This window comes from Apium graveolens, chromosome 8 (genome assembly GCF_009905375.1).
Source record: "Apium graveolens cultivar Ventura chromosome 8, ASM990537v1, whole genome shotgun sequence".
Lineage (NCBI taxonomy): Eukaryota > Viridiplantae > Streptophyta > Magnoliopsida > Apiales > Apiaceae > Apium > Apium graveolens.
In genome coordinates, this window is record NC_133654.1 from 99,296,574 (window position 1) to 99,368,662 (window position 72,089).

General features: G+C 35.6%; 1 protein-coding gene across 1 annotated transcript; it reads left to right on the forward strand.

Moving 5' to 3' along the window:
- The first annotated feature begins 31,562 nt into the window (after positions 1 to 31,562).
- On the forward strand, positions 31,563 to 32,948 carry LOC141679806 (galactolipase DONGLE, chloroplastic-like). Its single transcript, XM_074486197.1, has one exon. It carries the CDS (start codon positions 31,584 to 31,586, stop codon positions 32,946 to 32,948), a length of 1,365 nt encoding a protein of 454 aa, XP_074342298.1. The 5' UTR covers positions 31,563 to 31,583.
- Positions 32,949 to 72,089: the final 39,141 nt, after the last annotated feature.

The window sequence follows — 72,089 nt, forward strand, 5'->3', positions numbered from 1 at the left end:
GAGATTCTGCATGAGTTTTCAGCAGCAAGAACTCCACAACAGAATGGAGTAGTGGAAAGAAAGAACAGATCACTTATTGAAGCTGCAAGGACAATGCTTGAAGAATCTAAACTGCCAACATATTTCTGGGCTGAAGCTGTAAATACTGCATGCTACACTCAGAATATTTCTCTGGTTAATCAAGCAAGATGCATGACTCCCTATCAATTGTTCAAGAACAAGAAGCCAACTCTAAATTTTCTTCATGTCTTTGGTTATAAATGTTATATTCTGAGAAATCAAACTGATCAAAATGGGAAGTTTGATGCTAAAGCAGATGAAGGAATTTTTGTTGGATATGCTGTTGGTAAATCATATAGAGTCTACAATCTAAGAACCAACATTGTTGTGGAATCAATACATGTTGTGTTTGATGATAAAAAGATTGAAGGACTTCAAGATGAAGATTACCATGAGAGCCTCAAATTCGATAATGTGAAAATGGTTAGTGATGACAGTGATGATGAGAGTGATCAAGAAATAGTATCAAAGGATAATGCAGAAAAATCTACTACTAATGAAGCACAAAACTCAACATCTGTCGAGTTGCATAATGCTTCATCTGTCGGGAGGCAATCTGCATTATCCGTCGGGAGACAACCAGCTTCATCCGTCGGTACTCAAAATTCACCATCCGTCGGGTTATCAAAAGGAGCAGGAAGTCAAGATAGATCACCTACAGAAAGTTCCCCTTTCTCAAATCAAAGATCCACAAACTCAGGGGGAGTTTCTAACAATCAAAACTGAATCACACATCAAGACAACAATGATGCCTCTTCATCTAGAGCTAATCTACCTCAACAAAGAAAATGGACAAAAGATCACCCCTTTGAGCTCATAATTGGTGATGTTTCTTCTAGAGTTCAAACAAGGAGAGCAACTCAAGAAGAATGTCTATACAACAGCCTTCTTTCCAAGGAAGAACCAAAGAAGGTAGAAGAAGCTTTATTGGATCCTGATTGGATTTTAGCTATGCAGGAGGAGCTAAACCAATTTGAAAGGAATAATGTATGGAAGCTGGTACCCAAGCCTAAAGGGAAGAATCCAATAGACACCAAATGGGTATTCAGAAATAAGATGGATGAAAATGGCATAGTAGTCAGGAACAAAGTTAGATTGGTTGCTAAAGGCTATTGTCAACAAGAGGGAATATATTTTGATGAAACATTTGCTCCTGTTGCAAGACTTGAAGCCATCAGAATCTTCTTAGCCTATGCAGCCCATGCCAATTTCAAGGTCTATCAAATGGATGTCAAAAGTGCCTTTCTGAATGGAGATTTGGAGGAGGAAGTCTATTTTTAGTCAGCCTCCTGGTTTTAAAGATCCAAATTTTCCAGAATATGTCTATTATCTTTTGAAAGCACTTTATGGATTGAAGCAAGCACCTAGAGCCTGGTATGACACTTTATCAAAGTTCCTTTTGGAAAATCTTTTCACAAGAGGTACTGTAGATAAAACTTTATTCTTTAGAAAAGTTAATGGCTCTAGTATACTTATTCAAATTTATATGGATGATATTATTTTTATCTCTACAGATGAGAAACTTTGCAAAAAGTTTGCCAAATTGATGCAAAGTAAGTATGAAATGAGTATGATTGGAGAACTAACTTACTTTCTTGGTTTCCAAGTTAAGCAAGTTAGTGATGGAATATTCATTAGTCAAACTTAATATTTTTTTTATCTTTTAAAGAAGTTTGATCTAATGGATTGCACATCTGTAAAAACTCCCATGGCTACTGCAACTAAGCTTGAATTAAACACTACTGAAAAGTCTGTGGATATTTCAAGTTATAGGGGCATGGTTGGCTCACTTCTGTACTTAACAGCTAGTATGCCAGATATAATGTTTGCTTCATTTTTATGTGCTAGATTTCAGGCTGATCCTAGAGAATCTCAATTAATAGCTATTAAGAGAATTTTTAGATATCTCAAGGGAACACCAAAAATTGGCATTTGGTACCCTAGAGATTCTGGCTTTGATCTAACTGGTTATTCAGATGCAGATTATGCAGGTTGTAGAATTGATAGAAAAAAGTACAACAGGAACCTATCAATATCTAGGAAACAAGCTTGTGTCCTGGTTCTGTAAAAAGCAAAATTCAGTTTCTACTTTCACAGCTGAAGCTGATTATATTGCTGCTGGCAGTTGCTGTACACAGATTTTATGGATGAAAAATCAATTGCTATACTATGGTTTGCAAGTTGAAAGGATTCCTAGTTTCTGTGATAACACAAGTGCAATTGCCATTACTGAAAATCCAGTACAACATTCAAGGACAAAGCACATAGATATCAAGTACCACTTCATAAGGGAACATGTAATGAATGGTACTGTGGAACTACATTTTGTTCCAAGTAAGAAGCAGCTTGTAGATATCTTTACCAAGCCACTGGATGAATCCACCTTTTCAAGGTTGGTAAGTGAGTTAGATATACTTAATTATTCTTAAAATCTATATGAGATAATTTACAAGTTGATATGCAGCCAGAAATTTAATTGATTTTTCAGTCTTGGATGAAATTTTGGCTAAGTCAAAATTTACATCTCGACGGATGATCCTTATCCATCGAGTTTGATCATCCGTCGGTATAATATTTGCTAATAAAAATCAATTATTTTTCAGGAATATTTTATGACTCAACGGATAACAGTCTATCCTCATCCGTCGAATTGTCTTAATCTCAACCATTAATTCCATGAACATTATCCATCGAGTATACTTACAGTTTGTAAGCATAACACGACGGATAATGGGTGGAATTTTTACAGTTTATTTTTTAAACGGCTATTTTAGGCAATTTTCATTGGTTACTTTATTTTACTTTATTATTTTTAACAGTTATTCTTTGAGATAGTATAAAAGCTTATTTCATTTCGATTATTTTTCTTTTATCATTCTCAAATCAACTGCTCAAATTTCTTTCTCTTTTAAAGCACTTACTCTTTTTCTTCAAGCTCTCATTCTCTAACAATGGCGCCCGTTGTCAAGATTATGTCTCAAACTGGGTTTGTTTATGAGAAGAACAATTTCACTGCATTAGTAAACAAGGGTATTCAGCAATCTGGTGACTATCACAAGATGATGGACTTTGTGAAGAATTGCAAGCTTAGCTATGCCATGCTGGAATCACCCACAATCTTTTGTGAAGTTGTTGAAGAGATGTGGACCACTGCTACATACAACTCAACAGATAAGACAATCACACTCACCATTAAAGGTAAAGAATTATGTATTAATAGTGATGTTATAAAAACATGTTTCAAGATTCCTGACAACACTGTGACCTCACCACACACTGACACTGATATAATCAATATGCTTAATTCCATGAACTATGCTCTTTCTATTTCTAAGTTAAGTGACATTAGGAGACTGGGCCTTAGGAAAGAATGGAGTTTTATGTGTGATGTAGTGACAAAGGTCTTTTCAGGTAAAGTCAGTAATTTTGATTTAGTCAATATCTCCATGCTTAACATGCTCTACATGCTAGTTACAGATAAATTCTATAATTTCAGTGACCTTGTCTTGTTTGAGTTAGGCTTTAAACTAGGAGAGTTAAATAAGAGAGGTAAGAATGTGTATTATGCTAGATTCTTTATGATGTTAGCTAACCATCTCTCTGAGGGTATTGTGCTTGAGAATCCTAACAACAAATTAGATTGTTGGGTTCAAGAGAGAAGGCTCAATACAGATTTGAACAGGGCCAATCATCACAAGGAGGTGCCACTGTTCTATTTCCCTGTAATGGAAGCACCTCAGGTAAGTGAGGTAAGTTCATCTATTCCTACCACTATTCCAACCTCACTAATTTCTTTGAGTTCTAGTGTGGCTATGGCAACTGTGTCAATGACCCAACAGTTGCCTACCCAAGCTACCAAACCTGTAAATATTTCAATATCCAAATCAAAGAAAACCCCCTCTGGTATCTCTCACAAGATGCCAGTTGCAAAAATCACCAAAACCAAAGAGGGGAGTGTGCAGGTGGGTAAGACAGGTGAGGGAAGGGGTGAACATAAAAGAAACCCAAAGGATAAGGATGGAAAGTTGAGTGGTTCCCAGCCTAGCCACACTGCAGTTTCCCAACAAACTGCAGTGCTTAAAAAGGATAAAAGCTCATTTCTAGCTGCATCCTCCCAAAAGGATGTAGTTATTGAACAAAGCTCTCAACCAAGAGCACAAGCCAAGAGGGTTAGAGACACAAGCTCACCCTAAACTTATGCCAGAAAGAAGAAATCTAAAACCCTTGGGGATGCACAGGGTACACACACTGTGAAAATTGGTGCTAAAGACACAATCACCGTACCTTCACAAATTTAGTTTGATGTGGCTCCAATAAATATGGAGTCACAGCCAAAATCTCTAGTAATAGAAGCACCTCAAACACCTAACTCACCCACAAACTCACTGGATGTGGATATGATAAACACATCAATTCCTGATTCCCCTTCTTTAACTTTGTTGGGGAAGCCAAAATCTAGTGCAAGTGAGCATCATCTTTTAGATGATTTATTGGCTCATTTTCCAATTCTTTGAAGAACTGTTGAATCATCTGTGCCCAAAATATCTTCAATTAGCACAGAGTCCACAATAGTTTCTTTTCCTAGTTCATTCATTTCTACTCTCTCGACGGATATTGGTCATCCGCCGAGTAGTGATTGTATCCCGACGGATAAGCTTAACAGCAGTTATCTGTCAGATAGCAAAACCACTCACCCGATGGATATCACTCATCCGTCGAGTATCTCTACACAGCCTCAAACTTCATTTATTTCAAGTGCAGAAGATTTAGTGGTTGTACAGTCACTATTAGGATTGAGAGAGAAGAGTGTTTTGAGTGAGAGTCTAGGTTGCTCCCAGGAAAAAGGAGAGGAAATGAATGAAACTATGCAATCCATTTCTTCAGGATTGGCAAAAGAGAGTGAGAGGAGTCCTACCTTAAAAGGTGAAGGTGAGGGTGTGAGGGTGGGGAGCCAGGGTGAGACCCTGATGCAATAAAAGGGAGAAAATGAGAGAAATGCAGGTACTGGAGCTATAAGGATGGATGCCATTGTTAGTGAGTCAATGAATGTCCAGGATGCAGACAGGGAGGGACTATCTCAGCAACCTAAAGCTGTTATAGATTCCACCTCCCTTGATGCCGAGGCATTTACTCACCCTGTTCCAGCTTATCAACTTCTAGCTGAACAGGGCAATGACAATGCATAAAAAATGCTCAATCTGGTACATACCACACAGTCTATCATAAGAGCTAAGGATGTCATCACAGCTTTGCCTTCTACAGCTGGTGATGTGGATTATGAGACTGGTGGTTCAACTGATTTCTTTGGTGATGAAAGTAGGGAGAGTGAAGATGAAGCAATGGACATAGGCGGAGATGTAGGTTCCAGTTCAAGATCAGGTATGCCATCATAGGATTTTTCAAAGCACTATGATGAGCACTACTTCAAAATAACCCTGATCCAACTAATCAATCAGACAAATACTGCTCTTCAAACCACTACAAATGCCAAAATCAAGAAGCTCCTTCAAGCACATCTAGCCTCTCTGCAACTTCAACAAATACAAGGCTTCCAACATGCTAGGGATGTAAACACCATCAAAGATGATATTGAGGAGATGAAGAAGGCCATTTCAGACAAGATGGATTCTAAACTTCCAGAAGCTACAATGCTTGACACCAAGAGGCAATTAAGGAAAAATTCTGATCTTGCAACCAAGATAGATGCCTTGGATACAAGAATGTCAGCCATGGAAGTATCTTTAACAGCCATTCACCTTCATCAAGCCCAACAGACAAATTTACTTCAAAAATTGGTGGCTGCTCAAACCCCCTCCTCTAATCAACTTGATGATAACAAAAAGGGGGAGAAATGACCAAGTGAGGGGGAGAAGCTTCAAATTCAAATCAGTAAAGTACTTGTGCCTTCAATTACTATCTCAAAGCCACCAGTTACAGACAGTATAGATCTGATCAATGCAGCAGCAGCCAACATAAGAGCAGATGATAAGGAGAAGTTGAGTTTAGTCAACTGGGAGAAAATTGATGAGGATATACAAAAGAAGTTTGAACTAGTCAAGGAGCCAGTAAAGTCAGCCATCCATCTCTCTCAAGTCAAGCAAATTCCTATGAATGAGATGAGCATGAACTATCTGGAAAGGGGACAGTCATCCTGCATCAAATCTCCAAAGGCAGAAACAATTCTGAAACCAAGGGTAAACTATTCAAAATCATCATTGAAGAACCCTTTGGATACTGTGTATGAGACACCTAAGCTTGATGAAAAGAAGCTTCTATCAAGTTCCATTGCTTTCTACAAAGATCCAGCTGATTCAACTTCTAAAAGGAGAATTGCTAAAATTTTCAGGAATGGGAAAGAAATTTGTGTGGTGGCTAGACATCCTCAATTTGCCCAAGCAAAGAGAGAAGAAAAGGCTAGATTAAAGCAGGAAAAGAAGCAAGCTACTCTAGATGCTAAAAAGACTAAACAAAAGAAAGAGCAAATTGCTATCTTGGCCAAGCTACATGCTGTAAATTCATCACAACAAATTCCTGTTCAGCCATCTGAAATCATTGAATCAAAGAAGCAAGTTGAACAATAGAAGAAATCTCCAAGAATCAAGAAATTGGCTAAAAGAACCAAAAGGAAACTGGACATTGTTGATAAGGAATTGGAGAATCAGTTTCCTAAGGAATCCACTCCAACTACAACTCAAGCATCAAAACCCCCTGTGGTATTTGAAAATATCAAAGTGGTGGATCCCTACAGGAACATTCATGGTGAACCTATTGTGCCTAAGGATGAGCCAATAGAATGGGAGAACATACTAATTCCTGACTTCAATATGCCAATCCTTGGCAAGCCAAAGAGAACAAAGTCAAGAGCAGTCAAGAAAGTGAAGTTGTCACCTCTCAAATCCAAGTCTCTAGTCAAAGCTCAATCTAAAGTCAACAAAGGAGATTATGTGTACTTGTGTAACATCAAGGAGTTTTCTGATCTAAACCTCTATCTAGATGAACTAGATGAAGTGAGAGGAATTGATGCATACAGAAACCTACTTGAAAGGTTAGTGTTCAAGTACAAGGGAGGAAAGGAGATTTAATGGCCACTTCACAGGATCCTTCAAGAAAGCCAAGCTGTACTGATTAAAGTTTATTCATCTTTCAAGAAGAACTTTGGGTTTAATGTTACTTCAAGAAGATTGGTACTGAAGAAGATTGAAGAACTAAGGAGTGTTAGAGGTAAGGATGCACTCCCAAAGATTCTAATCATCCCTTACACATGGAGAAGAGTGCACCTAAGGCCCTACTGGCTGATGGAGTTCATGGATGACAAAGGAGTGAGAATATTTTTAAGATTAAAAGACCAATTGAGCATCTCTAGCAATGAGACTCTCTTGGAAATGCAAGAAAAGCTAAATCTCTCAGAATCTGATGAACTGGAATTCCACAGGCAGCTCCAAAATTAGATTGAAGAAAACAACAGAAAGCTTGGAAAGAGATCCAGACCTTCAAAGAACTAGATAAATCTGCTCAGGCTAGAGGAGCATCTTGAAAATGATTGTGAGCAAAACTTTTTACATTTTGTTAATTGAAGTACTTTTCAGTATTATCTACTCTCTTTTAAAGTTGTATTTTTAGGGTGTTTTGTTATCATCAAGTATCTCTTAATTTATGGCTACAATTCCAGTAGACATAAATTGGGGGAGATTGTTGTGCATATGTTGTGTACTTGATGATTTCATGAACAAAACACCTTGGTAGATTTTACTTAGTGAAAATGTAGCACTCGACGGATAAGGATTATAGTCCCGACGGATAACTCATTTTAGTCCCGACGAATGATGACTTATTATCCATCGAGTGAGTAGCTTATGTAACAATAAGTCTGTAGCACATTTCTACATACACATTGTTTAGAATCTGTAGTAGTACTGAAGTCATGTTGACTGTAACTAGATATGCAGAATACGTTGATTAATTGTACATAGATGATGTCTTGTAATTCTGCATAAATGAAATGGAGTCAAGTGCCTGATTGCTACCCGACGGATAAACAACAATGAATTCAACGGATGATCAACAATCCGAGGGATGATCAATAACTCGACGGATGATCATAAACCCGACGGATAAAGAATTTAAATATATATTGACAGTGACAACACAGTCACATGCATCGATTTTATGCAAATGGAATGTGGTAGCCTATTCAACTGGGTTTTCGAGAACAAAGAAGCATTGCCATTTCCATGCTATTATGAAGATATTCAAAGATGCTGGAATAGAGTAATGAAGTAGCATTGTATTAGACTAGATAGTTTTTGTTTTATTATCTTGTCTTATTGCTTTGTAATCTTGGTGATATATAAACCAAGAAGCAGCAAATAGAAAATCATCTGAGATACAAGCAGGGAAACATTTGTAAGCCGAACTCTTACCATTTCTCTACATTCTTAGTTGTTCAATATTTGTAAGCAGCTGTTAGCTTTTTGCACACCGAGTTCTCTCGATATACATTATATATCTCTGGTGGAATTATTCAATCCACCAGAAAGTTATTAAAGACTCTTGTTTCTAATTACTTGTGCTTTGATTCATTTTAAGTAACTATTCCGCATTCTGCTAATCAATTCACACACACATATATATATATATATATATATATTTGAGTTAGAACATTTTTATTCAAGAAAAAGTTTCAAGAATTCCATTCAACCCCCCTTCTGTAATTCTTGTTACGTTGTTAAGGGACTAACACTGGACTTGAAGATTTCAATGATCATGATCAGCTGGGATTTGAGAATGAAGATTTAAATTCTGATTCTGTAAATTCTGATGACTTAAATCCTGATCCTGTAAGTTCTGACGGTTTAAGTTCTGATGTCATGGAAACTGTGGTAACAACTCCAAAGGAAGATGCACCTGTCCAGGGGGAGCAAGCTGAAGATCGTACCACATCTCAAGACTCTCGAGAAGCATCAAAACCTGTCACTGGCTCTTCAAGTTCTAATTCATCTAGTTCTGATGAGCAAAGTTCTGATAATTTTGGAAGCTCTGATTCTTCAACTCCTGAAAAATCAAACTCAAATTCTGAAGTCTCAGAGAGCATAACTACAGGGGGAGCATCAGAAAATGCTGAAGGAGACAGCATCGATCATGGGGGAGGATCCAGTTCTAGAGATCAACCTCCATCTGCAAGGAAGTGGACTAAAGCACACACACCTGATTTAATCATTCGAGATCCTGAAGTAGGTGTCAGAACTAGAACTGCAACTTCAAATGGATGTCTCTATCATTCCTTTGTATCTCAGACTGAACCAAAAAAGTGGAAGAAGCTCTTCAAGATGCTGATTAGGTGCAAGCAATGCAGGAAGAGTTAAATGAATTTGAAAGAAATAAAGTCTGGACCCTAGTGTCACGACCAAAGAACAAATCTGTTGTAGGCATAAAATGGGTGTTCAGAAACAAAACTGACAGTGATGGCATAATTATAAGGAATAAAGCAAGGCTGGTTGCTAAAGGCTACTCTCAACAAGAGGGTATTGAATATGATGAAATGTTTGCACCAGTTGCTAGATTAGAAGCCATAAGGATCTTTTTGGCTTATGCTGCTCACAAAAAGTTCAAAGTCTTTCAAATGGATGTGAAAAGTGCTTTTCTCAATGGAGAATTGGAAGAAGAGGTATATGTTGAACAACCTCCAGGCTTTATAGATCCTAAATTTCCCAATCATGTCTACAGGCTTGACAAAGCACTTTATGGCCTTAAGTAAGCTCCAAGAGCATGGTATGAGACTTTAGCTCAATTCCTTCTGGAAAGTAGATTTCACAGAGGCACAATTGACAAGACTTTATTCTATCTCAATCATGGAAAGGACTTACTTTTGGTACATATATATGTTGATGATATCATATTTGGTTCTACAAATGCCAAACTCTGTGAGAGGTTTGCAAAGCTAATGCAGTCAAGATATCAAATGAGTATTATGGGTGAACTCAGCTATTTTCTGGGCCTTCAAGTCAAGCAAAATGAAGAAGGCACTTTAATCTGTCAATCCAAGTACACTAGAAATTTACTGAAGAAACTTGGAATGCAAGATTGTTCAACTGCATCCACTCCCATAGCCATTGCAACCAAGTTAGATAACGATACTAGTAAAAAAGTAGATATTACTAACTACAAAGGTATGATTGGCTCTTTACTCTATTTAACTGCAAGTAGACCTGATATCATGTATGCTACCTGTCTTTGTGCAAGATTTCAGGCTGATCCAAGAGAACCTCACTTAATAGTTGTGAAAAGAATTTTCAAGTACCTTAAGGGTACAGCTGATCTGGGATTGTGGTATCCTAGAGAATCAGATTTTTAGCTAATAGGTTACTCAGATGCAGATTTTGCAGGATGCAAAATAGACAGGAAAAGCACTAGTGGAAGCTGCCAATTTCTTGGAGGCAGGTTGGTTTTTTGGTATAGCAAGAAATAAAAGTCATTGCTGCAGGAAGCTGTTGTGCACAGATTCTTTGGATGAAGAATCAGTTACTAGATTATGGGTTAGAATTTTCTAAAATCCCTATTTAGTGTGATAATCAAAGTGCTATTTCTATGACAACTAATCCAGTTCAACACTCAATGACAAAGCACATCAACATTAGGTACCATTTCATAAGGAAACATGTGGATGAATGTACAGTGGAATTGCATTTTGTTCCAACAGATCAACAGCTAGCAGATATCTTCACAAAACCATTATGTGAAGGTACTTTTATAAGATTGTTAAATGAACTTGGAATGGTTTCAGGTTCTTTTTCTAAATCTGCTTAGTTTTTTTTCTCATGGATCAGACTTTATGATCAGTATTTATAGATTGTATTATCTCTATGTAATCTGTGCTTAATTTGAAAATTCATTAAATGCTGATTGTTATCTGATGTGGATCTACATACTCTGATAAGTGTCTTGAATGTTCTGTGACTATTCCATTCAATGAGGATAACTGTGCTAGATGCTGACCTAGTAGTCTTTAACATACTAGAAATCCCATGTTTGAATTAGTTGTTCATGTGGAAACTAATTAACACAAGCAAATTATGATATTGAGCTTAGTCAAGTTTACTTTGTGTATCTTATTACTGTCACAAACTAGAATCTTGTTTCTTATATGTCAAATTCTGATGTCAGTAAATCTTAAGGATGAACTAAATGCTGATAAGTCTCACTTATCAAAAGAAAAGAAAAGAAAAGAAAAGAAAAGTCAGGTACTCCTTTGAGATCTAGAGTAAATATGTGGAAGGGAAGACCCAAGTGCATTGCTGGTATTAAGTAATATGCATTAGAAAAGCAAATAAATTTTCTTGGTGACTTTTCACATTCTCTGATTACTGGAGAAATACTCTGACAACAGCATAAATTATGATAAGCAGTCGTGACTCACTTACACTGAGAAGCCACTGTAAAAAGGAATTTCAAAAGATGCATAAAAATGAGCACAAACAGTTGAGGTGGACTCATGCATAAATTTGTTCTATAGTAGACTTCATGATTGATGACAGATTTTAAGCACTTTTATGAGTTATGCCTTATTTCTAAGATGTACTGAAGTTTATCAGACTTTAACCTTTATCTGATATTTTGTTGAATGCACACACTTTCACCCTATTTGAATGATGAAAATTACTGTGGTGATTAAGTTGTTTTTGATAAACAGTTAAGTGTCATTTGCATAATTTCTGAGGACAAGTTCTGATGGAAGTTCTGATGATTAAACTCTGAAGAAAGCAAGTCAGTCTTTGTACGGAGAATTACAGCAACAAACATTCACTTATTGAGTACAGAAGCCAAATTTTGATGACTGGTAAAATCTGATATAAGTTAAGTTCTGATATTAAATCCTGATGGAATCTTTGATGCTTATGTGGCATTATTCTTTACTTGACTTATTTGTGGTAAAATCTGATACAGTCATATTTAAATCAGAATATATTTGGGTAAAATAAAAATAGTCATAATCATTATGGGTTAGTGGTTAACGTGTTGGTCCTGAAAAACTGCATGTGCACGGTGATTATTGCTTATTTTACGTGCCCATTAACTCCTGTTCTAACCGTTTACCGACTGTTCACATGTTTCCAGGTGTAAAGTGTATTCCATGCTTCAAAAATATAATTGTTGAGTGGAGAGAGTATATATATGGGAGTTAAAAGCTTTTCTAATCTTTTATTTACTTTTCTATTCTTAATCTCTCTTATTCTCTCTCTCTAATATTCCCTGAAGCGTTTTCTTACAGGACTTTTATCAAACACCTTGCAAACACTTTCTCTTTCTCACTTAATTTCTTACAGAGATGGCACCAAAAGACGTGATTTTCAATGGAGCTAAGTTTGTTCCCAACAACTACTCGTCTATTCTTAGCAAGGCTGAAGCTCCATCCGGACTTCACTTCATTCAGGACTTTTTTGCTAATTCTGATATTGGGTACGCTCTGACCCAACCTGACGCAGTCTCTGGAATCCAAGTGTTGGATTTTTGGAGAAGTGGAGTATATGATGATGGTGGTGCTCAAGGGTCCCCAAGTATTATCTTTTTAACAGGGGAGGATGAGCATGTCGTGACATTGGCCACAGTTCGACAAGCACTGTAGCTGCCTGAGAACTGCGTTTATTCAACTGTTGAGGAGCCAGTTCTTCAAAATATGATGGATAGTCTGGGGTATGAAAAGACATTGGCAAAGCTGGGTCAATTAAAGAGATCCACCATAAGGAGGGAATGGAGTTTCTTCTTTGACTGCATTACAAAGACCTTCGCCAACAAATGTTCTAATTTTGATGCAATCCCCATACTCAGTCAACAAATCGGGTATGCTCTCATTAATCAAACTGATTTTGATTATGCAAGTGCTATTTTAGGTTTTATTGGGGATAGGATGACAGAAGATAGGAATACTGTCTATTTTGCTAGATTCTGTTAGCTTATTTATAGTTTTTGTTGTGATGATAATCCCCAATCTGCTAGTGAATCAATTCCATCTTTTAGACTAGAAAAAAGAGCTTTTAATGACTTATTATCTACTGATAATAAGAAGGCTATGTTAAGACCCCTCTGAGTTCCTTTATCTGTCAAATAGGCCTTAATAACCTATGATCCTGTTACATATACTGCATTATATCCTGATGTTCAACCATCCGAACCTCAACCATTGGCACCTACCACCACCACCCAAACACCTCAAACTTTTCAACCACAACCAAAATCTACCATCAGGACATCTGTAAAACCATCAACTCAATCATCTCAACCTGAATCATCAGCACATACCGTCAGACCTTCATCTTCCAAACCTTCTAAGAGGACAAAGTCTGTTCCTCAACCTTCATAAAAGAGAAGGAAGATGATCCTCAGAGATGAATCTGATAGTGAGGATGAAACAGTTGAAGCACAGGTTCCTGCATCAGAACCTGTGATAAATGAAGCTGAGAATGTTACTTCTCAGAAAGAAACAACAACTCAAAGTTCTGATACTTTGACAAGGAAATTTATAAATTCTGATGCAGCAACATCAACTCCTTCTTTGGCAAGGAGATTGAAGAAAATGAAGGCTAGGAGGTATTTGGCTAAATCTTCATCAGAAGATAATGAAGAAGCAGAGGAAGGGGATCAGGAATCTCTGATCTCACAAGAACCAATCATTATTGAAGCTCTGACTTCTCCAGCTCAAGCCATAGACACTGTTACTGATACAGTGGATACCCCTCCTGACTCTCCAATAAAAGCTACAGATGATGCTAAAGCACAAACTGACAACTCTGAGATAGATATTCACAATTTGAATATACCTCAAGTTCTTTATCTGGAAGCTCCAACTACTGAAGCTCATCCATCTACAGTCAAATCTCCAATCTTAGATGCTGAGATACCATCTACATCAAAGAGACCAGCTCTAGAGATAAATTCTGATGATCAGAATTTAGATGATGTTATTCTTGAATCTCCAGTTGCATCACACACTCTTGTACTGTCAGAAAATGATAAAACTTCCTTAAATTCTAGAGACAGTATTTTTGTTGAAACTCCAGTTCCTATTCTGGGAAAGGAAGCTTTGGTAAAGAAATTTGTTAGACAGGATACTCATGTACCTTGAGAAGAAACTCACAGGGGAGTTGAGTGGACCAAGAAGTGGAATGAATCAGATTTTATTCCATGCACCAAAATTCTGACAGAGCATGTATCAAAAGCTGATGAGTTATTATTAAATTCTGATTTCAAGACTCAACTCAAGGTTACAGCTATGAGTATAAGAAGTCTTCATGGTCTACATTCTATTACTCATGCTAAGGTTGATACACTCAAGGAACAAGCTGATAAGCTAGATCTACAGCTCAAGCTTGACAAGAATAGGTATGTCAGACCTACTCTTTAGAAAATTGAAGCCATTGAGAAGGTTCAAGAGGAGCAACAGGCCCAAATTGCTGAGTTTCTGGTTAATCAAGCTTCTCAGAAAGCTCAATTGGATGAAATCCAATCTTCAGTTAAACTTCTTCTTTCTCTCTTACTTCCTGATGATGCCAAAAAGAGGGAAAAGGTAGTTAAGTCCAAATGCCCACCTACTCAAGTACTGAAGAAGAAGGATGATAAAGGTGATGACCAGGGAAACTCTGAAAAGAGCAGAGGTTAAAGAATAGTTCAAGGAAAATCTTCTATACAGAATAAGTCAAGTTCTGATGCTGTGAATGCTCAAAGTCTGAAGTGAAGTGCTGATAAAAAAAGTCTGATGTCAAGTTCTGATATTCTGATTCAGTCAGGATCAAAAGACTCTCAGAAGTTTATGCAAACTCAGAAGCTAAAAGGGAAGCAGACTACTATTTATTACAAAGATCCTAAAATCCAGACACTTGATGAGGAGATAGCAAGAAGATTATTTCTGAAACACAATTCAGGAATGGATTTAGAAGCTCTCAAGGAGGAAGAAGCTAGATTTATAACTGAGAAGACAAATCTTAAGTCTAAAGCTTCTGATGCAAAGAAACCTCCAAGGCCTAAGGAAAAAGGCATTGTGATCAAGGAAAAGTCAAATTCTAAAATTTCAAAGTTCAAGACTAGATCACAGACTGAGAGTGATCCCAAAGACAAAGGGAAAGAAAAAGTTGATGAATCGACCAAGTCACTGAAGATGAAAATTCTTCAAGTTCTGATGAAACCATTGTGCAAAATGGTTCAAGTAACTGATGATAATCTTGTTGAAGAAAAAATTGTTCAAATTCTGAAAAGAAGAAAGATAATTGAAGAATCTAAAACAACCTCTGACACTGCTCAAGTTGTTCAGAATGAAGGACATCAAGTTATTGAAGAAACATCAAATTTTGATTAAGCTATCAAGACATCAACTACTGACAATGTTCAAGTTGATTTGAATAAAATGACAATTGCTGATAAGAAGAAGCTGTTATGGAAGAAAGCTACTCCAATTGAACCAAAATCCAATCTCATGATTAATCAACTTGCTACATTTGGGTTGAGAGCCAAGAAACCTAGAGATAGAGCTGGATTAGGTTCTGACGAAGAGAAGATTCAAACAGGAGTAGAAGTTACTCTAAGAGATCCTTTCATGTTGACAGACAAACCATATGAACAAATCAAACAAAAGCACGTTGACAAAGTGTTGTCTGCTCAAGTTGTGATAGATGCTCATGATAAGGAGAATCTAAAAGAGAAATTGATCTTATTTCTCAGTGAGGGAAGGACTTATAGACTAGTTGATACTGATGTACTAAAGAAGTTTGTCAGAGAACTTTAACATATTTACTATCTTCTGGAAGTAAAATCTGATGTTACAAGAAGATGGTCAGAATACATTTTGAAGGCTATAAGAGATCTACTCAGAATCTCTGGTACAAAGACTTCTCATTACAGTCCAATGATTACTGAAGATGATGGAAGAGAAATTCCTATGCTGAAGAATTCTGCTAAGGTGGAAGTAATTCTGAAAGGAAAATGCTTATGTTATAATGAAAACTCTTCACGTCCTAAAGTTATCAGATTTGATGATGGACTTGAAAGAACATCCATTAAAGCTCTCAGAACAACCATTTATCAGATTGGTGATAGTAAAGAAGAAGAACTAATACAGGTCAAATCACAGTTAGTTGAAGTTCTGAGGAAAGCTGAAGATAATCTGGTGAAATATTTTGTTAAGAATCATTATGGATTCAGATTGATCCAGTGATGTTGGTAAAGCTGGATGTTCTGTAAGTTGTAATTGATAGTCTTATTAAACTCTTATTGCATTTGAACTTAAATGTTTTTGAAATCATCAAATCTATTAACTTGTATATTCTTGTATAATTTACAAGCTGGGAGAGATTGTTGGATATATTTGAGATGTCATGTCTAATATGTTTCATATTTAGTTTTCAGATCTTAACAAACAGGAAATATCAGTTCTTACTGGAATCAGTACTTACTGGAAGTCTTGTTAATTATCCAGAAGCAACTGTAAAGCCTTCTTAGTAAAAATCCTATGCTTTACACCACCAGGACTAAAATCAAGCTTCATACAAACATATGTACAAAATTGACCTCGGAAAAAACAACAAACCTATGTTGAAAATTTCATCAAACATGTTATAAACAAAAATTACACACATCAAAAATTAACTTAAATGTCAATTCATGAAAAAAATCTTAAAAGAATAGATAAGGCCATAATCTTAATATCATTGTCTTAAGAACTTACTTGATTTGGTTGAACTCGTATCATTTCCACGTGTTTTGATAAAAAAAAATGTCTTTCACCATATTGGTACTTATACAATTGCAAAAACATTAAAAAATTAATCAAATACAAATTAATAACACAAACTTAAAAATAAATTCAAACCTGTATCATAAATACAAATGTTAGAAGTATGTAAAAGTTATCTATTGTACCCGGATTAATTCATGATGAATCTTGATGTATACACGCTTCAACAATAAGATCTGATAAGATAAAAATAAATCACAAATCAATCACCCATATATAAACATATATACAAAATATATATTAGTTCATAAAGTCAAAGCCTAGAAAAGCAGAACATGATGAATTTAAAGTGTACATAACCAAATAAAAGAACATAGATACTGAGAGAGAACAAAGATAGAGAATGAGAGAGAAAAAAAGAAGAAGAAATAATTGATTGATCGTGTGTATCGCCATTCTTGAAAATATATGAGAGAATCATTTATAATTTTTAATTTTGAAAATTGATTGGGAATGATGATAAGTTACAGAATGTGCTGATTCATATGTTCAATTGCTAATTTGCTATAATGTTAGATATATTTGATAATGTCATGTCTAATATGATTTATGTTTAGTTTTCAGATCTTACTTAAACAGGACAAATCAGTACTTAACTGAAATCAGCACTTATACTGAAGTCAGAACTTAAGTCATCAGTACTTAAGGTTCAGGAGATTATCAGAAGATAATATCAGGACTTAAAGGAAACGTTCAGATAAGGAATGCGGCTGATTGAAAGGAAAAGAGGATCAAGACAAATGTAAGAAGAGATATGCATGAAGAAGGAATTCTATGAAGAATATAATACTTGGAAGAAAAGATATCTGATTGATATATTTTAGGAAGCATAATTATATTCCATATCAATTAGCGATTATCTTGTAACTGTGTAGTATATAAATACAGACATAGGGTTTACACTATAAGTGTTATCATTATCGAGAATATTATTCATTGTAACCCTAGCAGCTCTCGTGATATTTGTTCATCACTGAGAGAGGACAGTTCCATACTGTAACATAATTTATTGCTTTGAATAAAGTCTGTTTTCTATTACTTGTGTTATTAGAATTCGATTTGATTGTGCTATACACTGTATTCACCCCCCCTCTACAGTGTGTGTGACCTAACAAGTGGTATCAGAGCCTATCTGTTAACACACAAATAGTTTAAGATCCAAAAACAATCATGTCTGAAGCAGAAACTCCAACCAAGCCCACCAAAACTGAAGAACCACCAAAGACACAAATCCATAGTCGATATGAGACTATTAGAGTTCCCATATTGAAACCGTTTGAATATCCCATATGGAAGGTGAGGATGACTATATTTCTGGAAGCTACAGATCCCGAATATCTTGACAGAATCAAGGAAGGACCTCACAATCCAACAAAGCTCGTTGTTGCTGTTGCAGGTGAAGCAGCAAAGTCTGTACCAAAGGAGAAGAGTGATTACACTGCTGAAGATATCGCTTCAATTGCTAAGGATGTGAAGGTACGACACTTACTGCATAATGCCATTGATAATGTAATGTCAAATAGGGTAATTAACTGTAAGACTGCAAAGGAGATATGGGATGCCTTAGAAACAAGATGTCAGGGAACTGATTCGATCAAGAAAAACAGGAAGACAATACTCACTCAAGAGTATGAACACTTTGACTCAAAGCCAAATGAGTCATTGACTGATTTATATGATAGATTTGTCAAGCTCTTGAATGATTTGTCACTGGTTGATAAAGAGTATGATCTTGAAGATTCAAACCTTAAATTCCTGTTAGCTCTTCCTGAAAGAAGCTGGGATTTGAAGGCAACAACTATAAGAGACAACTATAATCTTGATGAAACGACTCTTGATGAAATTTATGGGATGCTCAAGACTCATAAACTTGAGATGGAACAAAGAAGCAAGAGGAAAGGAGGAAAATCAAGGACAATTTCTCTTAAGGCTGAAGAAGAATCTCCCAAGGCAGCTACCTCAAGGAAAGGCAAGGGTAAAGCTCTCTTCACAAAGTCTGATACTGAGTCATCAAGTTCTGATAGTGATGATGACTCAGAAACTGAAAGCTTACCTGAGACGGATGCTGATGAAGAGATGATAAAGCTGTGTGCTCTTATGGTGAGAGGAATCACAAAGATTGCATACAGGAAGTTCAGGAAGGGAAAGAAGTTTTCCAGGAGAGGTGCAAGTTCTGATAAGAAGAATTTCAGAAAATTTGAAGGCAAAGGAGGAAAGTCTGACAGAGGAGATTATACAAATGCCAAATGCTACAACTGTGGTGAAAAAGGCCACATATCTCCTGATTGCAAGAAAGTGAAGAGTGACAAAGGCAAGGCTCTTGTTACAAAGAAGAAAAACTGGACAGACACCTCAGATTCTGAAAGTGAGGAGAACTATGCCTTGATGGCAAATGCTGATATGGCAAATGCTGAAAATAGTACTGAAGCTGCTGAGTTAAAGGTACCTCAAACTACTTATGCCTTTCATACTGATGATATTAATGAGTTGAGAAGATATATTAAAACCATGTTCATTAGCTATAGAGACCAAACTTTAACATGTGAAAGGTTAACTTCTGAAAATCTTGCTTGTAAAAAGAGGAATGATTATTTAGAAAAAGAGTTAGTCATGTTCCATCAAACTCAGAAAGATAGAGATGATGCTTTCTATGTTAGGGATGAAGTACTTAAAATGAACGAATCTCTAAAAGCTGAGTTAGAAAAGAAAAGAGAGATTATCAGGACTTGGACTAACTCTGGCAGAACAACTCAGAATTTGTTAAGTAGTAAAAACTGGAAAGAGGGCTTAGGTTATGGAGATGATAAGAATGATAAAGGAACTGTAGATATTAAGCCTATAGTTGTTAAACAAAAGCCAAAGTTAAAACCTGTTAAGTTTGTAGCTGTAAAGTCTGATACTGAGAAATCAGAAGTTAAAAAGGAATTAACTTCTGACAAACTAAAACTGGAAAAGACAACTGAAGTAAATGTAGGCTTAATGACAAAGAAGCAGCTTAAGCATAAGCTGAAAGATGTTAAGAATGCAAACAAGGTAAAATCACCTAGGAAAAATAGGAATGGAAAGGAAGGTGTGAATAAAAGCAATGATTATAAGCATGTTCCTGATGCTCCTAGAAAAATGTGTCATAACTGTGGAAGTTCTAACCATCTGGCTTCTTTTTGCAGGAAGAATAAGAACATAAACTCCTTACCTTCAAAGTCAGGAGTTAAGAGTCAGTCTGTTAGATATAAGCCACAAAATCCTTGTTTTCATTGTGGTAGTTTATGTCATTCCATTTATACTTGTAAGGAATATCATAGTCTGTAATATGGTTATTATCAAATAAAACCTTCTTTAAAGAAAGTTAGCATTGTTCCTTCCGGTGTAAGTTTTGATTCAAAGTCTGATAGTGTAAATTCTGATAAGAAAAAGGTTAACATAAACTCTGATGCTAAATCCGCTACAAATATTAACAAACTTAATAAGGCCAAAGGATCCAAGCAAGTCTGGGTCCTTAAAACTAATCATTAGTGGTCTTTGTGATTGCAGGGCAACATGAAAAACATCCTAGTTCTGGACAGTGGATGTTCAGGACACATGACTGGAAATAAAGCCCTGCTACCAGACTTTGTGGAGAAGGCTGGCCCAAGTGTTTCTTATGGAGATGACAACATTGGAAAAACATTGGGATATGGCAATATCAATCTTGGGAATGTCATCATTAAATAAGTAGCTCTAGTCTCAGGAATTAAACACAATCTGCTGAGTGTTAATCAAATCTGTGACAGAGGTTATCATGTGGATTTCTTTGAAGAACACTGTGAAGTTGTAAGTAAATCTACAGGCAAAGTTATTCTGAAAGGATACAGGCATGGTAACATTGATGAAGCCAAGCTTTCAACAAGTACTGATGGTTTTGCAGTCTGTCTGATTAGTAGAGCATCAATTGAAGAAAGCTGGAACTGGCACAAGAAACTCTCTCATTTAAATTTCAACAATATAAATGAATTATTCAAGAAAGATCTTGTGAGAGGACTGCCAAAGTCAGTATTTGCTCCTGATGGCCTTTGTGATTCTTGTCAGAAGGCTAAACAAAGGAAATCTTCATTCAAGAGCAAGACTGAATCATCAATTCTTGAGCCTTATCACCTACTACATGTTGATCTATTTGGTCCAGTTAATGTCATGTCTATTGCAAAGAAGAAATATGCTATGGTCATAGTAGATGAGTTCACCAGATACACATGGGTGTATTTCTTGCACACAAAAAGTGAAACTGCATCTATCTTGATTGATCATGTCAGGCAACTGCATAAATTGGTCAAAGATTCTGTGAAAATTATAAGAAGTGATAATGGCACTGAGTTCAAGAATTTGATAATGGAAGAGTTCTGCAAAAACCATGGAATTAAGCAGGAATTTTCTGCTCCTGGAACTACACAGCAAAATGGAGTTATTGAAAGAAAGAATAGAACTCTTATTGAAGCTGCACGAACTATGCTTGATGAAGCAAAGCTTCCAACCTATTTCTGGGCTGATGCTGTGCAGACTGCATATTTTACTCAAAATGCAACACTCATTAACAAGCATGGAAAGACACCATATGAGATGGTGAAGAAAAAGAAGCCAAATCTGAAATATTTTCATGTATTTGGATGCAAGTGTTTTGTTCTTAAGACTCACCCTGAACAGCTATCCAAATTTGATCTAAAAGCTGATGACAGAATCTTTGTTGGATATCCACTTTCCACAAAAGCCTTCAGAGTCTATAACTTGAGAACAAGGGTGGTCATGGAATCTATCAATGTCTCCTTTGATGATAAGAAGATTACTGGACTTGAAGATTTTAATGATCATGATCAGTTGCGATTCGAAAATGAAGACTTAAATTCTGATACTGAAAATCCTGACAGTCTAAATCCTAATACTGCAAACTCTGATGGATTAAACTCTGATGTTATTGAAACTGTGGTTTCTACGCCAAAGGAAGATGCACCTGTGCAGGGGAAGCATATTAAAGATACAACCACATCTCAAGAAGTATCAGAACATACAACTGGCTCTTCAAGTTCTGATTCGTGAAGTTCTGATAAGCCAAGTTCTGATAGTTCTGAAAACTTAAATTCTGAAGGATCCAACTCAGAGAGCATAGTTTCAGGGGGAGCATCAGAAAATGTTGATGAAGATAGCATGGATCATGGGGGAGCATCCAGTTCTAGAGAAAACCTTCCATCTGCAAGGAAGTAGACTAAATCACATACACCTGATTTAATAATTGGAAATCCTGATGCAGGTGTCAGAACTAGAACATCTACTTTAAGTGAAAGTCTTTACAATTCTTTTCTTTCTCAGACTGAACCAAAGAAAGTGGAAGAAGCTCTTCAAGATGCTGATTGGGTGCAAGCAATGCAGGAAGAGTTAAATGAATTTGAAAGAAACAAAGTGTGGACCCTAGTGCCAAGACCAAAGAACAGATCTGTTGTTGGTACAAAGTGGGTATTCAGAAACAAAACTGATAGTGATGGCATAATTACAAGGAATAAGGCAAGGTTGGTTGCAAAAGGATATTCTCAACAGGAGGGAATTGATTATGATGAAATATTTGCACTAGTTGCTAGATTGGAAGCCATAAGGATATTTTTGGCTTATGCTGCTCACAAAAAAGTTTACTGTCTTTCAAATGGATGTAAAAAGTGCTTTTCTCAATGGAGAATTGGAGGAAGTATATGTTGAACAACCTCCAGGCTTTGTAGATTCCAAATATCCAGATCATGTCTACAGGCTTGATAAAGCACTTTATGGCCTTAAGCAAGCTCCAAGAGCATGGTATGAGACTTTAGCTCAGTTTCTTCTGGAAAGTGGATTTAACAGAGGAACTATAGATAAAATACTGTTCTACCTCAACCATGGAAAGGACTTACTTCTGGTTCAGATTTATGTTGATGATATCATCTTTGGTTCTACAAATGATAGACTTTGCAAGAAGTTTGCCAAACTGATGCAGTCAAGATATCAAATGAGTATGATGGGGGAACTTAGCTATTTTCTGGGCCTTCAAGTCAAGCAGAATGAAGAAGGAACTTTTATTTGTCAAACCAAGTACACCAGAAACTTGCTGAAGAAATTTGGAATATAAGATTGTTCAAGTGCATCCACTCCAATGGCCACTGCAACAAAACTGGATAAGGATACGGGTAAATCAGTAGATATTACTGATTACAGAGGTATGATTGGCTCTCTACTCTATCTAACTGCTAGTAGACCTGATATCATGTATGCTACCTGTCTTTGTGCAAGATTTCAAGCAGATCCAAGAGAACCTCACTTAACAGCTGTGAAAAGAATATTCAAATATCTTAAGGGAACAGCTGATTTGGGATTGTGGTATCCCAGAGAATCAGATTTTAAACTAATAGGTTACTCAGATGCAGATTTTGCAGGTTGCAAAATTGACAGGAAGAGCACAAGTGGAAGCTGCCAATTTCTTGGAGGCAGATTGGTTTCTTGGTTTAGCAAGAAACAAAAGTCAATTTTCACATCAACTGCAGAAGCAGAATACATTGCTGCAGGAAGCTATTGTGCACAGAGTCTTTGGATGAAGAATCAGTTACTGGATTAGGGGTTAACATATTTTAAAATCCCTATTTATTGTGATAATCAAAGTGCTATTGCTATGACAGGTAATCCAGTTCAACATTCAATGACGAAGCATATCAGCATTAGGTACCACTTCATAAGGGAACATGTGGATGAAGGTACAGTGGAATTGCACTTTTTTTCTAACAGATCAACAACTAGCAGATATCTTCACAAAATCACCGTGTGAAGCTACTTTTACAAGATTGGTAAATAAACTTGGAATGGTTTCAGGTTCTTTCTCTAAATCTGTTTAGTTTTGTTCTGATGCATCAGACTTTATGATCAGTATTTACATATATTACTATCTTTGTGTATTCTGTGCTTAATTAAAAATTGCTTAAGTACTGATTGTTATCTGATGTGAATTTCTAAACTGTGATAGTGATATGACTGTTTCTGTAACTATTCAATCGTATGAGGATAACTGTGCTAGATGCTGACCTAGTAGTCTTTAACATACTAGAGATCCCATGTTAGAAGTAATTATTTATGTGGAAATCTATTGACACAAGCAAATTCTGATATTGAGCTTAGTTAAGTTTACTTTGTCTATCTTATTACTAAGTCACAAACTAGAATAATTCTTCTTATCTGTTAAGTTTTGATGTTAGTAAATCTGGTGAATGAACTAAGTGCTGATAAACCTCACTTATCAAAAGAAAAAGGAAAAGAACAAGGAATAAAAATCAGGTACTCCTTTGAGATCTAGAGTAAAAATTGTGGAAGGGATGACCCAAGTGCATTGCTGGTATTAAGTAATATGCATCAGAAAAGCAAAAATAAATATTTTTCTTGGTGACTTTTCACACTCTATGATTCCTGGAGAAATACTCTGATAATAGCATAAATTCTGATAAGCAGTCGTGACTCACTTACACTGAGAAGCCACTGAAAAATGGAATTTCAAAAGATGCATAAAATAAGCACAAAACAGTTGAGGTGGACTCATGCATGAACTCATTCAATAGTAGGCCTCAGAATAATGACAGTTTAAGTAAAGTTCTTAGTTATGCCTTATTTCTAAGATGTACTGAAGTGAATCAGACTTTACTCTTTGTCTGATATTTAGCTTAATGCACACACTTACACTCCATATGAATGATGAAAATTACTGTGGTGGTCAATGTTGTTTTAGATGAACAGTTTATGTGTCAGATTGCATATATTCTGAGGACAAGTTATGATGGAAGTTCTGATGATTAAGTTCTGAAAAACCGAAATCAGAATTTGTGTGGAAAATTACAGAAATAGGCATTCACTTTTCGAGTTAAGAAATCATGTTCTGATGACTGTTAAGTTCAGATATAAGTCTAAGTTCTGATATTAAATTCTGATCCTTTACTTGACTTATTTGTGGTTAAAATCTGAAACAGTCTTATTTTGAAATTAGAATATGTTTAGGTGGAATATTAACAGTCAATACAATTAGGGTTAGTGGTACACGTCCATGCACAATAATATTTACTTGTTTCTTGTGCGCATTAAACCCCATTTTACACTTCCAATGGCTATTTTTATTCTTCTTAGTCTAGGGAGACGAGGTAGAATTATTTCTACCTGTCAGCATTAAATTTTCCTTGCGTCTCCTGGCATTCTTTTGCCTATATAAACCAACACCTCATTCCAGCCTACATATCATTCCTTTTCTCACACACTCGCTCTCTTTTCATTCATATCAACAACATCATGGTTAACTACAACATGTTCTTGAACTATGAAACCTTCAATATGGAGTTGAGCCGTGAGGGATGGCAGCAGGAATGACATGTAACTGCCATTCCTGATGAGATTTGGGACGCAGTTCCCCAAGAGGTCCTCACAGACCTCTTATTCTTTTATATGGATTACCATTGCCATGTTGAGCGATAGGAAGAAGCACGGCTGGAAGCTCTTCGACAGCAGGAGCGAATCATTCGTCTCGCTGTTCTGTTTGCAGAGAGTAGAAAAAAAATAGGATTTGTAGCTTAGGACAATCTTGTAATGTTATGATGTAAATTTCAATTTCATGAATGTATTCTTTTAATATATTAATGAAAATTTTATATTTTTGCAAGATGTTGTCTCTGAGTCGTTTGAAATTCTGATGCATGTATAAATCCTGATTTATCAATATTTTGATGACCGTTTTTATCTCTGATAACATATCAAGTTCTGAGATTGGGTATGCATTGACCCAGCCTCAAGTCATTTCCAGCCAACAAGTTCTGACGTTTTGGCGGACTGGGCATTTTGAAAATGGTGGTGCTACTGGTACTCCAAGTATTATTTTCGAAGTCAATGATGTTGAGAATGTGGTAACTCCTGGAGCAGTTCGTAAATCTCTTCACTTACCAGAAGGCTGTATTTTCTCAACACCGGAGGAACCAGTTCTACAACAGCTCATGGCCAATTTGGGGTATGAGAAGAGTTTGGCCAAGCTTGGACAGTTGAAAAGAGCACATATCAGAAAGGAATGGAGCTTTTTCTTCGACTGCATCACTAAAGCCTTCGGGAATAAGTGTTCCAACTTTGATGCCATTCCAATCATGAGTCAGCACATCGGGTATGCTATTATTCACCAAACTCATTTTGATTTTGCAAGTGCTGTGCTAGGTTTTATTGGGGATAGGATGACAGAGGATAGAAATGTAGTTTACTTTGCTAGATTCTGTCAGCTTATATATACCTTTTGCTGTGCTAATGAACCCCAACCAGCCAGTTCTTTATTTCCACCTTTTAAACTTGCAAAACGTGCTTTTAATGACTTGGTAAATGCTAACCTTAAGAAAACGGTGGTTAGACCCTTACAGATACCTCAGTCTGTAAAACATATCTTGGTAAATGCTGATCCTCTAACCTACAGATCTGTTTACCCTGATGTACAACCCACCACCACAACCCAGACAACTCACCACCCATCAGAACATACCACACATACACCTCACTCTACTCAACCCTCTGTCAGAACACATCTCAAACCTTCACAGATACCTCAACCTTCATCATCAGCACATACTGTGAAGCCTTCATCTTCCAAGCCCAAGAGGACAAAGACTGTACCTCAGACACCACAGAAGAGAAGGAGGATTGTTCTGAGAGATGAGTCAGACAGTGAGGAACAGGTTTCTGTCTCAAAACCTGTCATAAAAGAAGCTGAGAAGGTCTATTCTCAGAAGGATACTGGAATTGGGGGATCTAAGCTTCTCAAAAGGCTTAGAAGAATGTCTTATGCTGAACCTCCCAAGGAATCTCCATCTTCAAAGAGATACAAGAAACAGAGAGCTCACAGGCCAGTTTCAGAGGATGAGGATGAAGCAACTAAGGAAGGAGATCAGGAATCTCTGATCTCAAAAGAGCCAGAAATTGCTACAGCTACTGCTTCTACACCTCCATTGTCACCACCTCAGGAAGCTGCTACAAATAAAGCATCTACACCACCTGTGTCTCCTGTACATGAACCAGTATCTACTGAAGACCCAGGCACAAGTGCTGAAATTGATATTCACAATCTAGTTGTGCCTGAGGTTCTCTATTTAGAAGCTCCAACAGCAATAAATCCATCAACAACACCACTTACTGATGCTAATAAAACTCCGGAATTGTCTGCAACACCTTCTCTGCATCTAGATGTTGATGATCAGAATATAGGTGAGCATCAGACTATGGATGTTGATCATAACTTGGAAGTAGATCAGCACTTAGAGGAGGATGTTGAAGTCTCAATTGCTTCTCATACTGTTCTTTTAACAGAAGATGCTGATTCTGTCAGTTCTGATGCTGCAAATGCTGATGATACTGGTGATGCTGCTATAAATACAGATCCTGATGAAGCTGGTCCTTCAGGTCATGTACCTCAACAGACTGTTTCTAAATCTGAACTAGTCAAGAAGTTTGTTCGAGGAGAAGCACCAGTACCTTGGAGTGAAACTCCTAGAGGACAGGAGTGGACTAAGGAATGGAACTCAGTTACCTTTGTTTCATCTGAAAAGATTCTTGCTGAGCACTTGGCAAAAGCTGATGAGATGTTAATTAATGATGATTTTAAGACACAACTTTGAGTCACTGCATTGAGTACTAGACATCTGCAAGGTCTACATTTAACAACTCATGCAGAGTTATATAAAATTCAGGAAGAATTGCTCAAGCAAGAAATGCTTATAAAAATTGAAAAGAAAACTTTCTTCCAACCTACCTTTGACAGAGTTGCTTACATTGAGAAGACCCAAGAGAAGCAACAGTCTCAGATTGATGATATTTTGAAAAATCAAGCTTCTCAGCAATCTCAACTCGATGAAATCCAATCCTCAGTGGAATTGCTTGTCTCTCTTCTCTTACCTGCTGATGCCAAAAAGGGGGAGAAGGTAATTAAGTCCAAATGCAAAAATGTTAAGACACTGAAGGGGAAGGATGATGAAAAAGATGACCAGGGAAACTCTGGAATGGGTGGAGGTCATGGTCAAGGTAGTGGTTTCTCATCAAGAAGAACTGAAGCTACAGGTCATAGAACAAGTTCTAATACTGGAAAAAGAATTAATTCTGATACTAGTAAAAGGATAAGTTCTGATGAACTTTTGGATCTTGATGAAAAAATATCATGACAATTATTTCTTAAGGAAAATCCAGGAATGGACTTTGAGAGTCTGATGGAAGAAGAAGCTAGACTTAAGTCAGAAAAAGTCAATTCTAAATCTGAAGCTTCTGTTGGTAAAAAGAAACTCTCAAAGGCCAAAGGCATTGTGATAAAAGAAAGGACAAATCCTGAAGCAATCAAGGCTAAATCACAATTGCAGATAGATCCAAGGTCCAAGGGCAAAGAAAAAGTTGGTGAACCTATAAAGGTTTATGTTTTATGTGCCTCCTGTGGATGAAGAAATTACTGTTGAAGATGCTGATCTTACTCTGACTTCAAGGAAGATTTCTAAGACAACCTCTGACATGGCTAAAGTTGTTCAGAGTCAAGATATAGTTAGTTCTGATATTATAAAGAAGCAAGTAACCTCTGACGTAGCTCAAGTTGACTTGATATCAGAAGATAAATCAAAGGAAACCTCTGACATTACTCATGTTAAACCTTCAAAGTTACTCCTACCAGGATTCACCAAAGCCAAACTGACTCAACCTTTGAAGACTGCTGCAAGTGGTTTTGAAGCAAGAGTGGTTACTGGAAAGGAAGCAAGAGATAAATCTGGATTGGATAGTGCTGATGAAAAAAGAATACAGAACACAACCAATGATCCAACTTCCTTAAGTGAACCAGGTATTGGAGCAACTCCTGAAAAATTGAATCAACTAGAATCTGTACAAATGGTTTACCATACCTACTTGAAAAAACACATCTTGTTGTACTTCATGACAGATGGTAGGGATTATCATATAAGGGAAAATGTTATTCCACTGAAGTATTTTGAAGAATTGGAACATGTATTATTCTTACTTCAAGTGAATGACAGAATAACAGAAAGTGCTGTAAATTATTTGAAGAATCAAATTCAGAGACAGAAAAGGCTTTATTCTGTAAAGTCTGACAACACATATCTTCCAAAGTACAGAGATCACAAGGGTGATATAGTTGAGATGAAGCCTAACTCTGCTAAGATTATAACTACATTTATGGGTTACAAGACTGTAGAATTCAATCTTGAGTCTGACAAGGCGTATTTGATCAGACTGGATCAGGACATAAGGAAAGCTAGAATTAATGATCTCAGGGCTGCTATCTTCCAAACTGGTGAAGATTCTGCAGAACTTAAAGATGTTAAAAGGAGGATGATTGATGAACTCAGATATGGTGAGAGATGTTTGTTGAAGAACTATCTCAGAACAACTCCTGACATCAGAGAGATCAGAAAGTGAAGCCAAGTCAAGATCTACAACTACTCAAATTCTGATATGAATACAGACTGAAGTTGTTATCAGAAGTTAAAGTTGGTAAAGCTTTAAGGACTGTAAGTTGTAGTTATCTAGTCAAATTCTCAAGCATTTGTAATTAATATTTTTGACATCATCAAATATCTGTTAAACTTGTATATTATGCTAATTTACAAGTTGGGGGAGATTGTTAGATATATTTGATAATGTCATGTCTAATATGATTTATGTTTAGTTTCCAGATCTTACTTAAACAAGACAAATCAGTACTTAACTGAAATCAACACTTATACTGAAGTCAGAACTTAAGTCATCAGTACTTAAGGTTCAGGAGATATTTATCAGAAGATAATATCAGGACTTAAAGGAAACGTTCAGATAAGGAATGCGGCTGATTGAAAGGAAAAGAAGATCAAGACAAACGTAAGAAGACATATGCATGAAGAAGGAATTCTATGAAGAATAGAATACTTGGAAGAAAAGATATCTGATTGATATATTTTAGGAAGCAGAATTATATTCCATATCAATTAGCGATTATCTTGTAACTGTGTAGTATATAAACACAGACATAGGGTTTACACTATAAGTGTTATCATTATCGAGAATATTATTCATTGTAACACTAGCAGCTTTCGTGATATTTGTTCATCACTGAGAGAGGACAGTTCCATACTGTAACAGAATTTATTACTTTGAATAAAGTCTATTTTCTGTTACTTGTGTTATTAGAATTCGATTTGATTATGCTATACACTGTATTCACCCCATCTACAGTGTGTGTGACCTAACATATAATCATGGAGCAGTTTGGGTTAGGTATTAATTAATGGGTTGAGATAAATATTTATGGAAAAGATTCATGGATATATATATAATATAAAGTTTTATGTGTTAAAAAAGAAATTGGGTCATGAATCATGGGTAAATTAGTGGGTAAATCTTATATAGACAACAGTAACTTTTAAGATAATATAGATTAAGAATAACAATTATATTTGGAATTTTGGCAAAGTGTAGTATTAATGTACCCGAATACCATCTTATTTACTTTTGACAATACCCAAATGCCATCTTAAAAATGAAAAGAAACAATTAGCAAAGATAGGCCTAAAATCAATTGATCAGAGTCTAACCATTAACCTAGCTGTCTCCCACAACAAATATGCGTATTTAGTCTTGTTTTTACCAATTAAGTTTTCTTCATTCTCAAAAATTTACTTTAGTGTTACTTTCTCTTATGTAATGATCGTAATTCTTATTTTTTTTTATTAATAATCGTTTTTTTATGCGGGTTATTTGTTGTGCCCAATTTTTGGGATATTTTCTTTTGAAGTGATTGATTTGTTTTTGTATTTTTTAATTTGCTGTTTTGGTTAGTTGTTTTGTATGTTCGGGAACAATTCATTTTCAGCTGTTTAGCGGATTTGAAAAGCCTCATTGACTCGGAAATTACAAAAACTCATAATTCATAATAAAAATTGTTCATATTTTAAATGTATTAGTTCTTTGGATTATATTGAATATCACAGGAAGAATAAAATATACATATAGTAAAACTTAATGAATTAGTAAAAAATCAGAATTAAATATTAAAAATGAAATAAATATAAGATATATTTTAGAACTCAGTGTGGATATAAAATTAGAGAGTGTGTGAACAAGGCACCTTGTATATATTTTGATCTTTGATTTGCACAAAGTTTCAACTAAGAAAACAGTAATATGAAACAATTATTCACATATAAACTTGAATTTCATGCAGAATGACGTTGAAATTAAGACGATAAATATCTTATAATGGATTCGCCTGAAAATCGTTGCTGGCAAATCATCCAACCAACACTAGTTTTTCCAAATATCTTGTCTCTCCTATCTGATCAAGACAACATTCTTATTCACTCACTGTTTAAAAAGCTTTTGAACTTTAATATCAAGTCAACCACGTATGGGTGCATCAAATAGATGCATACACTTAATATATAACAGCCGCAAGGACTTAACCCCCAACCGACCACTTAAAATATTATGTCCCAAATGTGACCACTTGGAATTAGTATCATGAATATTTTGAAGTTGAGTCAATACTCGCCAAACATGGCTCTTTTTCTTATTGCCTCCCCTCACGCGTCACCACATCAAACTAATACACTCTGATTCTGACTCCTTCCTTTTATATATTACTAATTACGTCTTGTCTTTCTTCGCTCTAAATCTAATTACGTACCCTCTTCTATCACTCTCATTATATTTTCGAGTCTCTCTTCTGTTCTTTGTCATGGCAATGAGAGTCTTGAATTTTACGAACACGGGTCATTTTGTTGCGTTTTCTAGTGATGGGAGTGTAAAAAAAATTAACAGAAATTCGTGTAAGACGAATAGACAGTTCTGCATCGATGCTGGCTTTGCAACTACGAAGAAGGTACTGACAACAAAGGTTGCCGAAACAAGCTCCTGCTTAGCTCGTTTATGGGAAGAAGCGCGAGGTGTGCATGACTGGAAAAATGTTGTGGAACCGCTAGACCCTCTTTTCCAGCATGAAATACTAAGGTATGGAGAATTCGTGGCCGCATGTTACCAGGTTTTTGACTTGGATCCTGAAAGTAGAAGATACTTGAATTGCAAGTATGGTAAAAATAGCATGTTAAATGAAGTTGGCATGCTTGATTCGGGTTATGAGGTTACAAAGTACATATATGCTACTCCTGATATAAGCATTCCAACGCAAAATGATGGTTGTTGTGGGCGGTGGATAGGTTACATTGCAGTGTCATCCGATGAAGAAGTGAAGAGAAATGGAAGGAGGGATTTAATGGTGGTATTTCGAGGCACGGTGACATATCAAGAATGGCTGGCTAATTTCAATAGCTCGTTGACTCCGGCTCGTCTTGATCCTCATAAATCACGGCCTAATGTTAAAGTTGGAGCCGGAGTTCTCAGCTTATATACTTCCAATGAAAGTGCCAACAAGTTTGGGCTAGGAAGTTGTCGTGAGCAACTACTTTGCGAGATCACAAGATTACTCAACATGTACAAAGGTGAGCACATAAGTATATCTTTGGCAGGTCATAGTATGGGAAGCTCATTGGCCTTACTACTAGCTTACGATATAGCTGAGCTTCAACTCAACATAGATGATTCAAACAATGAAATTCCAATCACTGTCCTTTCCTTCGGAGGACCTCGAGTCGGAAACCTAGGATTCAAGGAAAGATGTGATGAATTAGGGATCAATGTTTTGCGAATTGTAAATGTCAACGATCCAATCACGAAAATGCCTGGTGTCGTTTTCAATGAGAATTTTAGGGTTTTGGGTGTGAAAATGGATTTTCATTGGAGATGCTCATCATGTTATGTCCATGTGGGGGTTGAAATAGCCCTTGACATTCTCAAGATGAGAAATCCATCGCGTGTTCATGATATAGAGACATATCTCAGCTTGTTGAAATGTCCGAATAAAGCAGAAATAAAGCAGAAAGGGTTGGATATTGTGGATAAAGTTAAATGGTTTATATCCAGGGCACAAAACATTAAGACTTTGGAATGGAGAGAAGCTGCCACGGATATGGTGAACATTAAGACTTTGGAATGGAGAGAAGCTGCCACGGATATGGTGAGCATGATTCCTACTCAGAGAACATAATGTTAAGCTACTGTATATGTTTGCTCTTTATCAGTTGGTGTGTATATATATATATATATAATAAGTTCCTAAGTTTTTAAGCTCATACAAAAGAATAGATTATTTTTAGTTCCTAACTTTCTAATCTCAAGCAAACTAGAAGGTGACAGGTTGATGCATCTAGGGTTTTATTGGCAAAATCCTTGCATTAATTCATCATTAAGGACTCCATTTTTGTTAGCGGTCCTAAATAAAAATTATTGAGAAATAATGAATTTGGGAGGGAAGACTTTAAATAATATAAAATAAGTGAATACAAATTCTTAAGCTGAAAATCGTAGAGAAAATGAATATCATGTCGATATAGTGTTCTAAGTCTAATTTAAGCTAAAATAGAGGGAAAACTGAAAAATTAGAATCGTCACATAAATTATAATAGCATGGTATATAAATTTCGTTTCATTTTCTTTTATTCCTTCTTTATATAATAATACAACATGAAAATAAAATTATGAGATATTTTATTATTGTATTAAAATGACAAATTTACCCTGTGTTTAATATTTAAATTAAAAATATTGTCGGTGGAAATTGAACTCAAGTTATTGAGGTTCACCTATGAATCTTCATACCAATATTGTCACTTATGTTATTTATCATGCACACATTATATGAGTGTCATAAATAATGAACATCTTATTTAAATTCAAATATAATTACTAGAATATTTGTACAGTTAATTTTAAAATCTTGAATTAAGAATATAAAGTTAAGTATAACACATAAATGCATCATTACTTTATATACTAAACAATTTTCAATTTTAAATTATGTCTCGTAATTTTGTATATAATTTTTTTATTATAAATGTAAATAAATTGAATATGTAATTATTTTTTTCAGAAATATATCGAAAAAAAGAATCACTTAAACAATTATTCTATATGTGCACTAAACATTTAGATACGCTAGAATATGAAAATAACCAATCTATTTTGGATTATTTCGAATTTGAAATCATAATTTGACCCATTTTTTAAGAAATACTCCTAATTTTACTACATAACTCAACCAAAAATACATCTTCGTTGTCTAGGTTTTGAAATTTTAAACATGAGTGCGATGAGAACATATTACCAATAAGATGAAATTTTATAATATTTTTGATTAACAAAAATGAATGTGTTAGAGGTGTTTATAGGATGAAGAATATTAATATATATATATTATCAATTGACTATTGTAGCATTTGATTTAATCAATTTTATGCTATTTAAAATAAAATATTACATTGATTGATAATTTGAAAAGATTTATTAAATTTTGTTGAATTAAAAAATATTTAATTTTAGGAAAATAATATATAATATTGTTGTGCAAGACATGCCTATACAATAACAAGACTAAGTCACATTGCCAACCCTGAGATTTAGTTGTTTGGTAATTAATTTTGTATTCTGTATTGTATTTCTTGAGTCTGTAAAAAGGATAGAAAATTAGACTGGAGTATTTTTCAGTGAACACATTCAAACTAAGAAATAAACTCTGGAAGAAGATCAAGTCATGATCATACATCAGAGAAAAGTTTAGAAGTTTAGAGTTGAATAAAACTATTTTATGAAAAATGTTCTAAGTCACGATACCGACAAGTCAAAGATCAAGTTATATCGAGAAGTCATTCGAGAAGTCCAGAATGACTTATCGAGAAGTCCAAAATGGCTTATAGAGAAGTCTAAGAGATATCGACAAGTCAAATGAAGATGCAAAGGACTGAAGATATCGACAAGTCAAATGAAGATGTAGAGAACTGAAGATATCGACAAGTCATTTCTGTATGTAAAGAACTCAGAGATATTAACAAGTCAAAATGAAGATGTGAAAAATTGGAGATATCGACAAGTCAATTTCTCATTAGAGATCTCAAAAATATCGACAAGTCAAAATGTATATAGAGATCTCATAGATATCGACAAGTCATTTCTACATGTAGAGATCTCAGACACATCGACAAGTCATTTCACATGTAAAGATCAAGATACCTCGACAAGTAAAATATACCTATAGAGAACTCAGAGAGCTCGATAAGTCATTATACTTATCGAGATGTCACTTTTATATAGAAAAAACTGGAGATCTCAAATATGTCTCTCAAATATATAATGCAAACAAATTCAAGATTCAAGATTATCAGTCAACAAATGATCTATTCACTAGATTGAAAATTCTACAAAGTAGCTGTGAGAATACAAGATCAAGGGCTAAGATTAACTAGACAAAGGATGGTCACGGACATGCAAGATTCTGCACAAATTTGCTAAGCTAGAATTGGAAATAGAAAAAGGTTGCTTTAGAAAGTAGTTTAGTACATTTTGGTGCAAGTCTGTAAATCCGTGTTGCTAGTCTATAAAACATGCACTGGTCCTTATTTTAGTAGCAACAAACAGATTCATATTTTCTTGTATCCTCTCAAAAAGGAGTCGAGTTCTTATATTTTTAAGAACACAGAATTTGTAGCAAGACAAACTTAATTAATACAAATTAAGTGAGTTTTGAAATATTGTGCTTGTTGTTTTACATCTGTTAAACATAAAATTTCTGCAAATTAGAAACTGCTTTGTTCATCGTATATTTAACTGTTTAAAAAGGATAATAATCCAAAGAAACACATTCACCCAATGTATTGTACTTAATATTTCACCCCCTGTATTGTACTTAATATCTAACAAGTTGTATTAGAGCAAAATCTGAAAGAAAATAGATAAATATCTTGAAAGTATGAGTGCACAAAAGTTAAGTAGCATCAAGATACCAGCCTTTGATAAAGCCAACTACACATTGTGGAAAAAGAAGATGATGTTATTTGTAAGGATGGCCAACCCATTGTATATCCAGATTCTCAAGAATGGCCCTTTTACTCCCATGGAAAGGGTTGGGGAATCTACTGATGGTGACATGGTCACCCCATCTCATAATGCCCCTAAAGACCCCTCAAAATACACTGAAACTGAAAAGGAGAAAGTCTCTCTAGATAGTGGCATACAACTAATTCTGATATAGTCACTTGACAATGTTAACAATTTTGTCAACTGTGATACAGCCAAACAAATATGGGAGAAGATTAAAATCTTGTGTGAGGGTACAGAGGAAGTAAGGTCTAATCAAAGGAGAATACTGATGTCTCAGTATGAGATTTTCATGGCCAAGCCTAAAGAAGGAATCACCGAAGTTTTTGAAAGTTTCAATAAACTGAGAAATGACTTGCAACTTCATGATAAATATTATGAAGATGAGGAGGTTAACCTAAAATTCTTGCTAACTCTTCCCGACCACCTTGAACAGAAAATATCAGCCATAAGAGAATGAAGAGACTTGAGCAGAATGACACTGGAGGTTTTGTATGGGATCTTGAAGACATATGAACTTGAGATATTGCAAAGAAAGTCTTTAAGGGCAAACCAAGGACATGTACTTGATGGATCTAGTGCCTTAGTTTTCAATGATAGAGAAGCAAGTGAAGATGAATAAGATGCTCATACTCCAGTCATTCATGCTGTGGGGCAAAAGAACAAATGACCTCAAAAGCAAGTTTTTTTGGAGCTAGAAGAAGATGAGTAATATATCCTTGATGAGCTAAATGAGATGGATAAATCTATGGATTACCTTTCTAGAAAATTCTCTAACATCAGGTTCAAAAAAACAAGGTTTTCCAAGAATAAGGCACAATCCTCAAACGAAAACAACTAGAAGTCAAAAACTCAGTTTAACTCAGCTAGCAAAGGTAGTTACAAAACTGGATCTATTGATAGATCAAAGATAAGGTGCTTTAATTGTGATGAGTTAGTCCACTTTGCTACTGAGTGCAAGAAGCCAAAGAAGGTGTAAAAGGATAAAGCCTATCTGTAGTTGGAAGCCAAGTATGAAGCTCTCTTGAAGAAGCAACATGGAAAAGCTTATGTGACGCCCTACAAACCCGGGTCAGAAGTTTGGGGCTCACAACACACACCACACTAATTAAACCTTTGTATAAAGTATTATATGCATTGACCCTTCTGTACACAACCACGGATCGCAACAGGTTAAAGTATGAAAACAAGCTACAACCTTACCCTTTATTACATCGTACCAAAACCCAACTAGTTCAACTTAGAATTGTTAATGATATCGTACTTACAATCTTACACCACTCATCTATAATACAAAGCTCCTGCTAGCTCGATCCAACTTAAACGAAAATCCTAGCTCGCACATTGGACAGGGAATCCTCATTACCAACACTTTCTTCTTCAACTGTTGAAAATATAAATTTTTTTACAAGAGTGAGCTTACTAGCTCAGCAAGTAATCATAGCAGCAATTGAGGTTAAACAATTACCAATTGAAATGATTCAGAAGAATCAAGTTTCTTAATAAACAATGATTAGAATTGGATATTCACTTTTCATTTTAAAAACCTAGGTTAGACTGCTGATCAGTCACGCACTAACCCCGAGCAAGGCTCCCAGCTTTGCGCTATATACTGGATCCAAGGCAAGCATTGGCCTATTATGACCACGAATCTGGTCCACATTTATAAAACTATCAAATTCTAAAACAATTCAATATGATAACCAATGTAAATTAATAAGCTGAATCATAAAAAACATTTATCTTGAAGCATAGGGTGATTCATAATACCAAGTAGGTATAACAAGGGATTCAAAAAGATTGTCTTTCAATCAAGGAAAGAATCAGAAAGTAGAAGACCAAGGGTTCAAGGGTTCCAAGAATTGGTCTTCTGTTAAACAAGGAATAAGGGTTGGTATGTTAAGAAACTCAATATCAGAATCAGTATGTGGTAGATATGTATTTTTCGAGTAGTATCGTATGTGTTTGGATCATGTCTGGGAATTCAACAATCAATGGTTTGTGAAGAACAAGGCTTACGGCTCAAGATCAAGAAGAATCAGGGTTCAATGTTAAATAGTTTAAAGCACTTGCAATATAAAATATGATTTATTTTGAATAATAGCGATATGTTATGAAACAGTTCAAATATATTTGTAATATATCTTTAAAGAAAGGTTCAGAAGTACTTGCCTTATCACCGACAATTTCTACTTTACTTGTACTCATCTAACAGTTTTACTCATCAACCATTTTTCTTCTCTTTTATGCCTTGCTTCTATTTATCAATCACTTTCCTTCTCTTTCTACGCTTTGATTCTATTTATAGATCACTGGTTCCCTTTTCTATGCCTCGCTGACTCTGCTAGGCATCACAAGTATCTATCAATTATTTATACTCATATTATTCTAATCATCACATAGACGTCATAGGCTTTTATCTACCCATCGTTTCACCCAAATCCGATTTACGGATTAAAAGTTATGACTAAAATAGTCAAACCATAACCACATAGGCATATAACGCATCAATCAGTGAACACATAGCACATAACACGTAAGATATTCGATCAAAATAATTTTTCAAAGAAGATTCGGGGTCAAAATAATTTTCCAGTTATTTATTATGAATTTTCAAACATTTTTTGGAATTAAAATTGGACTCCGAATCATTTTATAATTAAATAATAGGGTTCGAACACCCAAATTTGAATTTAAAATAATTTTATAATAATTATCGAGCTTCGAAAATAATTTAAAATAATATTATAAAGCTCGAAACTATTTTTCGGAATTTTTAAATCAATTTTATATAATTAAATCAATTAAATAGTCAATTAAAATTAATTAATAACTAATTAAATTAATTAATAAATTAATATTTAAATTAATTAACTAATTAATTAATTAATTATCAACTAAAATTAATTAATTAAATATTGAAGATTTATTTTAGAATTAAAAATAATTTTTAGAATTAAAATAATGATTTTGGGAATTAAAAATGAATTTTAGAAATTAAATAAAGGATTTTTGAATTTATTTTAAAAATAAATTCCCAGAAACAGATTCAAAGAATTAAACTGAGAATTGAAAGATCAAAAACGGGTCTTAATCGGGTCGAAAAACGGGCCAGGAAGAACACAACCGGGTCTGGCCGGAACTTCCCCAGACTCCGGTGGAACTTCCGATTCCGGCTACCCCATTTGAGGCTCAATTCGATACCGTTCAATCTATATTTCGCTGGGGAATTACTGAGAACCCTCCCAGAAACACATCCCCTTCAACAATAAGCACAAAAGATCCCCCGGTTGTCCTTTCCAGCGAAACAGCCATTGACGCCGGCGAGGAGTTCAAATCTCCGGCCAGGTCAAAACAGAGGTCTGACAATACATGCAACCATATAAATTGAATCCTCTAAGAAAGCCTAACACACTGGTAACCTCAGAATCAACCCAGGGTTGTCAGAAATGAAAGCCCCAAATTCGAATTAATAATATTCAAGAACATAAACCCTAGTTCATGAATCAGATAATCAAACTCAAATTTAACCATGTTATTGATCTCCAAATTTAACATATAATATACCAAAATGACCAGGAAGAAAAGATCTACACGATTATGCCATCAATTCATATAAAAAACATCAAGAACAAAAATTCATAATTTAATCCATAAATAATTCAAAATAAAATAATTAAACAAGAAAAATACCTTGATTTCTGGGAAAAAACAGATGGTTGATTCAAAAAGAAGATTACGAGAGCTTCGTTTTGATATATTACACGCCCGAATCGGAGTTCGATAACATCTTCGTTCGTGCGTTTGATTCTCAAGAACGCAATATTAATTTGACATTTTCTCTGTATTTTATGGGGTTTTACTAACTGATTATGATTATACGATTAAAATGAAATGATAAAAGGGCTATATATTTTTTTGGAATATTGGCTCGTTTTGGATCGTCTTGGATCGTTAAATTAGTTACTTAGCCGCTAAGTAACTGCACAAACGATCCGATTTGATACCCGTACTGGATAATTATCCAAACAGGGCTTCTTATAAAATACTTTATACGAAAATAACGTAATATTATCCCGTCCTTTGAAAATACGGGTTTTGTTGGCTCACCGAAATGATTATCGTATCGAAAATCTTGCGCCGGGCCGCGCACGGGTCAAACCGTAATCCGGAGGATCGAAAAAGTCAAAACACGAAAAATGTCCGGAATTACCAGATTAGGTTAAGAAGGAAGTTTCGGAAGATTTTTGGGTTGTAAAAACGTAAAAACGGTTGAAGTCGGACGGTTCCCGACTTTATAAAATAATTTTATAATTATTCAGAAAATAATTAATAAATTCATAAATTAATATAAAATCATATAACAGTCCAAAAATTACCAGAAAAATACCGTAATTATTTATATTTTATTCTGGTCATAATAAAATTAGTAAACTTATACGGTATCGCATATAAGCATTCATATATTTACACCAATCGTTAGATAATTCACCAAAAAGCACATAATAATCATATAAAAAATTATTTATTAATAAAAATAATTACACGCGATATCCCGGATGTTACATCCTTCCCCCTTAAAAGGATTCTGTCCTCAGAATCATACTAAGGACCAAATAATGATATATTCAAGTATCTCACTTCCATTTTCTCAGGTTGATCTTTCAACCCTACAACTTTTTATAAACTTTTACTCGCAGCATTAATCATTACTTAACAATCTCTTGCTGACCTTATATTCTATCTGTTGCTTATATAACTCAACTCAAGTCTCCATTTTATATATATAATGGAGCTAAACTACTTTTCCTGAGTATATACATATAAATACCCTATGAACCTGCTAAACGTGTGGCGGTGAAGCCTACTTATTTACACTTATCCTGACTACTTTACTGTTTTAAAAGGACCCGCATAATGCTTACCAATTATCCTTCCTTTGTAATTCTAGTAATTCGTACTCATGAACAATTGCAATAGCTACTGGTTATTAAACCCCATTCCCCCATGTTTCTCTATTCAATTAGCTTAGTTCATAATCGCTTCTAATCGCATTCGAGGCTCTTTAATCGTTCTTCTAAATCTTCTCATCCAGCTGCAAATGATATACTGAAACTATGGCGTATTTAATTCCTAACGTTCTTGAGATTACTCCAGAATTAAGAATTAACGAAAAGATTTTGACGAAATATGACTGATGCACAGACTTATCATCATATTTTATTTTCCTTGAAGCACAATCGAGGAGGTTTATCAAGCGAAGATCTCTTACCATTTTAAAGAAAGTACACTAACCTGGAGGCATCACCGGCATACTTTTAACCTATATTATCATTTATTTTGGTTATAAGAAGTTTTCATACAAAACTGACTACAATGCTTTTCTTGCCGTCTAGTCACAAATAACATTTATTCTTTCTTCATACCATACTATCAGAAAGTCTTCTTTGACATCCATGTCTCGTATCATATCTTCGAAGTAGCTTGAATCGCTTGAGTTATCGTTGTTCAACCAAATTCTTATCTTTTTAGTTCCGCTTTACTTAATATTCGTTAATCCAGGAGTAGTACATATCATTCTTGTTCGACATAATTTATCGTATTCTGAATACTCTTGTCAAATTTTAAATCACACCATATTGATTATCTATAATTAGTTTCTGGTTCTGATGACGGACCACCATTTCTTCAAGAAGCGATTGACCCACTTATGGAATAATCTGTTTATTACTAAATGAAAATGATCAGGTTTAAATAACCTATTAATAATAATACAATTAACGCTTCCTTCACCTTTGGTTCTCAGGTGGCATCACCATGACGTTTCTTGGAGAAATTTATCCATCTAGTCTTTGATGTCCCACCTTAACTCCTTGATATGTATAACATTTGCTAATCTTTCCCACCATTTCTTTCTTCATATCTGGCCACCAATAATTTTCCTCTAAATCTCTATACATATTGGAACTTCATGGATGGACCGAATGTCTTGAGTTGTGAACTTATTGTACAGTTCCATCCCTCAATTCTGTCACTAGTGAAATCCCAAATTCTGAAATAAAATCTGGGAATGTCTTGATCATCCTTTTGAGTATATATATATATATATTTTCTCTAATGTTAATATCTTGATCTATTATTTCCTCTTGATGTTTCTTTACTTTCACTAGCAATTCTGGCTGAAAAGTTATACTATACATCTTTGCATTGTTAGGTTTGCAAGCTCTGGCTTCCAATTTCAACTTTTGAAATTCCTTGTATAATTCTTCTGACACTGTCAACACGTTCAGTCCTTCCATTTTGTTTAATGCATTTGTTACTATGTTTGTTTTTCGTGGGTGATAGTTAATCATGCAGTCATAGTTCATATTACCCATATCTTATCTATATCCTGGCATCTTATATAGTTTCTTTATCATCCTTTTGATTCCACTTCCTTTCCTATCTCCGTTCTTCGTTCTCATAGCTTATTCAAAACCGAACTCTTGATATTAATACTCATTTTGCTGTCATATCAAATTAGATATTAATACGGACTTTGATGCTCACAACATCCCATTCTGAAGTAAACATCAATCATCTGTATTAACACCACTTTCGATATTTAACAACAACCTAAGTATCAACATCAATCAGAAACTGAATTAAAACTGTATCTCACACTTTATCCTAAAACAGAAATACTTGACGACTCATTATTGTATGATGATCAGAAACAAGGTGTCCTTTAATAAAACTTTGTTGCAGATGATAACATCCCCTTAATTATCTAATGAAATCCATATTGGTGTAGTTATTACTCTCTACTTTATTCCATCTCCCTTCTTCCTTTCTTCTCGTTACTTTATCTTAAATCTTTAGCTCTTGAAAACATTCTTCTCACTTATCCATACAAATGACTTTTTATTTCTCTTGTCCATTATGAAAGGCATATTTACCCAAGCAAAACTCACATATTTGCAACAATATCTAAATTCTACCAGCGTCCTTACTTCTCCCCAATTCCTCATTATTTTGATTTCGAATTGGAAAGTCACATCAAAATTTGACTTAATCTAATTGGAGTCAATCTCCATGTAACTGATCATTAATTGGTACAATTGGCCAATTGACTTACTTAATTGATCAATTGCACCAAGTGATGACTAGCTAAATGAAATCAAAGACCAATTGTATATAGTCGAATTGGATGTAACAACCTCTTTCGAGAATCGAGGTCAAAACTATTTGGTGTATCAACATTAATACCTATAAAACAGAGAAGTCAACTTTTCCTTTTTAAGAGTAGGGTACTTTCTGAAAAATTTGGGCAGCATCTCCTTTATATTATTGACTACCAGTCGGGCTTAAGCCGACACCCACAATCAACCAATTAACCAACAATCAACCCTCAAATAAACCAGTCCACTTTCACTTTCCAAACTCACCAATTCACCACCTCATGTAATATTAATCAGTACAACCCATGTCTCTAATTCAACTTAAAATTATAGCGAGCAATTCTTATTATACCATATCTTTTTCTCATATTCCCTGATTCTAACAGAATATCACTATTGAGTACAATTATAAATTATTCTAAAATATTTCTAGTTCATGTTTCAATTCAAGCTCTCTACTTAACAATTAGTGCACCCTGGAAGTATACACTTGTCCTTATTAATTAACTTGTTCAACCTTTGATGACCAACACCTGGTCTCAACCAACACTCTTAAAATCTTGCGAATGAGTACATTTGGTTTTAAAGCTTCACATCTTAAAAATTGTTGCAGTCAAACCGCCATACCTTCATCTTCCCTTATGTCTTTCCATATTGAACCTTCTTTGTCGTCCCTGCTACAAGCGTAAATTTTTACCACAACTCATTTTCTTGAGTTGGGGAAAGCCCAACCATCCCTTGATGAACACACTTAAAGTTTATATGTATCTAGCATTTCTTCGATCTTAAATCTTCATGATAAATATCCCCCACATGATTAAGATATGCTTTATCTTCACAACGTATTACTTGATTATCTGATTATTGTTAATAATTTCTTCATTCGCCTTCATTGTCCAATCGATCATTTGCCTCACCTGATACATGCAGCTTTACTTTCGCGTTTCTCTAGTTAATTTACCTCATACAATTTGCTAATTACTCCAATTCATTCCAAAATCTCAGACTCGAAATGTATCATGTATATAGATTTTCCGCCTTTGATTTGATGCTCTCACAACTATCCCGTTATCGGTTACTGATTCTTCTCTGCACGTAAATGTCCACCATTTATTGGCTTGCAATTGTCCACACCTGTTACGTAACTCCGTTTGCTACCCGGGTTCATTATGATTCCTTTTTAAAATATTCAAAGAGTAGACCATACACAAGAAGGAATTTGTGTATATGATTCTGATTGAAACTTTCTATAAGGGGATAACAGTACAAGGAAACAATCGGAGAAATTCATGAATCAACAAATCAGGATTTAAGAAGAAAGAATGAATAATGATTTGAATAGGAATGAGACAACCATATTAGTACTCAAGATGGCCAGTCTTTCATACCATATGGCACACAGCACATGATTAGGTGGCGTCCCACCAGACTCTTTATCATTTCGACAAATCGTCACACCATAACACTGCTTGTCCCAATTAAAAAACACTATTTTGAAGAAGGAATGATTTAAAAGGGATTCAACAATCACCTTATAAAGCTGATCATGAAAGAATTTCATACTTTACTCGAGATTTATAAAAATAATAAGAAAGAATGATATCATTGGCCGACATTCGCATTTTATCTGTTTACAGCTTCAATGCTTTTCCGATCAATAGATCCCATGCCGAGTCATATATCAACTTTAGAAGGTTCTCAGAAATGCTTTCTTGAATCGATCATTAAAATAATTTCCCACTTATTAGGTCTTGTATCTTTAGCGTCACTTTTCCACGTTCATATACGATTTTATTTACAATCTTACGAGATTTATGCTTATAACTTCAAATTTCGCTTATGCTGTTAATCGTTCAACTTGTCGCCTCTTTTGCTAATAACGTTCTCCTATTAGAAGGTCTAGAGATTTCCTTAATCTTCTTTTCTCGTACTCAGCTTCTCGTGAATCGACATATTCCTCGTGCTCTAATCGTCTCAACAATTGGATAAACAGTTTCTCCGTAATAGCGGGTCCAATTGTCCTTCTAAACGAACCATACTAATTTCTAAAACAAGTATTCATCTGGATAATCTAAATCAAACAAGAAACTCAAGTAGTATTTGGACAATCAAGGTTTTAAAACTTATTTTGTTCCAAGGAATTTTAGAAAAATTTTGTGAAGAAAATCTCTTTGGAAAACCGGTTTAGAATTTTGAAAATCATACACATGGTCGTCATTACTATATGAGTTGGTTGTCGTCTTTCTCAACTATCGCAAGGAATCCAATTAGGAAAATTATCAGATAAGAGCTCATTCCTTTCCATATATCTTCTACCCCTTATTGGGTCCATTTTGCCTTCATTGGTCAACAAAATTCCAATTACTGTTACATACGATCTTATTCGTAACTTCACTTCTAGTCTTCCATACTGGTAATATTCTAGTCATCATCTCTTACGATTACTGAGTATAACAAATCTATCCAGCAATCATCAGAGTTATTTTATAACACAAGGGTGATTTATATCACATTACTTCTATTCGTATCATGTTTGCTCATCACATCATCCTCTAAATTCAAGAAAACTCTCAATTTCCAATCCTCTCAAATTTCTTTAAATATCCATCTAGCTTACTCCACAAGATAATCGTTGGTGACATACTCATTAGTAGCTCCTTATAACCTGGTAGCGGCTATCTTCCGAAACACACATATCCTCACCCTAGGTTCTTCTAACATTTATTAATGCCTCATGTACTCACCATATATTATAGCTTTCGAATCCATCCTTGTGGGTGTTGTTACTCCATAAGACAAGTTTTGAACGGATATTATAGAACAGAATGTAGAGTAGACAGAAAAGATGCACACACAACTAAATATCCGGTAGAACTAGAATCAGCATGTGGGGGAAAATTCTCGAATAGATAGCGTCACATCAGGGGATGAGATAAAAAGGTGAAAAGGTGCAATCGTCGCAACAGGAGGTGATATGGTGAATACTGGTGGACAAACAAGGCGTGAATCAGATGATAGTCTACTGAATGAAGACTCCGAATGATCAGACGATCCAGGGATAAAAGAATCTTCCATCGCCGCCATCTGAAAATCACGTCGCTAGATATAGATGTCGAATTTCATCACGAATCCCACTAAAACCTACTATTTGATCACACTCAATCTATTGACGTTCTATCTTTCTATTACCTAATCCTAATCCTAACCCTCTATCCATTCACAACAATCTAGGCTTGTTTCAGTGACTTATAACCTGTAGCTCTGATACCAACCTCTAACACCCTCCAAACCCGAGTCAGAAGTTTGGGGCTCACAACACACACCACAATATTTAAACCTGTGTATAAAGTATTATATGTATTGACCCTTCTGTACACAACCACGGATCGCAACAGGTTAAAGTATGAAAACAAGCTACAACCTTACCCTTTATTACATTGTACCAAAACCCAACTAGTTCAACTTATAATTGTTAATGATATCGTAGTTACAATCTTACACCACTCATCTATAATACAAAGCTCCTGCTAGCTCGATCCAACTTAAACGGAAATCCTAGCTCGCACACTAGACAGGGAATCCTCATTACCAACACTTTCTTCTTCAACTGTTGAAAATATAAAATATTTTGCAAAAGTGAGCTTACTAGCTCAGCAAGTAATCATAGCAGCAGTTGAGGTTAAACAATTACCAATTGAAATGATTCAGAAGAATCAAGTTTCTGAATAAACAATGATTAGAATTGGATATTCACTTTTCATTTTAAAAACCAAGGTTAGGCTGCTGATCAGTCACACACTAAACCCGAGCAAGGCTCCCAGCTTTGCTCTATATACTGGATCCAAGTCACGCATTGGCCTATTATGACCACGAATCTGGCCTGACCACGAATCTGGTCCACATTTATAAAACTATCCAATTCTAAAACAATTCAATATGATAACCAATGTTAATCAATAAGATGAATCGTAAATAACATTTATCTTGAAGCATAGGGTGATTCATAATACCAAATAGGTATAACAAGGGATTCAAAAAGATTCGCTTTCAATCAAGGAAAGAATCAGAAAGTAGAAGACCAAGGGTTACAAGAATTGGTCTTCTGTTAAACAAGGAATAAGGGTTGGTATGTTAATAAACTCAATATCAGAATCAGTATGTGGTAGATATGTATTTGTGGAGCAGTATCGTATGTGTTTGGATCGTGTCTGGGAATTCAACAATCAATGGTTTGTGAAGAACAAGGCTTATGGCTCAAGATCAAGAAGAATCAGGGTTCAAGGTTAAATAGTTTAAAGCACTTGCAATATAAAATAGGAGTTATTTTGAATAATAGTGACATGTTATGAAACAGTTCAAAAATATTTGCAATATATCTTTATAGAAAGGTTAAGAAGTACTTGCCTTATCACCGACAATTTCCACTTTACTTGTACTCATCTAATAGTTTTACTCATCAACCACTTTTCTTCTCTTTCTATGCCTTGCTTCTATTTATCAATCACTTTCCTTCTCTTTCTACGCTTTGATTCTATTTGTAGATCACTGGTTCCCTTTTCTATGCCTCGCTGACTCTACTAGGCATCACAAGTATCTATCAATTATTCATACTCGTATTATTCTAATCATCACATAGACGTCATAGGCTTTTATCTACCCTTCGTTTCACCCAAATCCGATTTACGGATTAAAAGTTATGACTAAAACAGTCAAACCATAACCACATAGGCATATAACGCATCAATCAGTGAACACGTAGTACATAACACATAAGGTATTCGATCAAAATAATTTTTCAAAGAAGATTCGGGGTCAAAATGATTTTCCAGGTATTTATTATGAATTTTCAAACATTTTTCGGAATTAAAATTGGACTCCGAATCATTTTATAATTAAATAATAGGGTTCGAACACCCAAATTTGAATTTAAAATAATTTTATAATAAATATCGAGCTTCGAAAATAATTTAAAATAATATTATAAAGCTCGAAACTATTTTTCGGAATTTTTAAATCAATTTTAAATAATTAAATCCAATTAAATAATCAATTAAAATTAATCAATAACTAATTAAATTAATTAATCAATTAATATTTAAATTAATTGACTAATTAATTAATTAATTATCAACTAAAATTAATTAAATAAATAATTACGATTTATTTTAGAATTAAAAATAATTTTCAGAATTAAAATAATGATTTTTGGAATAAAAATGAATTTTAGAAATTAAATAAAGGATTTTTGAATTTATTTTAAAAATAAATTCCCAGAAACAGATTCAAGGAATGAAACTGAGAATTGAAAGATCAAAAACGGGTCTTAATCGGGTCGAAAAACGGGCCAGGAAGAACACAACCGGGTCTGGCCGGAACTTTCCCAGACTCTGGTGGAACTTCCGATTCCGGCAACCCCATTTGAGGCTCAATTCGATATCGTTCAATCTATATTTCGCTGGGGAATTACTGAGAACCCTCCCAGAAACACATCCCCTTCAAGAATAAGCACAAAAGATCCCCCGGTTGTCCTTTCCGGCGAAACAGCCATTGACGCCGGCGAGGAGTTCAAATCTCCGGCCAGGTCAAAACAGAGGTCTGACAATACATGCAACCATATAAATCGAATCCTCTAAGCATGCCTAACACACTGGTAACCTCAGAACCAACCCATGTTTGTCAGAAATGAAAGCCCCAAATTTGAATTAATAATATTCAAGAACACAAACCCTAGTTCATGAATCCGAGAATCAAACTCAAATTTAACCATGTTATTGATCTCCAAATTTAACATATAATATAGCAAAATGACCAGGAAGAATAGATCTACACGATTATGCCATCAATTCATATCAAAAACATCAAGAACAAAAATTTATAATATAATCCAAAAATAATTCGAAATAAAATAATTAAACCAGAAAAATACCTTGATTTCTGGGCAAAAACAAATTGTTGATTCAGAAAGAAGATTTCGAAAGCTTCGTTTTGATATATTACACGCCCGAATCGGAGTTCGATAACGTCTTTGTTCGTGCGTTTGATTCTCAAGAACGCAATATTAATTCGACATTTTCTCTGTATTTTACGGGGTTTTACAGACTGATTATGATTATACGAATAAATGAAATGATAAAAGGGCTATATATATTTTTGGAATATTGGCTCGTTTTGGATCGTCATGGATCGTTCAATTAGTTACTTAACCGCTAACTAACTGCAAAAGTGATTCGATTTGATACCCGTACCGGATAATTATTCAAACCGGGCTTCTTATAAAATACTTTATACGAAAATAACATAATATTATCCCGTCCTTTGAGAATACGGGTTTTGTTGGCTTACCGAAATGATTATCGTATTGAAAATCTTGCGCTGGGCCGCGCACGGGTCAAACCGTAATCCGGATCGAAAAAGTTAAAACACGGAAAATGTCCGGAATTACCAGATTAGGTTAGGAAGGATGTTTCGGAAGATTTTCAGGTTGTAAAAATGTAAAAACAGTTGAAGTCGGACGGTTCCCGGCTTTATAAAATAATTTTATAATTATTCAGAAAATAAATAATAAATTTATAAATTAATATAAAATCATATAACAGTCCAAAAATTACCAGAAAAATACCGTAATTATCTATATTTTATTCTGGTCATAATAAAATTAGCAAACTTATACGGTATCACATATAAGCATTCACATTTTTACCCCAATCGTCAGATAATTCACCAAAAATCACATAATAATCATATAAAAATTATTTATTAATAAAAATAATTACACTCGATATCCCGGATGTTACAGCTTATATTGTTGAAGGAAAGAGTTGGGATGACTCTGATAATGATGAATACAAAGAAGAATTTGAAAATTATTCTCTTATGGCTTTTGAGCATGGAGAATCATCCACTTCAAAATCAGTGGTACCAACTCTAACCACTATTGATTTAGATACAAGTCAATATAAAGAAACTGTTGAAAAGATGAGTGTAGAGATGTTTCATATCCATATTAGCATGGTGGCATCTACTGAGGAAGTTAGTAAACTGTCAAAAATAAATGAGAAGCCTGAGACTGAGAAGGAAGAAATGGAATTGCAGCTTGTAGAGCTTGAAGCAGTCAAGCAAGAAAATGAATATCTGAAAAATAAGCTTAAGTGTGAAAGTGAAATTGAAGTTATTTTGAGAGAAAAGTTGGAGAAGAATGAGGTGAAACTGAATTCTTTCAGAAATGCATCTCAGTTGGTTGGATAGTACCATGAGAATAACAAATTATGTGCTAACATAGTTATTGGTTTGGACTATGATGCATTGAACAAGAACAGGAAAAGTGAAGGTGACAAAGGTAGAGAAACTGCTGATCAATATGTCCCAATAATACTGAGGAAAGTTGATGCACTTGTGTTCAAGGCATGTGAAGTCAATTTTAGTGAGGAGGATTTGGCCATCAAGCAAGAGCTTGCATATGAAGATAATGAGATGAAAAATGAAGAAACAACTCCTACTGTTGAAATTAAGAAAAAGCCCATAGTCAACCAAGTTTCTAAGATACCAATCAAGGAGGTCAAAACTGAGAATGCATGAAAGAAAAAAAAGAATATGAATGGGAAAACTGGAGTGAACAAGAGCAATAACTTTGTATTTATTGCATATGCTTCCAGGAAATAATGTCCGAAGTGTGAATCTACAAATTGTTGGGTTTCGAGGCATTAAACGCAGCGAAAATAATAAATAAAACCGTAAAAACAGAATAAATCGAAACTCACCGCAGGATCTGTTATTCCCAATCAATGCAACAAGAATTACAGAAGGAGGGTTGAATGTAATTTTGGCTTCTTTTTTAGATTTTTAGAATGTTCTTACTTAATATATAACTGTGTTTGATTTTGCAAGAAGTGCGGAATGAAAGTAAAATAGAAATCAAAACACAAAGCAATAAAACACAAAGCTTTAAAACTTTCTTGTGGATTTGAACTTATCCATCAGATATATATATATATATATATAAAGATGAGAACTTTGTGATGCTTGAATAACACACAGCTGCTTACAAGTGAACTTACAGAATTACAATGAGATGCTTAACAGATACAGCTTTATCAATCTCTCTGAAAATAATGCTTACTTAGTTAGTTTGTTCTACTTGCCACACTTGGTTTATATACTACCAAGTTACATGATAAAAAGATAAATAATTAAAATAAAAATTGTTTCTAGTCTAATTCCATGCTACTTCATTACTCTATATAGCATCTTTGAATATTTCATAATTGCATGGAAATGGTAATGCTTCTTTGTTCTCTAAATCCTGCAATTAGGCTGCCACATTCCATTTACAAACACCCGACGCATGTGACTGTGTTGTCACTGTCAACTGATCTTTTGAATTATGATCATCCGTCGGGACTATGTTGGTCACCCGTCGGGAGCCTTGTTGATTATCTTTCGGGAGCCTTTGTAGATCATCCGTCGAGAGCCTTTCTGTAATATCCGGGATATATCGTGCAATTATATTGCTAATAAATAATTATTATATGTGTTCAATATCTATTCTGTGAATTATTTGTTAAGTGTTATCTGTGTTTGGATATTTAAAAATAATATTAATTGAGTATTTTAATTTTTATATGTCCAAAATAAAATATAGATAATTGTCATATCTTCCTAATTATTTTTATGTTGATTTATGAATTTATAGGAATCATATGAATTTTATAAAATCTTTTTCGGGGTATTTAAAATCTATTTTATAAAAACGGGAACCAACCGACGTCATCCGTTGTTACGTTTTTAGAACCCGAAACTCTTCCGAGAACTCCTTCCTAACCTAATTGTAATATTCCGAGCATTTTCCATATTTCGACTTTTTCGATCCGGCGTACGGTTTGTCCTGCGCGGGTCCCGGCGCGATATTTTCGATACAATATTCGTTTCGGTAAATCAATAAAACTCGTATTTTCGATAAACGGGAGCTTTTTATTAAACTATCACAATTATCACCTCGTAGTACGTGTAACCAGGCGCTGAGACCAAGACCGCAGTACAAATTGTACTAATTTGAATAATTATCCCGAAAACCGATACCGTTTGGATCAGTTTTTACCAATAAACGTACCATTTTATATCCGGAATGATCCAACGGGATACTAATTTTCCGTAATTATAAATAGCCTTTTACCGTATTTTATTTCGTATCAAAATCATTTGCAGTCATCTAAATATATAATTTTCCAGAGAAAAACCTTATATTCATGTAATCTTCTGAAAATCAAACAGCAAAACGAAGGTGTTATTGATCTCTGTTTTTAAACCTTGAGTAACCAAAACGAAGGATTTGAGGAATACTATCAGATTCTGAGCTTCGTTTTACTGCAGAAACTAAGAAGAGGCAAGGCGTAGGAAAGGGAAACAGGTAGTCGAGGAGTAAGACAGTCGTGACTGAAAGCGAGTGCAGTATAATAAGCTAGTACCAGGAAAGTGTTCTGAACTTTCTCGAGATATTGTAGTGATTGATAGTCCTGTTTGATATTGCAAGTGCTTTGAAGCACTGAACCCTAAACCATGATTCCAGTTATTGATCTTGAGCCATAAACCTGATTCTTTCTAGACCATTGATTGTTGTATACCCAAATACGAACCTCAAATATACGATACTACTCCACAAACACATACAAACTAAATATCAAACACTGAACCAGATTGCTTACACACTCAAACCATTGTATCTTATGCTTTGAAAGGCCAAATCCTTGAAACCTTGAAACATTATTTCCTTTGCTATCCAATTCTTTCATTACCTAGCATCCATGCTTTGAAAATGCCATATTGATCCCTATGCAGATTGAAACCATTTTCATTATTGAACGTCCAATGTTGTTAATGATTCTGTTTATTATTTATTACTGCTTATTCTGTTATTATGTTAGAATTGGATTGATTTTATAAAATTGTGGACCAGATTCGTGGTCAGACCATATAATGGTCAATTTAGGCCAATGTGTGCCCCAGATCCAGTAGTTAGAGCAGTGATGTGTGCTTTGCTCGGGGTTAGTGCGTGACTGATCAGTAGCCTAACCTAGGTTTTTAAAATGAAAATATAATATCCAATTCTAAATCATAATCTATTGTTCACTTGATACCATAACCATTTTCACCTGATGATCATTATTCTCAGTTTTGTCATTGTGACTTGCTGAGCTAGTTAGCTCATTTGTGCGATGTTGTTTATGTTCTTTTCCAGTTAAAAAAGAACCAGTTGGTAGCGAGGATCCCCAGTCCAGCGCGAGAGCTAGGGGTTCAGGTTGATCAAGTTGAGCTAGTAGGCTTCTTTTGGAATAATTTAAGTTTGTAAGTTTGTAATATTTTTTAATACTCAGTTCTGAGTTGGAATAGTTGGGATTCGAATGTTTGTAATATAAGTAAGTATGTTTGGCTTGTGTGCATACTTTAACATGTTGCGGTCCATGGTAGTTGGTAAGTAGGGTCACTGCATATTATTATTATTATCCTTATTATTGTTATAAGCAGGTTATAAATAGTGTGTGTGTGTGTGGACCCCAAACTTCTGACCCGGGTTTGAAGGGCGCCATAGGTTTGGTATCAGAGCTACATGTTATAAGTCACTGACACAAGCCTAGGTTGACGGGAATGGGTAGAGGGCCAGGATTTGAAGTAAGGAATAGAAAGAATGAACTTCGAGAGGTTGAGTGCTACGGTATAACAGGTACTAGTATAATTCGCGTCGTGGTTCGAGATTCTTATATTGCGATATGATTTCAGATAGCAGCGATGGCCAACTCTTTCATCCCCGTATCAGCTGATCACTCAGAGCCTTCAGTTGGAGTACCATTATCATATCCACGTCCTGTTATTCCACCAGTATTAGCTATTCTACCTCCACCGGTGTTGCAGCCCGTACCACTACAGGCTATTCCACCCCCAGGCATAAGGCCACCTATCAGAGGACCCCCACCTGCTGATTCAGGCTTTACTGGTCATTCAGTTACAGGAGTACCTTTCCAGTTCTCTTCTAATCCTGTCCCATATCATCAGTTTGAGGCTTGGCTTATGGAGCAGTGATTCCTACAGGGTTTAGATTCAGGAGTTACTACATATCATGTGTACCAGAGAGGTTGGGAGTGGTGAGAGGTGACTTAGAGAGAGGCTCCAGGTGTTTCGTAGAGCAGCTGCTGTGAGGATTTTTGAGGCTACACATGAGGACATCACCCCTGATTTCCTAGTGGAGTGGGCTAAGTGGGTTCTAGAGGAGCTTGAGGAGATTGGAGGTCCAGACTTGCCATGAGTCAGAGATCCAGAGATAGAGATGCTGAGCAGTGTTATTATGGTTGTGTAGTATGTACAGTAGTGTGTAGTATGTATCTGTAGACTTTTGAGTTGTATTTATAGATCAGCTATGCTGACTAGTGAGTAGGTTGTTGTACCCTTTTGCTTTTACTTCCGAAGCGTCTTTACGCTTGTACTACCCAAAACTTTTGATCTATATATATCAGTACCTTTTCTTTTCCAGCACTGTCATTTACTTTATTGCACCTGTTTTACTTTACCTTATTTATTGCACCAGTTATACCCCTGTGATACCATGTACCCTGTTTTCCATAACTGTTTATATTCTGTAAAGAAGCATGCAATTTACTTAGTTCAACTGTTACAACCGTTTTCAAAAAGAGATATTTCTGTTTTACAAAACTTTTCTTTTATGCAAAGGATTTGATTTAAAAGTTAAATAAGTTGTTTGATTCTTTACAGAAAAATGCCTCCCAGAAGAAATACCCGCACCAACACCCAGAATGAAGAAACCAACAACAACAACAATAACAACCAAGATGATACAAACCAGAATGCAAACCCAGGACCCATAGACCCAGCAATAGCCCAGATTCTCCAAATCTTGGCCCAACAAATAGTTCACCTGGCACAACAACAACAAAGACAGACCAATCCCCAGGTAACTTTCAAAACTTTTCAGGCAGTAAACCCACCAGAATTCAAGGGTTCCTTAAAACCGATTGAAGCAAATGTTTGGTTAAAGGAAATAGAGAAGGCATTCACCTTAGTGAAAGTGAAAGAGGAACAGAAGGTTGAGTTTACAAGTTACTATTTGAAGAACGAGGCCACCTATTGGTGGGAAATGGTGAAGACATTGGAAGGTACGGATGTAATTACTTGGGAGAAGTTTAAGGAATTGTTTTTAGAAAAGTATTTTCCTCAGTTTGTTCAGGATCAGATGGAGTTGAAATTTTTAGAATTAAAGCAAGGAAATATGTCGGTGGCAGATTATGAGAGTAAGTTTGAGGAATTGTCAAGGTATGTGCCGTCGTATGTGGATACTGACAGGAAGAAGGCTAAGAGATTCCAGCAAGGTTTGAAGCCATGGATCAGAGGGAAGTAGCCATTTTTGAATTGGATACCTATGCAGGAGTTCAAAAGGCTATGATCGCTGAGACAGAGAGTGAGATGTCACAGAAGGAGAAAGAAAGCAAGAAAAGGAAATTTGAAGGGAATGAAGGTCAGTCACAACCAGGGAAGTTTCTAAATTTTAAGAAGGGAAAGTTTCAGCCAGGGAGGAATTTTAATTTCAAAAGACAGAATGCAGGCGACGGAGGCCAGGGCAACCGTTCAGTTAATGCGAATCAACCGAATCAGTTGAGGTTAACTTTTCCAGATTGTTAGGTATGTGGAAAGAAACATGGAGGAGTTTGTAATAAATTGAATGTAGTTTGTTTCAAGTGTAACCAGAAAGGGCACTACTTGAGGGAGTGCCGAAATCAGCCAGCAAGAGAGCCAGCAAAGAAGGATCAGCCTATCCGGAATCTAGCAATGAAGGTTCCAGCTATTGGATTTACGTGCTTTAAATGTGGAAAGCCAGGACATATAGCAAGAGATTGCAAGACACCAGCCCCAGTCAGTAATGCATTGAGGATTATGGGATCTACCCCAGCAGTGAACGAGACTCCAAGGGCTAGAGTTTTTGACATGTCTGTGAAGGATGCTATCCAGGATACTGATATCGTGGCAAGTACGCTTAATGTGAATTCTTTATGTGCCAAAGTGTTAATAGATTCGGGAGTAACTCGATCATTTGTTTCACAAGATTTTGTTAGTAAGTTAAATTGTCCAGTTGAGTATTTAAATGAAATAATGACTGTGGAATTAGCAAATCAAGAATGAATATCTGTTAATCAAGTTTGTGGGAATTATGAGATTGAGATTTCTGGTAGTAAGTTTTGTGTAGATTTGATACCATTTAAGTTAGGAGAATTTAAGTTAGGACTTCCTCTAGACAGAGAAATTGAATTTGTGATCGATTTAGCACCTGGAACAGAACCAGTATCCAAGGCCCCGTATAGAATGGAGCCCATTGAAATGAAGGAGCTAGCGAAGCAATTGCAAGAGTTATTAGAGAAAGGAGTAATCAGATCCAGTGTATTCCCGTGGGGTGCACCGGTATTGTTTGTCAAGAAGAAAGACGGAAGCATGAGACTGTGCATTGACTATAGGGAGCTCAACAAGCTTACAATCAAGAACAAGTACCTGTTACCCAGATTGATGATTTGTTTGACCAATTGAAAGGAGCCAAGTACTTCTCCAAGATCGATTTGAGATCCGGATATCATCAACTAAAGATTAAGCCAGAGGATATACCGAAGACAGCTTTCAGAACAAGGTATGGACATTATGAATTTTTAGTGATGTCTTTTGGATTGATCAATGCTCCGACAGCATTTATGGACTTGATGAACAGAATTTTCAAGGAATACTTGGACAAGTTCGTTATTGTGTTTATAGACGATATTTTGATTTATTCAAAGACGGAAGAGGGTCATATGGAACATTTGAGAACAGTTTTGGAAATTTTAAGGAAAAAGAAGTTATATGCTAAATTCTCAAAGTGTGAGTTTTGGTTACAGGAGGTTCAGTTCTTAGGACATATAGTCAGTAATAAAGGGATCAAAGTGGACCCAGCAAAGATCGAGGCAATTATAAATTGGGAAAGACCGAGCACACCCACCGATGTAAGAAGTTTCTTGGGATTAGCGGGATATTATCGTCGATTCGTTCAAAATTTCTCAAGGATTGCAATACCATTTACAATGCTTACACGGAAGAATGAAAAGTTTATATGGAACGATAAATGTGAAGAAAGTTTTTAGGAATTAAAGCGAAGATTAATTACGACACCTATTTTGTCACTTCCAGACGATCAAGGGAATTTCGTAATTTATAGCGATGCTTCTCATAAAGGACTCGGATGTGTTCTGATGCAGCACGATAAGGTGATTGCGTATGCGTCAAGGCAATTGAAACCACACGAACAGAAATATCCTACTAATGATTTGGAGCTATCAGCCATAGTTTTTGCTTTGAAAATTTGGAGACATTATCTGTATGGAGAAAAGTGTGAGATTTACACGGATCACAAAAGTTTGAAGTACATATTCACACAGAAGGAGCTTAATATGAGGAAAAGGAGATGGTTAGAATTAATCAAGGATTACGACTGCTCGATTAATTATCATACCTGTAAAGCGAATGTTGTAGCAGACGCGTTAAGTCGGAAGGAAAAGTTAAATGTGTTATCAGTACCTGAAGAGATATATAAGGAATTTCAGAAACTGGAATTGGAGATTAGAGTTTGCAAGCCTGATGAAGCAAAAGTGTACAATATGACTTTCCAGCCGGAGTTGTTAGAGAAAATAAAGAAGTATCAGGAAGATGTAATGGATCAAGATATAAATTGTTTGGTAGGTGAAGAATTGTGCACGCAAAAGGATGATCAAGGTATTCTTAGGTTTTCTTCTAGAATTTGGATTCCACCGGTGACGGAGCTGAAGAATGAAATTTTACAGGAAGCACATAATTCAAGGTATTCAATCCATCCGGGGAGTACCAAAATTTATAGAGATTTAAAGGAGAATTATTGGTGGCCAGATATGAAGAGGGAAATTGCGGAATGGGTTAGCAGATGTTATACATGTCAAAAAGTTAAAGCAGAGCATCAAATACCAAGTGGATTGCTACAGCCATCGGAGATTCCAGAGTGGAAGTGGGAACATATTGCCATGGATTTCATAGTTGGATTACCAAGGACAAGGGCTAATCATGATGCCATTTGGGTTATAGTGGATAGACTTACCAAGTCAGCTCATTTTCTACCTATAAATGAAAGATTTTCGCTCGACAAGTTAGTCCATATGTACCTGAAGGAAATCGTAGTTCGTCATGAAGTTCCTGTGTCTATTATATCTGATCGAGATCCAAGATTTAATTCAAGATTTTGGAGGAGTTTTCAAGAATGGTTGGGAATAAGACTGAATATGAGTACAACTACCACCCACAGACGGATGGCCAAAGTGAAAGAACGATCCAGACGATTGAAGATATGTTGCGTGTTTGTGCTATTGAATTCAAAGGAAGTTGGGACGAGCATGTACCTCTGGTAGAATTTGCTTACAGTAACAGTTATCACGCCAGTATTGGGATGCCACCCTACGAAGCCCTTTATGGACGCAAATACAAATCTCCAGTGTATTGGGACGAAGTAGAAGAATGCAAAATACTTAGACCTGAACTAGTACAGCAGATAAAGGAAGTGGTTGAAATTATCCAGAAGAGATTGATAGCCGCACAGGACCGTCAAAGGAAATATGCAGACCAGTCAAGGAAAGACATGGAATTCAAAGAAGGAAGCTTGGTATTACTGAAAGTATCACCGTGGAAGGGACTAACGAGGTTTGGAAAGAAAGGAAAGCTGAGCCCAAGATATGTCGGGCCTTTTGAGATTCTAAAGCGCATTGGCAAAGTAGCTTACGAGTTGGCGTTACCTCCGCACATGGAGCACATTCACAATGCTTTTCACGTATCAATGCTTAAGAAGTATAATTCAGACTCCAGGCATATAATAGAATATGAGCCAGTAGAGTTTCAGGCAGATTTGTCATATGTAGAGAGTCCGATAGAGATTCTAGAGGAAAGAGAGAAGGTATTGAGAAATAAAGTGGTAAAGCTAGTAAGAGTATTATGGAAAAACCCAAAGGTTGAAGAGTCAACCTGGGAATTAGAAAGTGATATGAGAGAAAAGTACCCTCATTTGTTTTCTTCGGAGATTCTGAGGATAGAATCCTTTTAAGGGGGGAAGGATGTAATATCCGAGATATATCGTGTAATTATTTTGCTAATAAAGAATTATTATATGTGTTCAGTATCTATTCTGTGAATTATTTGTTAAGTGTTATCTGTGTTTGGATATTTAAAAATAATATTAATTGAGTATTTTAATTTTTTATATGTCCAAAATAAAATATAGATAATTGTCATATCTTCCTAATTATTTTTATGTTAATTTATGAATTTATAGGAATCATATGAATTTTATAAAATCTTTTTCCGGGTATTTAAATTCTATTTTATAAAAACGGGAACCAACCGACGTTATCCGTTGTTACGTTTTTAGAACCTGAAACTCTTCCGAGAACTCCTTCCTAACCTAATTGTAATATTCCGAGCATTTTCCATGTTTCGACTTTTTCGATCCGGCGTACTGTTTGTCCTGCGCGGGTCCCGGCGCAACATTTTCGATACAATATTCATTTCAGTAAATCAATAAAACTCGTATTTTCGATAAACGGGAGCTTTTTATTAAACTATCATAATTATCACCTCGTAGTACGTGTAACCAGGCGCTGACACCAAGACCGCAGTACAAATTGTACTAATTTGGATAATTATCCTAAAAACCGATACCGTTTGGATCAGTTATTACAAATAAATGTACCGTTTTATATCCGGAATGATCCAACGAAATACTAATTTTCTGTAATTATAAATAGCCTTTTACCGTATTTTATTTCGTATCAAAATCATTTGCAGTCAGCTAAATATATAATTTTCCAGATAAAAACCTTATATTCATATAATCTTCTGAAAATCAAACAGCAAAACGAAGGTGTTATTGATCTCTTTTTTTAAAGCTTGAGTAACCAAAATGAAGGATTTGAGGAATACTATCAGATTCTGAGCTTCGTTTTACTGCAGAAACTAAGAAGAGGCAAGGCGTAGGTAAGGGAAACAGGTAGTCGAGGAGTAAGACAGTCGTGACTGAAAGCGAGTGCAGTATAATAAGCTAGTACCAGGAAAGTGTTCTGAACTTTCTCGAGATATTGTAGTGATTGATAATCCTGTTTGATATTGCAAGTGCTTTGAAGCACTGAACCCTAAACCATGATTCCAGTTATTGATATTGAGCCATAAACCTGATTCTTTCTAGACCATTGATTGTTGTATACCCAAATACGAACCTCAAATATACGATACTACTCCACAAATACATACAAACTAAATGTCAAACACTGAACCAGATTGCTTACACACTCAAACCATTGTATCTTATGCTTTGAAAGGCCAAATCCTTGAAACTTTGAAACATTATTTCCTTTGCTATCCAATTCTTTCATTACCTAGCATCCATGCTTTGAAAATGCCATATTGATCCCTATTCAGATTGAAACCATTTTCATTATTGAACGTCCAATGTTGTTAATGATTCTGTTTATTGTTTATTACTGCTTATTCTGTTTTTATGTTAGAATTGGATTATTTTTATAAAATTGTGGACCAGATTCGTGGTCAGACCATATAATGGTCAAGTTAGGCAAATGTGTGCCTTGGATCCTGTAGTTAGAGCAGTGCTGTTTGCTTTGCTCGGGGTTAGTGCGTGACTGATCAGCAGCCTAACCTTGGTTTTTAAAATGAAAATATAATATCCAATTCTAAATCATAATCTATTGTTCACTTGATACTATAACCATTTTCACCTGATGATCATTATTCTCAGTTTTGTCATTGTGACTTGCTGAGCTAGTTAGCTCATTTATGCGATGTTATTTATGTTCTTTTCCAGTTAAAAAGGAACCAGTTGGTAGCAAGGATCCCCAGTCCAGCGCGAGAGCTAGGGGTTCAGGTTGATCAAGTTGAGCTAGTAGGCTTCTTTTAGAATAATTTAAGTTTGTAAAAGTTTATAATATTGTTTAATACTCAGTTCTGAGTTGGAATAGTTGGGATTCAAATGTTTGTAATATAAGTAAGTATGTTTGGCTTGTGTGCATACTTTAACCTGTTGCGGTCCGTGGTAGTTGGTAAGTAGGGTCACTACATATTATTATTATTATTATCCTTATTATTGTTATAAGCAGGTTATAAATAGTGTGTGTGTGTGTGGACCCCAAACTTCTGACCCGGGTTTGGAGGGCGCCACACTTTATGTCACTTGACTATATTTCACTTATACAGAATTACAAGATATCTTATATTTATAATTAGCCAACCTACTCTGCATATCAATCTAGTAGTCAACATGACTTAAAAAAATCCTACAACATCTATTAATACATTGTTGTTTACAAGCATGTGCTAGAAAACTTATTTTACATAAGCTACACTCTCGATGGATGTTAAGTGGTCATCCGTCGGGACTATAAAGTTCATCTGTCGGTGACCATTGTAGAACATCCGTCGAGAGCTATAAAAATACTAAGTTAAATCTACTAAGGTGTTTTGTTCAACTTATCATCAAGTTCACAACATATTCCTAACAATCTCTCCCAATTTATGTCTACTAGAATTGTAGCCATAAATTGAGAGAAACTGAATGATAACAAAACACCCTAAATATACAGATTAAATTATGGTAGATAAAACTAGTAAGTGCTACAATTTATTTGAAAACTGAACAAAGTAAAGTGTACGAAGAGTTCTCACAATCATTTTCAAGGTGTTCCTCTAGTCTGAGTAGATGTGATCTATCTCCTTGATTGTCTTGATTTCTTCCCAAGCTTCCTGTTGTTTTCTTTTATTTAATTTTGGAGTTTTCTGTGAAATTTAAATTCTTCAGCATTTGATAGATCCAGCTTTTCTTGCATTTCCAATAGAGTCTCATTGTTTGAGATGCTTAATTGGTCATCCAGTCTAAAGAATCTCCTAACACCTTTTTCATCCATGAATTCCATCAGCCAGTAAGGCCTCAAGTGCATTGTATTTCCTGTGAGGGGAATTGATAGAGTCCTTGGGAGTGCATCTGAGGCTTTTCTGCTCCTTAGCTCTTCTATCTTCTTTAGAACCATTTTCTTGGAAGTCACATTGAATCCAAATTTTTTTTGAAAGATGAGAAGATCTTATCAAAACTGAACAACTTTCTTGAAGAATCCTGTGAAGGGGCCATATGATCTCTTTCCGACCCTTGTATTTGAACACCAGTCTTTCAGGGAGATTTATGTGAGCATCAATTGCTCTGACTTCTACTAGTTCATCCATGTAGATATTTATATCTGAAAATTCCTTGATGTCACAGATATATATAAGATCTCCCTTGTAGACAATTGGTTGAGTTTTGGTTTTGAGACTCACAGACTTGACTTTCTTGATTGCTCTTATCTTTGTCTTCTTTAACTTTTTGAAGATTGGCAAATTTAGCTCAGAAAGAGGCAAACTATCCCAGTGTACTGGCTCATCTTTGGGAACTATTGGCTCACCATGATAATTCCTTGTAGGATCCACCTTAGATTCCTCCTGCACCACGAGGGCTTGGATGTTTGAGTTGTAGATGTAGAGTGGTTGGGAATGTAATCTTCCATCTCATCATCAATGGAGTCCAATCTTCTTTTGGCCTTGATTTTGTATCTAGGCTTCTTTGTCTGTTGAGTTTCCTTGTGCATTTTCTGATCCTGAGCTTCACCTATCACGGATTGCTTCTCAGAAATCTCAGTTGCAGTTTTCACAGCTTGGAGCTTGGCTACTATAACAACTTTCTTTTTCTTCTATTTGAGCTTCTTAGCATCTAAAACAGCTTGCTTCTTTTCTTGTTTAATCCTTTCCTTTTCTTCATTCTTAGCTTCTGCAAACTGAGGGTGTCCAACCACCACACAGATTTCTTTACCATTCCTGTAGATTTTAGCAATTCTTCTCTTTAGCACTGAGTCAGTTGGATCTTTGAAGAATACAATGGACCTTGCCCAACTTCTTTTCATCTGGCCTAGGGGTTTCATAGAATAGGTCAAGTGGATTTTTGTCTGAGTTCTTTGGATAGTTTCTCTTAGGTTTAAAAATCACACTAGCCTTTGGAGATTTGATTGATGAGGGTTGACCTCTTTCCAAGTTCCCTAGACTCATTTCATTTGCAGAAATTTATCTCAATTGATAGAAGTGAGAAAAGACCTTGTCTTTTTTCTCAATTGGACCAAACTTCTTCTGGATTTCTTCATCAATCTGCTTTCATTTATCATCCTGCTCTTTCTCAACTGCTACTATATCAATCCTTTTCAGTTTGTCATTTGATTCCATCTTTGCTGCTGCTAGATTGATTAGGTTAATACTATCCATAGTTGGTGGCTTAGTGAAAGTAATTTCTGGAACAATCACTTTACTGACTTGTATGTTGAGCACTTTCGCCCCCTCATTTGTTGACTCCCCTGACTAACTGGGATGATAGAGTCTTTCTCCCCGTTTTTGTTAGCATCAAGTTGAGTAGAGGAAGGGAGTTGTGCAGCCACCAACTGTTGGAGTAGACTGGTTTGAGCTTCCTGATTTGCAAGTATCTTAGCCACTGACTTTTCCACATTTGTCATTCTAGATCTAGAGTCCATGACCTCAACCTTTCTATTCAAATCAGCTTCCTTCCTTAGCTTTTGAGCTATTTCAGTCATAGTGGTTCCTGGAAGCCTAGCATCCAACCTTGCTACAAAATCCTTTTTGACTTCAGAAATTTCTTGCTTGATTGCATCCACATTTTGACTTTGTTGGAGAGCCTGAATCTTGTGCGGCTGTAGATATTCCAGGCGCGCTTTGAGTAACCTTTTTGTGTTGGCACTTGTGGATGCTTGAATTACTATTTGGGTGCCATGAATAAGCTTAAATAAGGTGGATTGGAGATGTGAATATGAGCAGTCTTTACTTAGCATCCATGAAGGAATGTCTGCATCTCCCCCTATACTCATGCTATCATCCTCATCATCCTCACCATCATCTCCAAATGAGTTTTATGATAATTCAAAGTCACTACCAGCTGTGGAAGGCATGGCAGTTATAGCATCCTTTGCCCTTTGCATTGAAGCAGTAGTATGCACCAATTTTTACATCCTCTCAGCATCCTCATTGCCCTGTCCAGCTAGAGTTTGATAAGATGGAACAGGATGAGTAAATGTCTCAGCATCCAAAGAGATAAAATCTATGACAACTTGATATTCTTGCTGAAATAGTCTTTCTTTTTTTGCATCACTGAAATTCATTGACTCACTAGCAATGGTTTCCATCCTTATATCTCTTGTACCCGCTTTTCTCTCATTGTCTCTCTGTTTTTTCCTCAAGGGCTCCCCTAGGCTCACCACCCTCACACCCTCACCTTCACCTACTAAGATGGAACTCCCCTCACTCACTTTTGCCAGGCTGGAAGAAATAGCCTACATATTTTCTCTCTTTTCCTCTCCTTTTTCCTGAGAACAACTCAGCTTCTCACTCTGTTCACACCCTTCCCTCAATCCTACGAATGATTGTACAACTACTAACTCATCTACACTTGTAACAATTGTTGAAAATTCAGCTTGTGTAGTGAGTACCGATGGATGAGAAACATCCATCGAGGTAGTAGTTAGGATAGCCGACGGATGACTGCTGTTAGGCACATCCGTCGGTATACAATCACTAGCCGACGGATGAACAATATCCATCGAGATACAAGAAATGATAGAGTTTGCAGTAGAGACTACTGTTGAATCTGTGGTGATTGATTTGAGATTTTGCACAGATGTTTTAGTAGACTTAGAAATAGTTGGCAAGTGAGACAACAAATCATCTAAAAGATGATGCTAACTTGCTTGGATTTTTGGCTCTTCCATGAGAGTTAGAGACGGAGAATCAAAAATTAATGTATGAATCATATCTACATCCAGTGAGTGTGTGGGTGAATTTGGTGTGTTTGGTGCTTCTATTGTCAAAGATTTTGGCTGTGACTCCACATTTATTGGAGCCACATCAAACTGAATTTGAGAAGGTGTAGTGACTGAGTCTTTAGCTGCAGTTTGTACTGTGTGTGATCCCTGTGCATCCTCAAGTTTTCTAAATTTCTTCTTTCTTGCATAAGTTTAGGGTGAGTCTGTGTCCCTAACCCTTTTGGCTTGTGCTCCTGGTTGGGAGCTTGTTTCAATAGCAGCATCCTTTTGGGAGGATGAAACTAGAGATGAGCTAATTTCCTTATTAAGCAGCACAGTTTGTTGGGAAACTGTGGTATGGCTAGGTTTGGGTACACGCACCTCACCAATCTTACCCACCTTCACACTCCCCTCTTTGTTTTTGGTAGATTTTGAAACTGGCATCTTTTGAGAGACACCAGATTGTGGTTTCTTTGATTTGGATTTTGAAGTTTTGGATTTTGTGGCTTGGGTATGCATTTGTTGGGTCATTGACACATATGCCATAGCCACAGTCAATGGCAAAGAAACTTGAGAGGTAGAAGGAGTAGAGACAGAAGTATTTACCTCACTTGCCTGAGGGCCCTCTATGATAGGCAAAGAAACAAGGGGCACCTCCTTGTGGTGATTTGCTCTGTTTAAATCTGCAATTACTCTTCTTTCTTGAACCCAACAATCCAGTTTATTGGTTGGGTTCTCAATCACAAGATCCTCACAAATATGGTTAGCAATAATTATAAAGAATCTAGCATAATAAACATGCCTAGACCTCCTTTAAATTTCCCATAACTTGTAGCCTAACTCAAACATGATAACATCACTAAAATTATAGTAATTATCAGTAAGCAGCATGTACATCATGTTAAGCATAACAGTATTGACAGAATCAAAGTTGCTTATTTAACCAGAAAACACCTTGGTAACTACTTCACACTGAAAACTCCACTCTTTCCTAAGACCTAGCCTCCTAATCTCACTTAACTTAGTGGTAGTAAGTGCATATCCAATAGAATTAAGGAAGTTAACCAAATCAACATCTGTGTGTTGTTTAGTAGTAGTGTTTTCAGGAATTTTAAAGCACGCTTGAATAGTATCACGGTTAATGCGAAATTCCTTTCCTTTAATGGAGAGAGTTATTGTTTTGTCAGTTGCCTGATACACATCAATATCCACATCTCCTCCATAACTTCACAGTAGATTGTGGGTGATTCCAACATGGCATAGTTAAGATTTCATCCCTTCACAAAATCCATAATTTTGCGATAATCTTTAGAAACTGGAATTTCTTTGTTCACAAGAGCCACAAAGTTGTTCTTTTCATAAATAAATCATGTATGGGACATGATCTTTACTACTGGTGCCATTGTTAAGCAAGGAAATTTGCATAAAGAAATAGGGTTTTGCTTTGAGGAAGAAGAGAGAAGTTAACTGTAATAGAGAAAGATAAAAGCTAAAATAAACTAAAGTTAGGCTTTTATGTATTCTCAGATAAAATGGGATAAAAGTTAAAGGTAAAAATTAAAGACCCAATGAAAATTTCCCAAAATAGCCGTTTAAAAGTAAAATAAACTATCAAAATTCTGTCAATTATCCGTCGTGATATACTTACAGACTGCAAGTAAATTCGATGGATAATGTTCATAATTTTAACGGCTAAGATGTAGAAAATACGATCAATGAGAATAAAACAATTATCCGTTAGGTTTAAAATAATCCAGAAAAGTAATTGATTTTTACCTAGCTATTCTATTTCGACGGATGATCAAACTTGATGGATAATGAACATCCGTCGAGATGTAGATTTTGACTTAGCCAACTTTACATCCAAAATAGAAAAATCAATTAAGTTTCTGGCTACATTTCAACTTGCAAAATTATCAAAAATGATTTAAGAATAATTAAGCATACCTAACTCACTTATCAACCGAGTGAAGGTGGATTCATCAAGTGACTTGGTAAAGATATCTGCAAGTTGCTTCTCACTTGGAACAAAATGAAGTTCCACAGTACCATTCATTACATGTTCTCTAATGAAGTAGTACTTGATGTCTATGTGTTTTGTTCTTGAATGTTGTACTGGATTTTCAGTAATGGCAATTACACCTGTGTTATCACAGAAAATAGGAATTTTGTTTACTTGCAGACCTAGTCCAACAATTGGTTTTTCATCCATAGAATCTGTGCATAGCAACTACCAGCAACAATATACTCAGCTTCAGCTGTAGAAGTAAAAACTGAATTTTGCTTTTTAATAAACCAGGATACCAGCTTGTTTCCTAGAAATTGACAAGTTTCGTTTGTACTTCTTCTATCAATTTTACAACCTGCATAATCTGCATCTGAATAACCAGTTAGATCAAAACCAGAATCTCTAGGGTACCAAATGCCAAGTTTTGGTGTTCCCTTGAGATATCTGAAAATTCTCTTAATAGCTATTAAATGAGACTCTCTGGGATCAGCCTGAAATCTAGCACATAGACAAGTAGCAAACATTATATCTGGCCTACTAGCTGTTAAATACAAAAGTGAGCCAACCATGCCTCTATATAGCTTGAAATATCTACAGACTTTTCAGTAGTGTTTAATTCAAGTTTAGTTGCAGTGGCCATGAGAGTTTTTGTAGATGTGCAAACCATTCGATCAAACTTCTTTAAAAGATCATAAACATATTTGGTTTGACTAATGAATATTCCATCACTAACTTGCTTAACTTGTAAACCAAGAAAGTAAGTTAGTTCTCCCATCATGCTCATTTACTTTGCATCAATTTGGAAAACCTTTTGCAAAGTTTTTCATCTGTAGATCCAATGTTTGGTCACACACACTGTAGAAGGGGGTTGAATACAGTGTTTACTATAATCAAATCGAATATAAGAACTCAAGTAACAGAACACAGATTTTATTCAACACAATAAACTCTATTACAAAAAACTGTTCTCTCTCAGTGATGAACAAATTATCATGAGAGCTGCTAGGGTTACAATGAATAATAATCTCGATTTTGATAACACATATAGTGTAAACCCTATGTCTGTGTTTATATACTACACAGTTACAAGATAATCTTCTAATTGATATTGAATATAATTCTGCTTCCTAATATATATCAACTAGTTATCTTTTCTTCTAAGTATTCTATTCTTCATAGAATTCTTCCCCATACATATCTCTTCTTATGTTTGTTTTGATCTTCTTTCCTTTCAATTAGCCGCCTTCCTTATCTGAACGTCTCCTTAAGTCATGATATTATCTCCTGATAAATATCTCCAAATAACTTAAGTTCTGACAACTTAAGTTCTGATATCTTAAGTCCTGACTTCAGTATAAGTACTGATTTCTAGTTAAGTCCTGATTTGTCCTGTTAAGTAAGATCTGAAAACTAAACACAAATCATATTAGAAATGACATCACAAATATATCTAAGAATCTCCCCCAACTTGTAAATTAGCATAATATACAAGTTTAACAGATATTTGATGATGTCAAAAACACTAAGTACAAATGCATGAGAATTTGACTAGATAACTACAACTTACGGTCCTTGTAGCTTTACCATCCTTAAAGTTTGATATTAACTTCAGTCTGTATATCCTTCAGAATCTAAGCAGTTATAGATCTTTGACTTGGCTTCAATTTTCGATCTCTTTGATATCAGGAGTTGTTCTGAGATAGTTCTTCAACACACATCTCTCAGCATATTCAAGTTCATTGACCATCATCCTTTTAGCATTTTTCAGTTCAACTGTATCCTCACCAGTTTGAAAGATAGCAGCCCTGAGATCATTTATTTTAGCTTTTCTTATATCCTGATCCAATCTGATGATATAGGCTTTATCAGACTCTAGATTGAATTTAAGTCCCTGAATACCAGAAAATGTAGTGATGATTTTAGCAGTATTAGACTTCATTTCAATAATAACTCCACTGTGAGATCTGTACTTAGGACAGTATGGGCTGTCACACTTTACAGAGTAAAGCCTCTTCTGTCTTTGAATATTTGATTTTAAATAACCTGTAGCCCCATATATTGATCTGTTTTCACTTGAAGTAGAAATAGAACATGTTCCAGTTCTTCAAAATACTTCAATGGAATAACATTCTCCCTGATCTAGAATACCCTCCCATCTGTCATAAAGTATAACATGATATATTCTTTCAAAACAGAGTGATAAACCATTTGTACAGATTCAAGTTGATTCAATCTCTCAGAAGTTGCTCCTACTCCTGGTTCACTTAAGGAAGTTGAATCATTGGTAGTATTGTTTATTCTCTTCTCTTTAAAACTACCCAATCCTGATTTGTCTCTTGCTTCCTTTCCTTGAACAACTCTTGCTTCAAAACCACTTGATGTAGTCTTCAAAGGTTGAGTCTGTTGAGCTTTGGTGAATCCTGGTAGTAGTATCTTTGAAGGTTTAACATGAGCAATGTCAGAGGTTTCCTTTTCTTTATCTTCTGATATCAAGCCAACTTGAGCTATGTCAGAGGTTGCTTGCTTCACTGTAATATCATAATTTACTAAGTCCTGATCTTGAACAACATGAGCTCTGTTGGATGTTGTTTGAATATCATTTTTCTTCAAAATCAGACTAGCATCTTCATCAGATTTTGTCTCCAGATCCATGATTGGCATATATACATTTACAGGTTCATCAATTTTTGCTTTGCCCTTGGATCTAGGATCTACCTCCACTTGTGATTTGGCTTTGGTTGCCTCAGAATTTGTCTTTTCTTTTATCACAATGCCCTTAGGCTTAGGTGGCTTCTTTTCCATGACTTGAGCTTTAGACTTTGAATTGACATTTTCTGCTTTAAGTATGGCTTCTTCTTCCTTCAGACTTTCAATATCCATGCCTGGATTGTCTTTTAGGAATAGCCTTTTGGAAATCTCTTCATCAAGTTCCAGATGTTCACTAGAACTTATCCTTTTACCAGTATCAGAACTTATTCTTCTCCCAGTATCAGAACTTGTTCTTTGACTTGTAGTTCCAGCTTTGCTTGATGAAAAACCTTTGCCTTGACCATGACCTCTACCCGTTCCAGAGTTTCCCTGGTCATCATTTCCATCATCCTTACCCTTCAGTAGTTGACTAGATTTGCATTTGGACTTAATCACTTTCTCCCACTTTTTGGCATCAGCAGGTAGAAGAAGAGAGACAAGCAATTCCACTGAGGATTGGATCTCATTGAGTTGAGTTTGCTGAGAAGCTTGATTCTTTAGAATTTCAGAAATCTGATCTTGTTGCTTCTCCTGAGTCTTTTCAATATACCCAATTCGGTCAAAGGTTGGCTTAAAAAATCTGTTCTTTTCCAATTTAATATTCATATCTTGCTGGATCAGTGATTCTTGAATTCTGTTCACCTTGTCATTAGTTATTGAGTGTTGACCTTGAAGGTGCCTAGTACTCATTGCAATAACTCTCAGCTATGCCTTGAAATCATCATTTATCAACATTTCATCAGCCTTAGCCAGGTGCTCAGCAAGAATTTTTTCAGTAGGAACAAAAACTAATTGTGTTCCATTCCTTAGTCCACTCCTTTCTTCTAGGAGTTTCACTCCAAGGTACTGGTGCATCCTCTCTAACAAACTTCTTGATCAAATCAGCTTTATTAACTGTTTGTTGAGGTGCATGTCATGAAGGACCAGCTGCATCAGCATCTAGATTAGTAGCAGCTTCACCAGTAGATTCAACATTGTCAACATCAGAACTTATAGAGCCTGCAGTTTCAGCATCCTCTGATAAAATAACGCTATTGGAGGCTATAGAGGTTTCAAAATCATCTTCTAAATTCTGATCTGAAACTAAGTTCTGATCAACATCCAAATTTTGATGCCCACCTTCAATCAGATCTTCATCATCTAGATTCAGAAATGGTGTTGTTGGAATGTCTGCATTGAAATCAGCATCCAAAATTGGTGTTGTTGGTGGAGTGAGTTGAGTCGGTGGAGCTTCCAAATACAGAACCTCAGGCACAACCAAGTTATGTATGTCTATTTCAGCACTTGTACCTGGGTCTTCAGCATGTACTGGATCAATTATAGGAGACACATGAGGTGTAGGCACTTGCTCTGGAATATCTTCTTACTCTTGAATAGGAGACTTTTGAGCTTGAGTAAAGTCTGATTCAGCTGGGGGGAAGTAATTCAATTACTATAGGTTATGTTGGGATCAGAGATTCCTGACCTTCTTCCTTAGCTGCTTCTTCCAAAACTTCTTCAGAGTGTAATGATTCACTTACAGCCCTGCTGGCTCTTTGCTTTTTAAGTCTCTTTGCTGAAGTTGAGACTTTGGGAGCTTCATCATCAGAATTTAGCTTTCTAAGCCTTTTGAGGGGCCTAGAACTCCAAGTTTCAGTATCTTTCTGAAAAGAGATCTTCTCAGCTTCTACAATAACAGATTCTGATATTGGAACCTGTTCCTCATTATCTGACTCATCTCTCAGAACAATTCTCCTTCTCTTCTATTGAGACTGAGGTACCATCTTAGTCATCTTGGGTTTTGAAGATGAAGGCTTCACTGCATGTGCTGAAGGTTGAGGTTGAGATGACTGTGTTGGTTTATAATATGTCCTGATGGATGGTTGAGTTGGTTGAGGTTGAGAAGTTTGAGGTGTTTGTGTAGTTGTGGTAGGTATGGATGAATATTGGGTTGGTTTTGATGCGTTGGTGGGTTGGACATCAGGATAGACAGATGTATATGCTTGTGGATCAGTATTTACCAAGATCTGTTTTACTGACTGAGGAATCTGTAAGGGTCTCAGCACTTGTTTCTTATTGTCAGCATTTAACAAATCATTAAAAACCCTCTTTGCAAGCTTAAAGGGTGGAATTAAATCACTGTCTAGTTGGGGTTCATCAGCACAACAAAAAGTATATATAAGCTGACAGAATCTAGCAAAGTATACTACATTCCTATCCTCTGTCATCCTATCCCCTATGAAACCTAGCACAATACTTGCAAAATCAAAATGAGTTTGATGAATAAGGGCATACCCGATTTGCTGACTCATGATGGGAATAACATCAAAGTTGGAGCATTTATTGACGAATGCCTTTGTGATAAAATTAAAGAAAAAGCTCCATTCCTTTATGATATTTGATCTTTTCAGTTGACCCAGCTTTCCCAAACTTTTCTC

Bases quoted from the DNA above. Each gene is read 5' to 3' on its own strand.
- LOC141679806 (XM_074486197.1), top strand. From the start codon at position 31,584: ATGGCAATGAGAGTCTTGAATTTTACGAACACGGGTCATTTTGTTGCG.